This window comes from Triticum urartu, chromosome 2 (genome assembly GCF_003073215.2).
Source record: "Triticum urartu cultivar G1812 chromosome 2, Tu2.1, whole genome shotgun sequence".
In the NCBI taxonomy this organism is placed as follows: Eukaryota; Viridiplantae; Streptophyta; class Magnoliopsida; order Poales; family Poaceae; genus Triticum; species Triticum urartu.
Window position 1 is genome coordinate 40,764,607 of NC_053023.1, and position 71,034 is coordinate 40,835,640.

General features: G+C 45.9%; 5 protein-coding genes across 5 annotated transcripts in view; 1 reads left to right on the top strand and 4 right to left on the bottom strand.

The window, feature by feature from the left end:
- Nucleotides 1–15,792: 15,792 nt before the first annotated feature.
- Nucleotides 15,793–16,733, bottom strand: LOC125535521 (wound-induced protein 1-like). Its single transcript, XM_048698584.1, has one exon. The coding sequence runs from the start codon at nucleotides 16,386–16,388 to the stop codon at nucleotides 16,083–16,085; it is 306 nt and encodes a 101-aa protein (XP_048554541.1). The 5' UTR covers nucleotides 16,389–16,733; the 3' UTR covers nucleotides 15,793–16,082.
- A 7,197-nt stretch (nucleotides 16,734–23,930) lies between these two features.
- On the bottom strand, nucleotides 23,931–24,859 carry LOC125540924 (senescence associated gene 20-like). The gene has a single exon (XM_048704448.1). The coding sequence runs from the start codon at nucleotides 24,496–24,498 to the stop codon at nucleotides 24,202–24,204; it is 297 nt and encodes a 98-aa protein (XP_048560405.1). The 5' UTR covers nucleotides 24,499–24,859; the 3' UTR covers nucleotides 23,931–24,201.
- A 14,940-nt stretch (nucleotides 24,860–39,799) lies between these two features.
- Nucleotides 39,800–40,388, top strand: LOC125540925. Its single transcript, XM_048704449.1, has 2 exons — nucleotides 39,800–39,950; nucleotides 40,055–40,388. Exons 1-2 carry the CDS (start codon nucleotides 39,855–39,857, stop codon nucleotides 40,268–40,270), a joined length of 312 nt encoding a protein of 103 aa, XP_048560406.1. The 5' UTR covers nucleotides 39,800–39,854; the 3' UTR covers nucleotides 40,271–40,388.
- Nucleotides 40,389–43,308: 2,920 nt separating this feature from the next.
- LOC125534908 lies at nucleotides 43,309–45,692 on the bottom strand. The gene is made up of 5 exons (XM_048697955.1): nucleotides 45,583–45,692; nucleotides 45,138–45,339; nucleotides 44,780–45,056; nucleotides 44,482–44,696; nucleotides 43,309–44,369 (listed from the first exon to the last, which is right to left on the bottom strand). The coding sequence occupies exons 1-5, from the start codon at nucleotides 45,690–45,692 to the stop codon at nucleotides 43,410–43,412; spliced, it is 1,764 nt and encodes a 587-aa protein (XP_048553912.1). The 3' UTR covers nucleotides 43,309–43,409.
- A 19,054-nt stretch (nucleotides 45,693–64,746) lies between these two features.
- Nucleotides 64,747–71,034, bottom strand: part of LOC125535522 — an 8,500-nt gene continuing 2,212 nt past the window's right edge. The window contains exons 7-24 of the mRNA XM_048698585.1: nucleotides 70,491–70,568; nucleotides 70,319–70,411; nucleotides 70,113–70,232; nucleotides 69,838–69,921; nucleotides 69,445–69,660; nucleotides 69,306–69,353; nucleotides 68,759–69,013; nucleotides 68,481–68,575; nucleotides 67,335–67,579; nucleotides 66,935–67,003; nucleotides 66,785–66,849; nucleotides 66,420–66,589; nucleotides 66,237–66,315; nucleotides 65,897–66,152; nucleotides 65,745–65,790; nucleotides 65,290–65,398; nucleotides 65,128–65,190; nucleotides 64,747–64,997 (exon numbers count right to left, since the gene is read on the bottom strand). Coding sequence (XP_048554542.1) covers nucleotides 64,917–64,997; nucleotides 65,128–65,190; nucleotides 65,290–65,398; nucleotides 65,745–65,790; nucleotides 65,897–66,152; nucleotides 66,237–66,315; nucleotides 66,420–66,589; nucleotides 66,785–66,849; nucleotides 66,935–67,003; nucleotides 67,335–67,579; nucleotides 68,481–68,575; nucleotides 68,759–69,013; nucleotides 69,306–69,353; nucleotides 69,445–69,660; nucleotides 69,838–69,921; nucleotides 70,113–70,232; nucleotides 70,319–70,411; nucleotides 70,491–70,568 — 2,172 coding nt within the window. The 3' untranslated portion in view covers nucleotides 64,747–64,916. The remainder of the gene's footprint in view (nucleotides 64,998–65,127; nucleotides 65,191–65,289; nucleotides 65,399–65,744; nucleotides 65,791–65,896; nucleotides 66,153–66,236; nucleotides 66,316–66,419; nucleotides 66,590–66,784; nucleotides 66,850–66,934; nucleotides 67,004–67,334; nucleotides 67,580–68,480; nucleotides 68,576–68,758; nucleotides 69,014–69,305; nucleotides 69,354–69,444; nucleotides 69,661–69,837; nucleotides 69,922–70,112; nucleotides 70,233–70,318; nucleotides 70,412–70,490; nucleotides 70,569–71,034) is intronic.

Sequence of the window (71,034 nt, forward strand, 5' to 3'; positions counted from 1 at the left end):
TCTTACCATTTGCCACCTAGCCTTTTTCCTTCCCTTGGGTTCTGCAGACTCAAGGGTCATCTTATTTTAGCCCCCACGGGCCAGTGCTCCCTCTGAGTGTTGGTCCGACCGAGTAGACTGCAGGGCCACCTCGGGGCAACTTGAGGGTTGGTTTTACTCGTAGGATGTCTCATCTGAGTGTGCCCTGAGAAAGAGATATGTGCAGCTCCTATCGGGATTTGTCGGCACATTCGGGCGGTGTTGCTGGTCTTGTTTTAACCTGTCGAACTGTCTTGTTGTACCGGGTTACCGAGTCTGATCGGTGTGACCCGGGTGGAGGTCTATTCCTTCGTGGACCGTGAGAGCTTGTCATGGGCTAAGTTGGGACCCCCCTACAAGGATTGAACTTTCGAAAGCCGTGCCCGCGGTTATGGGCAGATGCGAATTTGTTAATGTCCGGTTGTAGATAACTTAAACCTTAAGTAATTAAAATGAATCAACCGTGTGTGTTGCCGTGATGGCCTCTTCTCGGCGGAGTCCGGGAAGTGGACACGGTGTTGGAGTTATGTTTGCGCAGGTTGTTCCTTCTAGCTTCTCGCTCGCGCTTGCCTCCTCTTCTCGCTCTCTTTTGCGTATAAGATAGCCACCATATATGCTAGTCGCTTGCTGCAGCTCCACATATATTTGCCTCATCCATTCCTATAAGCTTAAATAGTCTTGATCGCGAGGGTGCGAGATTGCTGAGTCCTTGTGGCTCACAAATACTATAATTCCAGATGCAGGTCCAGGTGATTCCGCTCCAGGTGACGAGTACGAGCTGAAGTGGGAGTTCGACGAGGACTCTCAGCGTTATTATGTTTCCTTTCCTGATGATCAGTAGTGGTGCCTAGTTGGGGTTATCGATTCAGGGCCTTGTCGCATGTTGGGGGTCTTTTCTATTTTGGCACCGTAGTCGGGCCATGAGTGATTTGTATGATGGATGTTATATATGTACTTTGATGTGACGTGGCGAGTGCAAGCCAACTATGTACCTCCCCTTTATATTATTTACGTACATGGGATGTGTGATGATTTCCTGACTTGCGACATAGCTTTCAATGCGGTTATGCCTCTAAGTCGTGCCTCAACACGTGGGAGATATAGCCGCATCGAGGGCGTTACACTCGCCGTCAACATCACCAGTGTCATCTCATCTGATCTTATACCATAATGCACCGCATACCGGGCATGCGTTCAGATCCTTGTATGCACCGCGATAGAGGATGCAGTCATTAGGGCATGCATGTATCTTCTCCACCTCCAATCCTAGAGGGTATACGACCTTCTTTGTTGTGTATGTAATGTCGGGCAATTCGTTATCCTTTAGAAGCTTCTTCAATATTTTCAGTAGCTTCTCAAATCCTTTGTCAGCCACAGCATTCTCTGCCTTCCACTGCAGCAATTCCAGTACGGTACCGAGCTTTGTGTTGCCATCTTCGCAATTGGGGTACAACCCTTTTTTGTGATCCTCTAACATGCGATCGAACTTCAGCTTCTCCTTTTGACTTTCGCATTGCGTCCTTGCATCGACAATGACCCGGCGGAGATCATCATCATCAGGCACATCGTCTGGTTCCTCTTAATCTTCAGCAGCTTCACCCGTTGCAGCATCATTGGGCACATCGTCTGGTTCCTCTTAATCTTCACCAGCTCCCCCCGTTGCAGCATCACCGTATTCAGGGGGCACATAGTTGTCATCGTACTCTTCTTCTTCGCCGTCTTCCATCATAACCCCTATTTCTCCGTGCCTCGTCCAAACATTATAGTGTGGCATGAAACCCTTGTAAAGCAGGTGGGAGTGAAGGATTTTTCAGTTAGAGTAAGACCTTGTATTCCCACATTCAGTGCATGGACAACACATAAAAACCATTCTGCTTGTTTGCCTCAGCCGCATCGAGAAACTCATGCACGCCCTTAATGTACTCGCAGGTGTGTCTGTCACCGTACATCCATTGCCGGTTCATCTGCGTGCATTATATATAATTAAGTGTCCAAATTAATAGAATTCATCATCACATTAAAACCAAAGTGCACACATAGTTCTCATCTAACAACATATAGCTCTCCAGAGCATCTAATTAATTAAACCATACATTGAAACTATGTAAAATATTTCAATACGAAAACAAATGCGATCATAATCGCAACCAAGGTAACAATTGATCCAACGGCATAATGATACCAAGCCTCGGTATGAATGACATATTTTTTAATCTTTCTAATCTTCAAGCGCATTGCATCCATCTTGATCTTGTGATCATCAACGACATCCGCAACATGCAACTCCAATATCATCTTCTCCTCCTCAATTTTTTTTATTTTTTTCTTCAAAAAATTGTTTTCTTCTTCAACTAAATTTAACCTCTCGACAATAGGGTCGGTTGGCATTTCCAATTCACATACATCCTACATAAATAAAATCTATGTCACGTTGGTCGGCATAATTTTCGTAAACAATAAATGAACCAATAGTTATAAAGATAATATATATATACCACATCCGAATCATAAACAGGACGAGGGCCGACGGGGGCGGATACCAAAACTATCGCACTATATAAGATGCAATAATAAAAGTAAGAAAATAATACAAGTATCTATGTAAACATACAAGTAAGAATATTTTTTCTTTCAGATAGAAGATAAGAACAAGAGGCTCACCACGATGGTGCCGGCGATGAGCTCGGCGCGGGTGATCGACGGCGGTGAAGACGGGGACGGGGCGTGACGGACCGCTAAACCTAGATAAATATTATGGAAAATGGAGCTTGGAGGTCGAGCTTGGAGAGGAGAAAGCTTAAGTAGTGTGGCTCGGGCATTCCATCGAACACCTTGTGTGCATAGGAGGTGAGCTAGAGCACCACCAAGCCCTCTCCCCCTCGGTCAGAAAAAAACAGAGCAGTGTTCTCTGCTCTCACGCGAGGGGGTATATATAGGCACTTCATTGGTCCCGGTTGGTGGCATGAACCGGGACTAAAGGGGAGCCTTTGGTCCCGGTTCATCCCACCAATCGGGACCAAAAGGTCCAGATGAACCGGGACCAATGATCCACATGGCCCAACCGGCCCCCTGGGCTCACGAATCGGGACCAATGCCCTCATTGGTCCCGATTTTAGACTGAACCGGGATTAATGGGCTGACCCGGCCTGGACCAAAGCCCTGTTTTCTATTAGTACATACTTCAATAGAATTACTGCTTGATTCCTAAATAACCAAGGTCCGTGAGCCATCGCCATGTTCCAATCGCCAAGACATACAGGCATGGCCAACTTCGTTTCCACTTTCAATCCACTGTCTTTCCACAACCGTTGTCTTCGCCCATAGCTTATGGTGTCAATTATCTAGATTCTTAGTTGCTTTCGACACAAACTTTGTATGCTTTATCGTACTCCTTCCGTTTCAAAATAAATGATTCAACTTTATACTAATTCTAGTATAAAATTAATACAAAATTGAATTATTTATTTTGAAACAAAGGGAGTACCTTTTGTTCTCTTTTTCCCTCAAATTATTCGACATTTCGCCAGAGTAGAATTACCAAGGCATGCTGGGTGACCATGGAGAAGAGGATGGACGAGTTCGTGAGTTGGCAGCAGAGAGCTGTTAGTTTTTCTTTTTCAATTTTGAGGTTGTGCGAGCTACTAGTAGTTTTCTTAGAACAGTTCTTTTTTGGATTTTTTTTTAGGTTTTTTTAGGGTAAGGTTCTTTTTTTGGAGTGGATGCGAGCTAGCAGATTTTAAAAAAAAAACAAAAACTTTACCCAGCCCAAAAGAACTTCACCAGTAGATCACTTGCTAACTAAACTGGGTCAAGCCCATGCATGCCGTTTGAGAGCTAGAGAGAGAGAGAGAGCCCAGCCCGAAAGCATGTGCTTAATTTCCGCAAGAGAAAGACCTTCCTCCCCCGCCGCCGTCGCTGCCACAACCGCAAGTCCACTCGCTCCTCCCAGCCGGCGACCATGGCCATAGCAGGAGCTACGCTTCTCCACCGCGGCATCCCGGACGAAATTACCATCTGGGAGATCGTCGTCCGCCTGCCCACCAAAGCCCTCCTCCGTTGCCGCACCGTCTGCCGCGCCTGGCGCCACGCCACCTCCACCCGCGACTTCCTCCTCGCTCACCACGCCCACCAGCCATCCCTCCCCCTCATCTACGGCGAAGACGGCAACTCCGTACTCATCATGCCCTTTAACCACCGGGCAGGGCCCGTCGCCGCCTACTCCGTCGCGCGACTTTACAGCGTCGAGCCGTCGACGACGCCCTGTTCCAGGCCTCCCGCGACGGCCTCCTCGTCATCTGCGTCCACGGCAAGCACTTCTCCATCCGCAACCCGGCGACTCGTCAGTACGCCAACCTCTCGCTGCTTCATGGCTTCAAGCTCTTGGGGATGTACCAGCACAGCCCTACCGGCGAGTATCGGCTATTGCTCTACCTGTCCGTGGCCGTGAAGTGGATGTACAGTGCACTGCCTGAAGTTCAAGAGGGCTCCTACGTCTTCACGATAGGCTCCGGCCAGCCGCCCAGGCACATAGGGTGCCCCGACGCGGAGGAACTGATATGCATCCCCGGTTCTGTTCTGTTCCATGGTGGCCTGCATTGGTATACAAACCACGTGATAAAGATATTTGACACCACCGCCGAGTCATTCCGGCAGATGCGCTCTCCGTTTGTTCGTGGCCACGCTCGCCTGTTTGAGGTGGACAGCATGCTTGCCATGTCCACTTTTAATGCTGAAGCGACACATGTTTATATCTGGGTGGTGCAAGAGCAAGACTACAAAGATGAGGTCTGGGCATTGAAATATCGGGTTGAATTGCCGGTTTCGGAGATCAGGGTGCAATTTGGAATGTTTGAAATTAAATATTGTCGTGTGAGGGCCGAGTCTTGTGAGCGTGATGTGCTCGTGCTGCTCGAATTTGATGATTGGCTACTTCAAGTCGACATCAATGGCAAGTTGGTTGCCGGATTCCATCGCAGAGGCCTCATTCGTACTCAAGTCCGGCTCAAACAAACTCTAGTTTTGCACACTTTCTTTACGACACTAGAAGATTATGTTGTGAACACTTTGCCTTCCGTTTGACAGCTGTTATGTGAGGTGGTGATTCTAAATTGGCGAACTGTCAGTATCCTCGTGAGTTGTAATGGTATGAATTGGGTCCACTATGAGCCGGTTAGTTTCATTTTGATGCCTACTAGTTTTATGATCAAGAAGCTCCGACTGTTTCATGGTTGCATGAAATTTATACTTGTGCGAATATCCTTTTGGGTTGAAGTGGCTAGCATGTTGGTGCCAAAACTATGAATTCGTTTTGTTAAGCTTTTGAGATGGTTGCCAATTGATCTGCCTCGTCTCTGTTTTCCTCTGAACTGAAGAATTCACTTGGTTTTTTAATCGAGGTTTTCTTCTTTCTTCGAGATCATCCACTGGTTAAAATGTTTAGCCAATATACATTGGTTTCCTGTTTCTAAGTTCTCTTGTAGCTGATGATGAAATTAGGGCAGGTTCTCCTCTTTGATGACTAGCAAGTTGAACCTCATTTTTCGAAGAGTGTGGAGCATTGCTCGTGAAGCTGCATGATCACATCATAGTCGAGTTAGTGAAACGTTCTGTTGCAATTCATTCTTCTCCAAGTATCAATTGCATTGCATCTGGTTAGGTGTTCACATGTTCAGTTATAGTTCCGTCTTCTTTGTCGCTTTGTTTGGGATCATCTGTACTCAGGTTCCAGATTGTTTTCCCCTTCAGATACTGTTACTATCAGCCATATCTAGTACCGCTGGTAGAAAGCAGGCTGTCTCAAAGATTTGTGTGGCAATAGCCGAAATACATACAGCTGTAAAAGGGGGTAGTCTGAAAAGTCTGATCATTTGTTACCGCACAGATTATGTGCCATTGCAGGGTAATTGCTCACCCGCTCACATCACTTGCAGGCTACCCACAATCAGTTTTCTGTTACCTGCCTTCAGGCATCTGCGTGAATATGTGACACTATTATTTGGAGTGTGGTTGCAGTATAGCAAAGTGTGGCAAAAATGATGGACAGCACATGAAAACAAGATTTGATATAGCAGTATATATGCCACATGCTGGAGGCCTGTCATTTACATATTTCCTCTAGCTAGTTGTTGCTTTTATGTGCAATGTTCTGGCAATATATATACTTGCAATTTTCTGAAATTTTGTCATCAATTCAGTTCATATGCAACGTTATGGCAAGAGAATGCATGCTGATGGCAAGATTTCTGAAATTTTGCCGGCTACATATATGCAATGCATTCTTCTTGATTCGGTAACCTTGCTTGTTGCTGTCTGAGATGTGCACCAGTTGATCAACTAGACAAAGGAAGAGCCCACCTGAAAAGCATAATTAAGGCATATGCAGTTTCTGACGCCTGAAAGCAACATTTGTTCGGAGAACATGTCTGTTCTGTTCCTCTTCTTGAAAAGTATGGCCAACTTCCCTCTCAACCTACTGTGATGTACGTCTTTCCCTGCATCACCGTCTTCAGCCATAGCGTTCCAGGCCACTTATCCAGATTCTTGATTGCTTTCGACACAAGTTTTGTCGGCTTTAACGGATAAAATCAAATCGATTCGCTGTCCTATGAACCTGTTGTTCTTTATTTCCATCGAATTATTCGACAAAGCAGAATTATTAAAGCATCCCAGTCATCGGACAAACAGCTGTCATCTATGCCATTTGACCATGACAACTGACCTCTTTTCTGAAGGGAGAGGTGTTCTAGTAATGTATGGTTTTGTTTTTTTTACTTCAGCAAGTCTAATTTTACTGTTCCTTTTCTTCATAATATCTCCCCATGTCTTGCGCAACAACTGAAGGAGATTTTTTCTCCTCATCAAACTGAAGCTCCGCTGTTCGATATATACTCCGATCGGTTGGAGCATGTGGAGCCAAGCATAATGAGGACCCGTGATGTGCATTTTTGATTCGATAACCTTGCTTGTTGCTATCTGAGATGCGCGCCAGTTGATCACGGGAAGAGCATCACTAAGACATGTTCAGTTTCGTCTGTTCTGTTGCTTGGATTCTGCAGACTGTTCTTTACAGGTATAGCCAACAAAGTGGTGCTTCGGTACACTGCACTTTCAGTTCACTTTACTGTACGTCTTTACCTGCATCACTGTCTTCGCCCACAGCCTATCACGCCACTTATCTGGATTCTTAATTTCTTTCGGCACAAGTTTTGTTTGCTTCATCGAATAAAATCAAATCAGTTCTCTGCTATATGGACCCTTTTGTTCTTTGTTTCCTTTCAATTATTCTACAAAGCAGAATTATTAAAGCATCCTCGTCATCGAACAAAGTTCATCTATGCCATTTCACCATGCCAACTGACCAGTCATAAACAAGGATAACTTCCAGACTGTACATCGGTTGGTGTACACAGCCGGAGAAAAGGAAGTTCCATGTAGTACTCCGTCCATTTCAAAATACTTGTTGTGGTTTTAGTTTAAATTAAAATTTAAACTGAAACAATGACAAGTATTTTGGAACAAAGGGAGTACCAGTTCTTGAATGAATTACTACCTCTGTCCCATAATATAAGAGCGTTTCTGACACTATAGTGTTGATGTTTTTGTTCTTATTAGCCTGGTCTCATGTAAAAAATTCAGGCAACTCTAATACTACTGTTTATTGTCGTATCTCCCCATCTGTCTCTCTCTCACAACAACTGAATTTTATTCCTCCAATGCTAACCTATGGGTCTAACTCACAAGCAATAACATCAAACAACGTTGTCCCCACTACCTCTAGCTAGGCCGGCATGGTCGGAGATGCTGGTTCCTAATGCTCGGTCCCGTTATTGGGATCATTTGGTTGGAGCTGGGCATCAGGACATATTCTGTGGTGGAATGGTTTCATTTGGTAGGCGATCGTGAGTAGTAATCTGGTTCTGTGGTGGAGTGGTTTCCTGAAGCTTTGCTTCGGTGATGTAAAACCTCTTTGTCCTCTGTTATCTACTCCGCTCTACATACAGAGTCTGAATGTTTTGGTCAAGGAGAGTGACGCTGTACAAATGACCTGGTTTTTTTTATCTTGAGTTGGTTTTGATGTTGACTTGGAGAGGGACTGTAATGTGGGAAATTACTACTACACGTTCATTACTGTTTGTGGACTATATGAATGTCCATTTTCTTGCTAGCTTAGCTAGGATGTTGGCGTGCGTGGAAGGAAATCTCAGGTAATTTAATACTAATTTTTACTACTACCATTTTGGACTTGCCTGTAGCCTTATGCATACTTGATGTTCTTCCCCAGCGCCACCTATAATGGTATGCTGGTTTCGAGGCTTGATTCCACTGTTGTTAATGTTATCATTCGTAGCTGAGAATGAAAATTATATGGACCCTTTTGTTCGAGCGTCTTGTTGTCTGAGATGTGCACTAGGCGATCACCTAGACGAATGAAAATTCGGATGCCGAAAGTTCACTACAATTCCTTTCATAATTTATTCTGCTAGTTGCTCTAATATACCATAGTAACTCTATCTCAACAACCCCTAAAAATAAAACTCTATCTCAAGAAAAGAAGAAAGTGATACTACAGTGACTCTAATTCAGAAGAAGAAAAAGACTAACTTGGCAGCACTTTGGTTTGGACTTTGGACGCTAGAACGGTGCGTCTATTTTCTGGAATCGGATCCTCTAACATCAAGAAGGAATGTCACGATGCTACAGTGTTAACCTAGTGTAAAATGAAGAAGGAAAGTTAGGGACTATTAGTAGATAGTTAATAGGTTGTTTAGTGTTGGTATTTACTGTAGATATAAATAATTTAATTTTAATTTTATTTCACCATCAATTGTTTGCATGTAATTACTATAAATGTACACGGTAGATCATCAATTTGAAAATTAATTTAAATCATTTTAGCCATAATCATAGGAATAGAAAGAAGGAAAGTTAGAGTATTATAGCTTCTCTAACATTCCTTCTTAATGTTAGAGGATCCAGTTCCCTGTTTTCTTGCTTGGACTGTTGTGCAGATGGCTCCCTCTCTCCCTTCGCTTATAATATCCGGGGTTCAGGTTTTACTTGATTTCTCAAATTAAACCACTTCACTAATATCTCAAATTAACCTAATCAAACTCAACCTATTATATCGTATGCTATTTCAAGAACATCAATACTGATGTACTAGAATGACCAAATAGGCATTCAACTTTTGGGTTTGGCATGGGTTCATCGATCCTACCTCAGCCCTCAGTGTCCAGATGATGCCTACATGCACGTCACTTGATCTTCATCCCCAGTTGGAACTTGGGAGATCCTAGTTAGGTCCTATTACACGATTCCATTGTTCCATACTTCGAGCGGTCGAAGCATATGGAGCCGATCGAGCACAATGAGGACATATGTGCATCCCTGATTACACAACCCCGCTTGTTGCTGTCTGAGATGCGAACCACTTGATCACAGAAGAGCATAATTATGACGTATGCAGTTTCGAACGAGTGAAAGCAACATCGGTTTCTAGAACATGTTTGTAAGTCTTTTTTTAGAAGTAAGGACATCTCCGACGCGGACCCTCAAACCTCCCGCATCCGTTTGGAACACACGGTTTGGAGCCCGCAAGCCATCCAACGGTGTTCTACATCCATCCAAGGACCAGTCTGGATTTCCATTTTCCCGCAAAACAAAACTAAACCAAGAGTTTTTTTTTGCAAGAGTCCGCACATTTGGAGCTGGCCGCACTATTTCAACGGCAAAATCACTCTTTCTCAAACCTCTGCTCTTCCATCCCACTGCTCTCCACCTCAATTTCCGCCCTTTTCCACCACCGTCGTCGCATGAAGGACCCTTACGAAAAGCTGCCGGAGTTGATGGTGGAGGACGGGGGCGGTCGTGGCGGGGGACGAGTAGGGGGGCGCCGTGGTGCCAGCGGCGGTTGTGTTACAAGGTGGGCCAGGGATGCGGGGTGCCTTTGTCGTCGCCTTCCGTGCAAACGGCGCCCTGGCCAGAGCAATACAAGGCTCCCAACCGGGTGATATGTGATCGGGTGGGCGCATTTGAATTGCCGGCCCTTGCCGGCGGGAGAGCTCTATTTTCAGATGTTCCTTCGAGCTTTGTTAGGGTTTGTATTCTGCTCAGGAAGACAAGATGGCGGAGGCTTTTTGGAGATGGAATAAGGTTCTCCCCGCGCTAGCCCCCGTCGCGGTGGTGTGTCTAGCATCGCCGGTGGCGTGTGAAGGTGTGTCTCCGGCGGATCTGTCCTTAGTGAATTTGCTCGGATCTAGTTGTAGTTCGTCTACATTCGTGTGTCTTCAGGTTGGATCCTTTCGATCTATGCTCCACTTCATTGGCGACGTTTGATGTTCTGCTGCGTTGGTTCTATAGGGGTTTAGCACGACGTCTTCCCGACTGTCTACTACAACAAGTTTTGTTCTGCTTCGGCGAGGGAGGGGCGATGACAGCGGCACGCCTTCAGCTCGCTTTCAGTGGTTGTAGTCGTCGCTAGATGGTCTATGGATCTAGATGTAATTTTATTATTTCTGGTGTTCATTGTACTTCAATGATTGAAGATGAATAAATTTAAAGTTTTATTGCAATTTTTTTTTGCAAATTGACAGAATCTGGGCCTGCATCGCTGTTTTTGCGCATAGGTGTTTTTTTAGTTGATGCGTGCCAGCAGTAAATGTTTTTTTTTTAGTGACTGGATCAAGCCCATCCCGTTTGATAGCTGAGCGAGAATGAGAGGTGGGCTAAGCCCAGCCCAAAAGCATCAGCGTCATTTCCACAAAAGGAAGACCTCCCTCCCTCTCCGCCGCCGCCGTCACCACCACAATCCACGGCGACCATGGCGAATGCCGCAATGGCAGGAGCTCCCCCTCTCCACTGCGGCATCCCGGAAGAAATCGCCATCTGGGAGATCCTCGTCCGCCTGCCCCCGAAGGCCCTCCTCCGCTGCCGCGCCGTCTGCCGCGCCTGGCGCCGCGCCACCTCCACCCGCGACTTCCTCCTTGCCCACCACGCCCACCAGCCCTCCCTCCCCCTCGTCTACGACGACTCCCTCTACACCATGACCTACCGGGCAGGGCTCGTCCCCGCCGACCAGTCCCAGTTCGTCGCGCGACTTGGCAGCGTCGACCTCCCCTGGCTCGCCTCCTGCGACGGCCTCCTCGTCATCTTCGTCCGCGGCGAGCACTTCTTCGTCCGCAACCCGGCGACTCGTCAGTCCGCCAACCTCCCGCTGCTTCATGGCTTCAGGCCTTTGGGGATGTATCGACACAGCCCTACCGGCGAGTACCGACTATTGCTCTACCGGTCCCGGAGATGGATGTACGGTCCACTTCCACCTGACGTTCAAGAGGGCTCCTACGTCTTCGCAATAGGCTCCGGCCAGCCGCCGAGGCACATAGGGTAGCATGATGCGGAGAAGCTGATATGCACTGCCGGACCTGTCATGTTTGGTGGTAGGCTGCATTGGTACACATGCCACGTGATAATGATATTTGACAACACCACTGAGTCGTTTCGGCAGATGCGCTCTCCGTTTGTTCCTGGCCACGCTCAACTGTTTGAGATGGATAACATGCTTGGCATGTCCGTTCTTAATGATGAAGGGAAAAGCGTTGATATCTGGGTGGTGCAAGACTATGAAGGTGGAGATTGGGCCTTAAAATATCGGGTTGAATTGCCGGCTGTAGAGATCAGGGTGCAATTTGGAATGTCTGAAATTAAATATTGGCATGTGAGGGTTGTGTCTTGTGATGGTGATGTGCTTGTGCTGCTCAAATTTGACGATTGGCTACTTCAAGTTGACATCAATGGCGAGTTGGTTGCCGGATTCCATCACAGAGACCTCATTCTTACTCAAGTTCGGCTCAAACAATCACTAGTTTTGCATACTTTCTTTCCGACACTAGAGGGTTAATTATGTTGGTCCAACAACTCATGAGGAGCTGTAATGGTATAAATTGGTTCCACTATGAGACGGTTAGTTTCACTTTGATGTATACAAGTTCTATGATCAAGAAGCTCTGACTCTTTCATGGTTGCATGAAATTTATACTTGTGTGAATATTTTTTGGGGCTGAAGTGTCTACCATATCGATGCTAAAATAATGAGGCTGTTTTGGTCAGCTTTGAACTGAAGAATTGTTTTGTTTTTTAATCGAGGTTTCTTCTTTCTTCAAGATCATCCAGTGGTTGAAATGGTTAGCCAACATACATTTGTTTTGTATCTAAGTTCTCTTTTAGCTGATGATGAAATTAGGGCAGGTTCTCGTATTAGTTTTTGGAAGAACTTGGAGCATTGCTCGGTAAATTGCATTGTAGCATTATAGTCAACTTCTCAGTAAAACGTTTTGTTGTGATTCGTTCTTCTTCATGTATCCATTGCATCTGTTTACGTGTTGACATGTTCAGTTATACTTTTAAAAAAAATATTGTGCCATAGTTCTGTCTTCTCTGTTGCATTGTTTGGGATCATCTCTACTCAGGTTCCAGATTTTTCCCCTTCAGACAGCCACATCTGAAACCACCGGTCGGAATCAGGTTTTCTCAAAGATTTGTGTGGTAATACATACAATTGTAAAAGTAGGCTGAAAAGCCATTCTGATAATTTGTTACTGCACGTATTATGTGCCATTGTAGGGTAATTGCTCAGCTGCTAACATCACTTGTAGGCTATACACCCAGTTTTCCGTTGTGTGCATGTGCCTTCAGGCATCTGCGTGTAATTGTGTGTGATGAGTATTCAAAATATTTGGAGTGTGTGGCCACAGTTTACGCTGTCTGGTTAGTTTAACATCTCCAGTGTGCGATATGATTATATTAAACCGGCGAAAGGCCTTCATCTTAGATTGCAACAGATATGGGGAGACATTATGGAGAAAATGAGGCCAACTCATAGGGCCAATCACGCCCACTCTACTAGCCTGAGGAATTGCAGTACGTCCAGGATTTCTGCGTGAGGAATTGCAGTATAGCAAAGCGTGGTAAAAATGAAAGATGGCACATGAAAACAAGATTCAATATAAACGTATATTATTATGCCAAATGATGGAGGCTTGTCATTTATATATTTCCTCTAACTAGTTGTTGCTTTTATATGGAAAAAAAAGTTCTGGCAATATATGTACATGCAATTTTCTGAAATTTTGCCGTCTCCGCCTCTTCAGTTTATATCAACATTTTGGCAAGAGGATGTATGGTCATGGCAAGATCTCTTTGCTGGCTATTTATATGCAATGCATTATTGAATTGATAACCTTGCTTGTTGCTGTCTGAGATGTGCACCAGTTGATCGATCACCAGACGAAGGAAGAGCCCACCTGAAAAGCATAATTAAGGCCTGTGCAGTTTCGACGCCTGAAAGCAACATGGGTTTGGAGAATATGTCTGTTCTGTTGCTTGGATTTTGCAGATTGTTCTTTACAAGTATGGCCAACTTCCCCCTCAACCTACTGTGCTGCACGTCTTTCCCTGCATCGCCGTCTTCGCCCATAGCGTTCCGCGCCACTTATCCAGGTTCTCAATTGCTTTCGCCACTAGTTTTGTTAACTCTAACGAATAAAATCAAATCAGTTCGTTGTCCCATGAGCCTGTTGTTCTTTGTTTCCTTAGAATTATTTGACAAAGCAGAATTATTAAAGCATCCCTGCATCGAACGAAGAGTCATCTATGCCATTTGACCATGGCAACTGAGCAGTCTGTTTTTCCTGAAGGAAGAGATGCTGTTCTGGTGATGTATAGCAGTATATGGTTCTGTTTTTCACTTCAGAGAGCTAATTTTACTGTTCCTTTTATTCATAAAGTCTCCCCATATCTCTCGCAAAAACTGAAGGAGATTGTCTTCTCTTCATCAAACTGAAGCTCCGATCAGTCGATATATACTCCGATCGATCGGAGCATGTGGAGCCGAGCATATTGCGGACGTGTGATGTGCGTTTTTGATTCGATAACCCATCTGCTTGTTGCTATCTGAGACGCGCACCAGTTGATCGCAGGAAGAGCGTCGTTAAGACATATGCAGTTTCGAATGCCTGAAAGCAACGTTTAGCTTGGAGAACATGTCTGTAAGTCTGTTTTGTTGCTTGGATTCTGCAGACTGTTCTTTACAGGTATAGCCAACAGAGTGGTGCTTCGGTACACTGAACTTTCAGTTCACTGTGCTGTACGTCTTTCCCTGCATCACTCCCTTCGCACATAGCCTATCGCGCCACTTATCCAGATTCTTAATTGCTTACGACCCAAGTTTGTTTGCTTTACCGAATAAAATCAAATCAGTTCGCTGTTCTATGGACCCTTTTGTTCTTTATTTCATTCGAATTATTCGACAAAGCAGAATTATTAAAGCATCCTCGTCATCGAACAAGAGTTCATCTATGCCATTTCACCATGACAAGGATAGCTTCCAGCCTCTACATCGGTTGATACACATAGCCGGAGAGAAAGAAGTTCTATGTAGTACCAGTTCTTGATTGAACTACTACTATTCTTGGGATGAGTGTTCCTGTTTTTGTTCTTCTTAGCCTGGTCTCATGCATGAGTAAAAATTTCAGGCAACTCTGATACTACTATTCCTTTTCTTCATACATCTCCCCGTCTCTCTGTCACACAACAACTGAATTTTATTTCTCCAATGCTAATCTATGGGTCTAACTCACAAGCAGTAACATCAAACATAGTTGTCCATCTGCCGAGCTTGACAGGGGCTCACCCTCTCTCTGTACCTAAAGAAATTATGGGTTCAGAAAAGCGTCGCTGTTAAAAGTAGACACTGATTTCTCCAATCGCCAGTGGCACATTATTTTACACTATGGTTGAGATTGATATGTTCAATCGACGTGCCATTAGCCTGTTACTTATGACGATGTGTATCATTTTCTTCTTTCCCTTTCAGAGATGTCTTGTACTTCATAGGTCATGTTCATCCCAACTACCACTAGTTAGCTAGGCCGGCATGATCGAGATGCTGGTTCCCAATGCTCGGTCCCATTGTCCGGATCATTTGGTTGGAGCTGGGCATCAGGACATATTCTTCGACGCCCACCTTGTTATCTGAGATGCGCACTAGGTGATCACCACAACGTGCACGATGTGCTGCAGCATGGTGGCCCTGTGGTTCCAAGTATAATTCTTCAAATTGAAACGAGGGTTCAGAAGATGGACTAGTTCAGTTTGGATGCCGGAAAGCAACGTTTGATTTGGGGAACATGTCTCTTTTTTTCCTCGCTTGGGTTCTGCGGATCGTCATCGACGAGTAGATCGCCACTACCTTTTCCCCCTTTCAGTCCTGTCTTGTGTTTCAGTTCCAGCCCAGCTCGGTCCTTGCTTTCAGAGTTTCAGTTTCAGGGCAACTCTTGTTTGCTTTTCTCAAACTAAATCAAATCAAATCAAATCAAATCAGGTGCCATGGGAATCTCTCTTTCTTTCTTTCTTCTTTCGTTGGAATTATTCAACATCAGTCTGAACTTCGGCAGTGTATGCCTCTGAACTTTATCGGTGTATATGCCTTGTTTGCACTAGTAATATACTGCCATATGTAAAGATGTTTTGGTAGGCCGGTGAAACAGAGGTAATAATATACTGCTCTATGTCTCTGTAAAGTTGTTCTTCTGTTAGAGTATGCTCAGAAGTCAGAACTTAAACCTGACTGTTTACTGCGCACGCAGGTGAAAGATGAAAATTGTGGTCAACCGTTAATTTCAACAGCAATCAAAATCACCAATTGGTCAAAGGCCAGTATGAACAAATCAACAGAGCGACCAGATAAAATTTTGCAAATTGCGGTGAAGATAAATTACGTCCAGTACAAGCCAACTTCCTTTATTATTATTATCACACCATGACAGCAACCACGAAGACATACAAGCAGCAGCAGTGAAGACGCAGCCGCCGTGACGGCGCCGCGTCGCCATCACCGGCCGGTTCGATCGGCTATTTAGCTATACTACGTACGTTCACCAGACACGCAAACAAGAAACAACAGGCCAGGGAAAGCAGAGGATGAAGAAGAATTGAAGCAACGTCAGCCCATGCGTACGCCCAAGTGGTGGTGGGCGTCGTCCAGCTTGGCTTTGGCTTGGCTCAGGCGGCTAGAGGGCGAGGACGAGGCCGGGGAGGGAGTTGCGGGCGCGGTCGGGGCGGCGGCTCTGCCAGACGCACTTGGACGCGGCGGCGGCGGCGAGGCGCGTGACGGTGAGGTCGGTGTTGAAGTACTCGCGCAGCTGGGTGATCACCCCATCGGAGCCCACGGTCCAGGCGTGCACCCAGTAGGCCGCCTTGGTGTCCTCGCCGGCGGCCGAGACGCCCTCGGCGATGACGGTGGAGCCGAAGGCGTCGACGGAGCGCGGCTGGAAGCGGAAGGAGGAGGAGCTGGAGCCGGTGAGGAGGCGCATCATGTGCTGGTGCGCGGGCGGGCCATGGAACCACCACTCGAGGTCGGGGGCGAGGAGGGAGTGCACGGCGGCGTGGTCGCGGCCGTTGAGCGCCTCGTAGAGGCGGAGCACCAGGAACTTGTTGCGCTGCTCCTCGGTCTCGTGCCCGCGCGCGGAGGCGAACCCGCCCTCCAGCTGATCCAGGTTAGCCAGCTCCTCCCGAGGTTTCCGGCCGCTCCTCCTGTCGGAGACGAAGAAGAAGGCGGCGACGGCGACGGCGGCTCGACCTCAACTACTACTTGGTGCTCGAGATCGTCTCGGCGAGAAGCAGCGAGATACGGTAGGCTCCGAGAGATTGGAGTGTTCGGGCGGCGTGGGGCGCGTTTTATAGCGGGTGCGCGCGATGATGGAGCGATGGGCCCGTGCGTGCGCGCCAGGGTGGACGGCAACTAAATCGGGTTGGGCCCCACTGCTGAGTCGGATGATGGGTGCTGGTGCGTGGGACCCACCGACAGGGAACCAATCAGAGTGAAAATTGACGGATTTGCCCCTTTTTTAAATCTTTAACACAAAATGAACAGGTTTCAAAAGGTATTCAAAAAATGGCCCACATCGACATGGGCTTGGGGTGTCATGCTAAATAGCAAGGCGCCTCAGGCTGGGTCGTCGTGCTATCTAGCACGGCAACTCGGCCTCGCGCGTCATGCAAATGGACCATTTTGTGAAATTCTTCGGAATCAGGTTTATTTTGTGAAATTCCTCGAGTCCAACCCCCGAGGAAAACATCTTAGCCACACTTGAGCTCCCCGGCCACGAAGCAGATGAATGCCACACACGAGAAGAGGAGCGTCGTAGGCGCTTCGCTACCCCCGCCGATGAGATGGACGACTAGCAACAACTGGAGCTCGTCACTTGTTGACGAGATGTCCATTGAGAATGCCAAGTGCGAGGTCGAGATCCAGTGCCAATGGGCCGTTGGCGAGCCGCTCAACTCCGGCTTTGACAACAAACTGGATGAGGCACACCTATCGTCCTCCTCCTCCTTTAACAATTAGACAGTGTCAGGGGGCCCTTATATATCTGATCTAACAATGTCGAATAACAACGTTGCATGTCTATCTAGTCTAAGAATGCATATATTGTCTAGTCTCAAGTCATAAGTAAAATGCGGCCCCAAACTATAAGAACTTGGTATTTCAAATGTTGTATGGGTTGCTGATTCACCTTTAATCGTGATTTGAATACGAAAATTAGAACTAAAAAATTCAAACAAAGGCCAAATAAAAAAAGAAAGGAGGAAATCTATATCTATACTCTATTACCTACTAATAAAAGAAATATGTATTGTTAGTCCGTCATGCTATTTTATAGAAATTCCCCCTGATATTTCTGACATTAAACCCGCAGTGCATGTCAAATGTTTTTTAAAATACTCATATTTTCTAAACCGTAACTCTAAATTTAACATATTATATATGGAAATTTAATTAGAAAAATATATAGAATCTGAATATGATGTTATTTTACCTGTTAACCATTTTTAAAGAAAATACTATCTAGAGTGCAATCTTAATCAACAGTGCATTATCCGTCTTTCTTTCATATCGGCATTGATTCGGATTGTGGATGAACATCTCAGCTAAATCTGGATTGGAAACGAATTTGAAGATCACTTGCACGTTTCTTTGTATGTATTAAATCTACATGCAAGCCGTGTTTAAAAAGAAGACACGTGAAATCTTGAACTTGTGCTTTTGTAGGCAAAGACCATCTTTGTTTGGGCCGTCGCTACAAATACTCAGATTATAGACCATTTCTTGTAAATTAAAAGCGTGTGGTATTCTTTTCTCCCGTTGCAACGCACGGGCCCTAATGCTAGTGTAACTTATGGAGACTGCGTATTTTTTCTTTTTTGAGGAGTGGTCAAGTTTGTGCGTCGCCTCGGCAGCCTTCAAAATATTATGAAGCACGCTACATACACATTTTGATGATTCTTAGATTGGTTACTTTTTTTTGTGGAAATTTAGATTGGTTACTGATCGAGTAGCGGTGAAAAGAAGAGCTGAATATGAGCGCAGTGTTATCTCGTCCTTTTCCTGCACGCTGGCAGCGACGGGCCATGAGTAGATACACGATCGAGCCGGCCGGCCACTGCATGCCAGGGCGCATGTGGCGTGTGCGTTCTGGGGGAGGTTCCATTTGAGCGGACGACTGGTCGACCGATTCCCTGACGTGGCTTTCCAACGAGATCCGCCTGACTCAGCTGCAGGACCGCAGCGACCACCGACCCATGCATGATTGGCTTGGGCGTTGGGTTGGAGCGGCCGCCGGTTCGTCCGTTTGCTCGCTGCTCGACCGGTCCAACGCTCCTCCGATCCTAGAGGCTACGGTCCTGCAACGTGTGCGGCCACACACGTTCGGTGCACAGTGCCACTCAAAAAAAAAAGTTCGGTGCATACTGGCCGGTCACTTGTCCGCCACGCACGCACGCACGCAGGTCATGCCATGCCATGGCAGCACGTACCTCCAGTAGCGGAGTTCTACGCATAGGCATAGGCGCGCCCGCTGGTCCAACGGAGAGCTTTGGAACCTAGCGCTGCTGGGGGAGAGCCACCCGGGGCCGGTACTAGTCTAGTCTGGTGCACTACTACCACACTGGATGGAGATGGATGGACATGGAAAAGGGCTAGTCGACGATGACGTTGTGCAGCACAAACTAACCACCCATCCTGATCGACCTCCAATCCAAATGTGCAAATCGCCGCCGCATGCCATGCCATGCCATGCCAACTCTTCTCTCTTATTTAATGAATGAGGCAAATCTTTTGCCTCCGTTTCGAAAAAAAAAAACTGTGTGATGCACGCATATGCATGCAGCAGGCCAGGCAAGCCAGCGCGCCGACGTACGACGAGATCCATCGCGAGACGAAACAGCTAGCTAGCGCAGGTGCAATCAATCGTTCCCGTTCCTTCCACGCGGGCCGGCCGGAGGCGATCGACCAGCCGTCCTTTCGCCCGTTCCAGCCAGCGTGAAGTGCAGCTCCCCTCCGACGGATCGGTCGACTGGGACGGACGGCCGAGGGCACGAAGCTTCCCGGAAGCTTCGCCGCCAGCTCGCTCGCTCGCTCCCTGGCTTTTATCTGCACCCATCACCGCCGCAACAGATCCCGTCGTGCTACGTAATTTACTTTCATTATTATTGTAGAGTGTAGGCACACGAGTACAGTATCAGTTTCTCGTAACAGCGATGTGCTGATGATGAGCTGGCCTGCTACCTGCCATCGATTATCAAGGCGCACACACCACTGATCGACTCAACGAGAAGTAACGTACTCCCTCCGGTCCTTTTTAGTTCGCATCTCGTAAAGTTTGACCAACTTCATAGAAAAAAATTTCAACATTCACAATGTGAAATCAATACCAATTTATGCATTGGGACTTAAAGTTTCATATTGTATAACTTTAGCATGATAGATGTTAATATTTTTCATATAAATATGGTCAAACTTCTCAAAGTTTGACTTCAAACAATTCTTATATGCAGAGTAAAAAGGATCGGATGGAGTATCTGCATATATAAATATGTGTATATATATGATGTAGTATGTCTGCACTGCACGCACACAAACATCATACTGACCCAAGATCGATGGAAGATGCAGCGGCAGCATCGGAGATCCTTTCATCTACGTACGTGTCGCTGTCGACATGTAGTCAGTATGATCCCCGGTTAAGTGATCGATCTGCTTGCGATTGAGCCAGTGATTGGTTGCTGATAACGCACCTTTTGTCAATCCATCTACATAGTACTATGTTTTAGTTTTTCTGCGTGATGGACATTGCATGCATGATATATTGATATGTACGATGATTATTATAGCTAGCTACCAGGCCGCCGTGCTAGTGAATCATTACGTTTCCGCCACTAGTTCTCTAGTTATGATGTGGAAAAAGCAGCGCGTGCCCTTCTTGATCAGTGTTTGATACGTCTACGAATTGATCGATCCGTCATTATCATCATATACATGATCCATCTACCTGCCTACCCATTCCAGTTATCACCAACACTAGTTACCCAAAACACGTCCCCTTCCCCATCATCAAACATATCGTTTGCGGTTCTCAATCAACCGGTCGACTTCTCTGTGAAAAGTTGAAATAAAACTAGGCCAATGGACGCCGGCAGTGGTGGCGCTATTTGCGGTGTTCCTTTCTTAAAAGCATCGCCGAGGAGAAGTTCAAGGCCACCATCTGCTACATTCGAGGAAACCCTAGATCTCTAGATTATATGACGGCGGTGCTCTTGTGTAGTTTTTCTCTTGGGGGCGTCATTCTTAAAGGTGTACACGGGTTCGAGAGACCAGTGGACGGATTCTTTGGTGGAGCGGTGCGTCATCTCACTCATTGATGGCGGCGGATCTCGGCGGCATGGTGCTGTGGTGACTCGGCGTCCGATGCGCGGAGATGGACTCGCGCAGGAGGGTGTCGCGGTCTGACGTCGTGGTGGCGTCGACGACAGCTAGACCGTGCAAGATAGATGCAGCAGTATAGTTCTGAAGATGGATTGGTGACATGTGGCTGCGGCGGCCTCATACCTGGCATGCGTCCTGGTTGAGGAATGCACCGGACCAGTGGGTGCCCCATACCCGGCAGGCGTCCTAGATGGGACCTCAGGTCTTAAATGTTAGGTTTAGCTGCGAGGTCTGTTTGGTATTAGGCCCAGACTATTAGCATCCCTTCATCAATTGGATAGGAATAACGGCAGATGTTGCCTAAACAGTGGATTAGTCTTGCTGTTGTATTACTTTGTAATGTCTTGTGTGAACAATTAATAAAATGGCTGCATGCATCATCCAGATGTAGAGGCCGAGAGTCTTCCTCCTTTTTGAAAAGAAAACTAGGCCAATGATGCAAACGATCTAATAAGTACACATTCGCCGTGTCATCTCTACTCTCTACTGCATATGGAAGCATAAACCGTTTTGCAAACATCTTTAGGGCTCCTTTGATTCAAAGGAATTTTATAGGATTTCTGAAGGATTGAAATCTTTAGGATTTTTTTCTATGTTGCTCCTTTGATTTATAGGATTAAATCCCATAAGAATTTTTCCTATGGAATCTTTTGTACTACATTTCATAGAAAATCTAACATCCACTCCAACCTCTTTTTACAATTTCTTTGTTTTTTCTGTGCAGTCAAACACTCATTGCTAATCCTATAGGATTCAAGTGGGCATGCCACTCCAATCCTATACTTTTCCAATTCCTACGTTGTCAAAATCCTAAGAATCAAAGAGGCCCTAAGCTTGATGTTGAGCCTTGGATACACTTATCATGTAACCAACCAACATCAGGTCACAGCTCCATCACCATATCACACCATTTATATATGTGTACCAGGTTTCATCAGTGCTAGCTTAGGGCATCTCCAAAGCAGCTCCATCACAATATTCTTGCTTTGCATTACCGTTTTGGCGGAAGGTTTTGAAACCTCTGGAGGAAGCCACTTTATTTCATTCCGTTCAAGTACTAATCCTTGCATTAGTAGTGCTTCCGCCAACACTCACTTATACTCCCTTCGTTTCAAAATAGATGACCCAACTTTAATATAAAGTTGGGTCATCTATTTTGAAACGAAGGGAGTATTACTATGCTAGTACGTGACATTTTTCCTGCATGCACATCCCTTTCCGCCAACACTTGAAAGCTTCCGCCAAAACGTGTGTTTCATTTCTTCTTCTTCAAGAACTTGGTAAAAAAAGTTACTAATAATCCATACACTATCATAGTGAGTCAGAGTCATGAATATTTTGGCGGAAGCCTTTTTTCAGAAACTACTAATCTATGGATTACCACAGATATTTGGGGGATAAAAAAAAACAAAGGGAACACTTGGGGACGGGGTTGGATGGCCGGCTCCGGCATCATTGCCCACGAACGGTGTCCGGTTTGAGGGTCGGCATTGAAGACGCCCTTAGCTTGCTTAGGTCACACCATGAAAATCATGTTTCGTGAATTTCGAAAATTTTATTAATTTCAGTATGCAATGTTATTTTTGTGTTTCGATCGAATTATTTCAAGAATTTTGGTCCTAAAAGACATTCCCACCAGTGCCATGTTCGGTAGCAAAGGCCACAAAGACCCAAACTCATTGCCCTGAGGCTGCTGGTGAATCTTTCACATCTCTTCCGTGCCTTGCAATCTTTGTCCTAAACCTGAAAATCCAAACAAATCACCTTTTTCAGTTTTACTATTTTGAGGTACCTGATTTTTGTTCTTGCGCCATTCACTTTATCCTTCTTCCTGAGTGCACGAGATGGGGAGGTCTGACCTCGTCGGAGAAGAAGCAACCTGACATAGAAGAACCAACCCCACTCTATATCTTTGGGGGAAGCAACAATCGCATGATCTATCTTAGGGGGAAGCAGTAGCCTCATTATCTGACTTAGGGGTGGGGGGTTTTCACGAGTTGTGCGAGGCTTAGATGGATGGCAGGGGCAGTGGCTAGCAATGGCGGTAGGGGGAGGTTGAGGGGCGGGCACGTTAGCGCCTGCCGGCCGCGAATGGTGGAGGCCGACGGTTAGGCGGGGCAAGCCGAGGGCATGTGGGAGGAAGAAGAGAGGAGGGAGGTTGAAGATGAACAGTGGTAATTTGTTTTGGACCATGTTGGATTGAGATCTAGGGCTCCTTTGATTCACAGGGTTTGAGAAGTGTAGGAATAGGAAACATACAGGAACAGGATGTACTGTCAACTGAAATCCTACGTCAGGTAGCAAAACAGAGGATTTTTTCCATGAAGTCCAACCTCATGTTTGTTTTCCTGTGAAAATGAACTAAGAAGTTCCTATAGGATTGGTTCCTGAGGAATGCAATCCAGTGAATCAAACAGCACGTAAAGGAAAACTTTTAGAGGGTGTCAATCCTGTAATATTCCTATGCAAATCCTATGAATCAAAGGAGGCGGCCCTAGTGGTTCATGGGAAAAGTGACTGATGGATGAATCGCTTCCAGGTATCTAATGTATAGTCAGTCCTTGTCTTTTTTCTTTACCAGCACTCTCATTGAATCCCTACATAGTTTATACAGGGCTAGCTACGAGCCCGATGAGGTCATTTGCGACTTGTGGCTCACTGCCCTGTAGGGCTGCGTTGCCAGATTATTTTACTTTCCTGGTTTTGACTTTCTAATTTCTTTCTTTCTTTTTATTTCCTTTTTCATTTTATCGGAAGTTTTTGTTTTTTTACTTTCTCTTGATTTGCGTTTTGTTATTTTTACCCTTTTTAAATACATCTCCCTGGTATATGAGATATATATTTACACACGTATGTACTAGCTAGGTTATTACTATTTACTAGTCACTGAATTTGCTGAAATGACAAGTGATATATATGATCGGTGAAATCCAATATCAAGGAATCAGCTTTATACTCTCCTAGTCCCACGACGTGACGACTCCACGACAATGGGACTCCACTACCTTCCTTTTGCTTTGGCTTATCTGACATTTTGTGGCTTATCGATGCTGGAGGCAAAAGCAAAATCATGAGTGCCTTTCGACCAGCCGTATGAAATGACGTAAGTATACACATCGTTCACTAGCGGGCCGCCCTGTTTTACAGCAATAGGAAAATGATGAAAACTCGGAAGGTTTTGCGCTTCATCTAGAAACTTCTATGCCTTTGAAGACTCGCTAGACATTCACTCGTGGCGTTGCGTACTGTCACGCAAAGGCACTCGACTAATTTACTACCAGTTCATCATCATCAGGTGCACGAGACGTCTGGAAATGCGGTAAGCAATCTCGCTGGAGTACATAGTACTACATTGCTTTCAGCAGTTAGAGGGCGAGGACGAGGCCCGGGAGGGAGTTGCGGGCGCGGTCGGGGCGGCGGCTCTGCCAGACGCACTTGGACGCGGCGGCGGCGGCGAGGCGCGTGACGGTGAGGTCGGTGTTGAAGTACTCGCGCAGCTGGGTGATCACCCCATCGCCGCCCACGGTCCAGGCGTGCACCCAGTATGCCTTGGCCTTGTCGTCCACGCCCTCGGCGATGACGGTGGAGCCGAAGGCGTCGACGGAGCGCGGCTGGAAGCGGAACAAGGACGGTGAGGTGCCGCCGGTGAGGAGGCGCATCATGTGCTGGTGCGCGGGCGGGCCATGGAACCACCACTCGAGGTCCGGCGCGAGGAGGGAGTGGACGGCGGTGTGGTCGCGGTTGTTGAGCGCCTCGTAGAGGCGGAGCACGAGGAACTTGTTGCGCTGCTCCTCAGTCTCGTGCCCGCGCACGGAGGCGGCGCCGCCCTCCAGCTGATCCAGGTTGGCCAGCTCCTCCCGGGGTTTCCTGCCGCTCCTCCTGTCGGAGACGAAGAAGAAGACGGCGACGGCGACGGCGACGGCGACGGCGACGGCGACAGCGACAGCGGCGGCTTGCACTCAACTAGTTGCTGCTCGTGATCGGCTCGGTGGAGAAGCAGCGAGATGCGGTGGGTTGCGAGACTCCGAGAGATTGGAGTGTTTGGAGCGGCGGGGTTCGGGTTTTTATAGCGGGTGCGCGCGATGATGGATGGATGGGCCCGTGCGTGCGCGCCAGCGTGGACGGCAACCAAATCGGGCTCTGATTGGGCCCCGTTGCTGAGTCGGATGATGGGTGGGTGGGACCCGCCGGTCGGGAACCAATGAGAGAGGGGTTGTCTCAAAAAAAAACCAATGAGAGAGGGGTCGAAGAAAGGGACCGAGTCTTCGCGTCAATTAAATAAGGGTCCCTGTGAAAACTGAGATAAAAAATTAAGGGTCTATGTTTTTCTTTCTCCCGCCATTGCTATTTGGTACTCCCTCTGTTCCGTAACGTAGTGTGTATATTTTTTTTAAAGTCAAATTTTACAAACTTTTGATGAAATTTATAGAGAAAATTATTTATATACAATACCAAATAGGTAAAATATGAAACTACTTCTTATAATGAATCTAATGATATATGCTTGACATTCAAGATGTGAATGTTTTTCGCCAAAAACTTGGTGAAAATTTGTGAGGTTTGACTTAACAAAAAAAGATATACACACTACATTTTGAAACGAAGGGAGTAATTACCTGAAAACAAATTCTAACCACACTCATGTTTGAGACGGGGAGGTTGCGGCGTCCCTGACAATCGCTCACTAGGACAGAGTCGAAGTCGACGACGCCATGGCTGGCCATGATGTTGCATGTGGAGCCAAGCTGAAGGCTTGACGGTTTGGGGGTGTGGGGTGGCTGCCAGCACAGGAGAAGGATGGATGGGGATTATCTGGATGGCTAGGGCGATAGTGCCCATCGGCCGTGGGTGGCAGGTGGTTTGGCTAGGGCTGGCTCGCCGAGGGTGAGGAAGTAAGAGAAAGAAGAAGGGCGCTTTATAAATTTTGAGACGATCTACGCTGTTTTCTTCATGCATGTAGTCCGTGACAGTGTTTTAGAAGACTTCGCTTTGTAGTTGCATGCAGAGACACTACCCAACTCTGATGAACATAAAAGGGATGTTGCCTACTACCCTTAGAGCAACTCTAATTGAGTCACCCTATGCCCTTCCATCCATAATAACCGTCAATTTAGATGCTAGCTAGAGGGGCAAAACACACTCAAGCATAGTCGTCGTCGCCTCTTCGCACTCCATAATGTTTGGAGGCAGCTCCAAGAAGAGTGGTTCTTCCTCCATATTTGGAGCTTGTGGGCCTCTATTTTAGAGTGCACTCCAGAGCTAATTGTTGTTGCGCAGAAAACTTTCAGATTCTTCTACACCGCGGTTTATGCTACGTTTAGTGGCTTTTCCACCCTACAACTCCCATAAGCAAAACGAACGGTATATATTATTAAAAAAATACCATGATTGAGGTAGGTAGATAGGACATAGTCTTGCTTGACCATCTGACCAGTGGTGGACCTAGAATCACAGGCTTGGGGGTGTCGTGGTTCAATGTTTACACTAAACATCATCATAATCTCATTAAATAATTTTAAAATAGCAAAAACTTGATGGATATTCGGTGTTAGGTATATAGTAAAACTTATTTTATAATTTTGGAGGGGGTGCCATGACACCCACGGCACCCTCACTAGATCCGCCCCTGCATCTGACGCTTTTGATGCCAAATTATGTTGTTGGTAGCATTACAACTTTCTTCGGCAAACATAGAGAACCTGTTCTGTAATCTGGGTGTTGTGTTCGGGGGTGGTTAGAGTGCTGCTGATGCTAGTGATTGATCACCGGGCGGATTCTTTTTATTGGCTGCGTGTATCCTTGATGCCTTTCGAAAATCTTGTTTGTATAGAGGCCCGAGTGTAATTGGTATCTTCATGATATTATTATAATTTTTTATCAAAAAATCGCAAATTTTATCATGCTCAGGTTTTTGCCATGATTTGCCATGCCTGCTGAAAGATTTGCCAAATCTGGCCATGTGTTAGAAAAAAATTACAGAGCACGCTCCATTCATGTTTGGGCGACCGACTTTGATTACTTTGCTAGCTAGAAGAGTTGCTCTTGGATTGGTTGCTGATGGAGTAACGGTGAAAAGAAGAGTTGATATGAGCGCAGTGTTATCTCGTCCTTTTCCTGCACGCTGGCAGCGACGGGCCATGAGTTACACGATCGAGAGCCGGCCGGCCACTGTATGCCAGGGCGCATGTGGCGTGTGCGTTCTGGGGGAGGTTCCATTTGAGCGGACGACTGGTCGACCGATTCCCTGACGTGGCTTTCCAACGAGATCTGCCTACACGCACGCGGAGTTGTATGCATTGTGGCGCCCGCTAGCCCAGCGAACAGCTTTGGAAGCTAGCGCTGCTGGGGAGAGTGAAGTCTGAAATAAACCATGAGATTGTAGAGGTCGACACAAATACTCTTTCTTTTGGGCTCGCGTCCCTCCCGAGCCGCCCCCCGCATGGGCGACCGGGAGGCCCCAGATCTCATCGCCGCCGAACCTTCCCAACTCCTCCTCCTCCCTCGCCGCCGCCCAAGGGCGCGGCCAGGCGAAGCCTAGCCGTCGCCGGCGGCGACGGGGACTCGGGCCCTCTTGCTCGGGTGGGGCTGGCGCGTGCCGGCGCCGCCGAGCCGGAGCGTGGCGACGGGCCGGTTGCCACGGCGGGTGGTGGCGGCGCCGAATCCTCGCGGCAGGAGGCCTTGCGATCTGGTGCGTCGCGGCCGCCAGGGACGGCGGCGGCGTGTCCGGATCAGTTCGCGGCGGCGCGGCCGGATTGCTGGTCGGCCGTCGGCACGGTGGTGGGTGCGACTCGTCGGCAGCTGGGCAGATCCGCGGGATTCTACCTTTGTCTGGCCCTTGACAGCGCGGGCAACTACGGGGGAAACCCTAGATCTTCTTGGGATCGAGCGATGGCGGCGCTTTTGCGTCGTAGTCCCTCTTTAGAGCATTGTTTTGGAGTTTGCTCCAGTTGAAGGGACCAGCAACGTCGGCGGTGCACGTCTGGTGGAGCAACTGCCGATGAAAATCGCGCCGACTATGGTCATGGCGGACGATGGCGACGTCTTAGATGTCGTTCCCTTGTCGAGGCATCGTCGTTGCAGTCTGCGTCATCAGGCTCGGGATGCTCCGGGGGAAACCTTAGATCTGGGTCTTTCGGATCGGACGATCACTACAGTAATCAGCTACTTTGCCGTCTGCCACGGCGGACGGCAAAGGCCTGAACGGCGGACGGCAAAGGCCTTTGCCGTCAGCCGCGGACGGCAAAAGGCTCCGGCAAAGTAGGCTTCGGTAAACAGCTACTTTGCCGTCTGCTACTGACGGCAAAGTCTTTGCCGTCTGCGGCGGACGGCAAAGAGAGCGCGGCGGACGGCAAAGAGAGCGGACGGCAATAATTGCGCTGTCAGTCCGTTAAGTGGCTAACGGAAGGCCTTTGCCGTCCGCCGCTGACGGCAAAATTTCTAGGGTCTTTGCCGTCCGCCGTATGATGTCATCGACACGTCACTACATGGCAGGTTCTTTGCCGTCTGCCACTGACGGCAAAGTCTTTGCCGTCTGCCACTGTAGGCAAACTGACCAAATGGGTCAGCTCCCAGGAAGCACAGCTGGATGCCACGTGGCTTCTTTGCCGTCCGCGGCAGACGGCAAAGAGCCCGTTGCCGTCAGTGGCAGACGGCAAAGAGCCTGCATTGACTCTGTTTTTTCATATACCCAACCATTTTCACAGCAAATAGATGATACATATATATTTTTCACATGGCAAGTTCACAGCAAACATATGAGATATCCAACACATATAATTTCATCATACATGCATAGTTCCATCAACCATACATAGCAAGTTCGACATATACATGCATCCAACCATACATATTACAATAGTGTCATCCTACCATAGATGCATCGTTCATAGATACAAAGGAAACATAGTTCATCCAAACAAGCACTCCATCTATGCAAGCTTCCGTGAAGTGAATGAATTCTGCAAAATGGGAAATAAAAAAGTTAGAAGAAGAAGATTAGAAGAAGAAGAAGAAGATTAGAAGAAGAAGAAGAAGAAGAAGAAGAAGAAAATGAAGAAGAAGAAGAATATATGACATTTATGAGCTAATTTAGGTGAAATTGATCATTTGTGAGCTAACTTAGGTGAAATGGATCGTTTATGAGCTAACCTAGGTGCAATGGATCGCTTATGAGCAAACTTAGGTAAAATGCATCATTTTAGAGGTAACCTAGGTAAGATGGATCATTTTGGAGCTAACCTAGGTAAAATGGGTCATTTTAGAGCTAACTTGGGTAGAATGGATCATTTATGAGCTAAGTAAGGTTAAATGGGTCATTTTAGAGCTAACGTAGGTAAAATGGATCGTTTATGAGCTAAGTAAGGTAAAATGGATCATTTTAGAACTAACTTAGGTAAAATGGATCGTTTATGAGCTAACTAAGCTAATTATGCCATTTTTGACATAAGTAAGCTAAGTACATGTCATTATTGAGCAAACCTAGTTAACTAAGCATATTAGAGCTAACTTTGGTCATTTTGGAGGAAACAAAGCTAAGTACAGATAGTTTTAGAGCTAACTTAGGTAAAATGGATGGTTTTGGAGGTCAGTAAGCTTATTAAGTCATTTTGGAGGTGAAGAAGCTAAGTCTAGGTCATTATGGTAAGCATTGGAGGAAATAAAGCTAAGTCTAGGTCTTTATGCATGTGTTAAGCAAAACACTAGATAAACTTACCAAGATGTAGGAGGTGTAGGAGCGGGGTGGCTCGTGTCGGTAGCTGGAGAAGGATCGTGCGATGCTTGTCTGGAGTTACGCTGCACCAAAGATCATTTCCAATGTCTTGTTAGCATGATGACACTCAAATGTTAAGACTAGCAAGTAATGTCCATTCAATAAAACTCACCGTGGTCCCAGGAGCAATCACTGGCATCGGCGGAGCGGTCTGACCTGTCTTCTCGCACACAGACTGCACATTTGGTTTTGATGACTCAGTCATACTAGTTAGTAATGAGACAAACACTACATGAATGTTTTGGCTAATCTGCAGAAGAAACTTACCACAAGGAGCTCGTACATGGCCCTTGCCTGCATGTCATTCCGTGCCCTCTCCTCCTCCATCATCTTTGTCGTCCTCTCCTCCAACTCCCGCTGCCTCTCCGCCGCCTCCGCCAGAAGTTTCTCCGTTCTATCTCTCTCACTCTGTATAGCAGCCTGCAAAACCACTCACATGATCATTTGTAATCATTGATGGAAGCGCACAGAATGTAATGGAGAAAGATAACTGAGTACGTATCACTAACCTTGATGGCGAGTTGCACTGGCCGTTCACGAGGCCTTATCTCAGGAGCGGAGCTCGACTGGCGCGCCTTGATCTCCGGGAGAGTGCTAGGACAACGGATAAGTCCATCTCCAATGGCTATGGAGCCATGGGACCTCCCGCCACCAGATATCATCAACAGCTCTGGATCAATGGGACCCTGGCTCGGGTTAAAGTCCTCCCCTTTCCTCGCCTTCCCCTCATCTCTATATCTCACGAGCTTGTTGTGGGAGGAGATGTTGGTGAAGTTGTTTGCATCATCGAGGTTAGACTGAGAGAAAGCCTTGACTTTCTTGAAAGAGGCAGTGTGGGCCATGGCATACAGGTCGTACACCTCTGGCACCTTATCCGCCTTATTGTAGCGTGCCTGAAAGAGAGAAACAATGAAAATTAGTAATTAAAGGGCTCAAGCTAGCATGATGAATGAATTGCATGAATCATGAAGCAAACCACATACCCAGTTGCGCCCGAACTGATATAAGTTGGAGCTGCCTTGATGGTGTGGCACACCTTCCATTTGGGCACGTTTGTCCTTGGCCTCGTTGTGGAGGGATAGCCATTGTGGAGAGCACCACTCATCGACCAACACCTCCCAACAATCCATCCGATCCGCACACCATCTCGGAGGCGCCTAAGTTGGCAAATAGAAACTTGAGCGCTACGGCTAAGAATTACTAAATGAAGGAACTTAAGTAGAGAAGGCCTTAAGAATTACCTTCATGTACTGCTCCTTACTCAGGAACTTATCGCGGCACGCCGGCTTGGTCTTCTTGATACCACGCAAGGCGTAGTAGTCTCGAACAGCCTGCACCCGAGCCTCGTGCCGTAAGTTCTGGAGTAGGCGCTTGCAGACGTTCTCGATAACATGTGCCGCGTCCTCCTCGTATCCCTCCTCACACCTGTAGAATGTCTGCAATCAAATGAGACAATATTGATTAGTACAATTAATAACTAGCTAGTTGAAGATTTTTAAATGTGTAAAGGAGAAATTACCCAAAACTTTCTGATCACCATGTCTGCCCTCGTGTCGCACACGACACCGTCGACGGAATCCTTTTGGATCTCCGCTCCATACGAGAATATGGTGACGTATCGACTGTATGACATATCCAGGAATAAGAGTAGTTCAAAGGAAATAGAAGTTGCGAAACAATGTACCGAGAACTTACTCGATGTACGGCCGCACTTCTATCAGGTTGTTGAAGATGTACAACGAAATGGTCCGCCATTCTTCGTTATCCAAAGATACTGGATGTGAAACACTAGCTGGTGCGAGATTCCCTTTGAATAGGCTGAGGTTGGATCCACCCTTTTTAGGCTCGTCAGCATTGTACCGAGGCTTCGGATTATGCAAATGACGATTTTTGGCTTCGTAGTGCGCTGTTACAAAGTTTGCCGCCTCCTCTGTGATGAATGCCTCAGCCATCGATGCTTCAATTCTACGTTTATTTTTACATTTTTCTCGAAGCGTCTTCTGCATCCTCTCAGTTGGGTAGCACCAACGATTTTGCACGGGCCCCCCCAATCTTGCCTCGGTCGGGAGATGCAAAATCAAATGCTGCATTGGATTAAAGAAGCCCGGTGGAAAGATCTTCTCTAACTTGCAGATCAACTCCGGCGCCAACTCTTCCATTTCTTCTAGCACGCCAGGCGATAGTTCTTTCGCACAAAGAACACGGAAGAAATAGCTGAGTTCTGCCAGTACTAGCCATTCATCCTCAGGGATGAAGCCACGCAACATCACCGGCATTACCCGCTCAATCCATATGTGCCAATCATAACTCTTGAGACCAAATATCTTTAGTTTATCAAGATTCGCTCCCCTCTTTAGATTCGCTACATACCCATCGGGGAACATCAACTGCTGTTGCACCCACAAGAGAATTTCCCTCATAGCTGGCCTTCCAAGATTGAACCATGCCTTTGGCTTCGTCAAGTTCTGCTTTCATTTCGGTTCTTTCATGTTTTGTAACGGCCTATCACATAGCGCCTCCAGATCGACTCTAGCCTTAGTATTATCCGTTGACTTCCCATCTATGCCGAACAATGTACCAAAAAGTGCCTCGGCGATATTCTTCTCAGTGTGCATCACGTCGATGTTGTGTGGGCAAAGGAGGTCTTTGAAGTAAGGCAGATCCCATAAGCATGTTTTGTGAGTCCACGCATGCTTAGTATTATACCCCTTGAAGTACCCTGGACGTTGTGGATCTGGCTCGAGAGCGTTTAACTGATCCAGGGTCTGTTGGCCTGTCAATGCAGGTGGTGCAGAGTTTTTGACAACTCTACCCCTGATGAAGTTCTTCTTGTCTTTCCTGAACTTATGGCGAGGATCCAGGAACTGTCTATGCATGTCGAAGCAAGAAAACTTGCGACCGGCCTGAAGCCAACGAAACTCAAGAGCTCCCTTGCATGTGGGGCACGGGAACCTTCCATGCACACACCAGCCAACGAATAGCGCATACGCCGGCAAGTCATGCGTCGAGTACATGTACCAGACATGCATTATGAAGTTCCGTTTGCTAAAGGCGTCGTATGTCTTGAACCCATTATCCCAGGCTTCTTGCAATTCGTCCTTAAGCGGCTGCATGTACACATTCATATTTTTGCCTGGATAGTTGGGTCCTGGAATTATCAACGTCAGGAAAATGTTCTTTCTTTGCATAATCTGTTCGGGGGGGAGATTGAGTGGAAAGACAAATACGGGCCAACAACTGTATTGGGCTGCCGTCATACCAAACACACTGAACCCATCCGTGCTGATGCCGACTCGAGGATGCCTCGGATCTGCCGCTTTGTCAGCATGTAATTCATCAAACCTTTTCCACGCAACACCATCCGATGTGTGTACCATCATCAGATTCCCATCTGCATCTAGTTCGGTTCTTTTGCCTGTTTTGTGCCATGTCATCTGTCTGGCCGTCTCTTCGACCATGAAAAGACGTTGAAGTCTTGGTATGATTGGCATATACCGAAGAACACTAACAGGGATTTTGGTCTGTGTCTTCTCACCCATACCGTTGTCTACCACAATATACCTGGAAGACTTGCAAATGGGACAATAGTTCAAGTCCGCATAGTCAAGCCTAAATAAGGCACATCCTTTCTCACAGGCATGTATCTTCTCATAGGGCATCTTCAGTGCACGGAGGATTTTATCCGACTGGTACAGGTTTGCAGGCATTACATGGCCTTTGGGTAGAAAGCGTCCAAATACTGTCATAATTGCGTCATAGCATTCTCTGCCCAAGTTGAACTGAGCCTTCAGAGCCATTACTTGTGAGATGGCATCCAACTGACAAAGCTCAGTGTGCTCGTGGAGCGGACGTTTTGAAGACTCCAACATTTCATTGAAGGCCTTTGCAGATTCCTCCATCTCCTCGTCCGAATCCCGAGCATCATCATAGCCTTGCACCATGTTTTCCATCCCGGTACCATGCTCGTCGGTGCGACGACGATCCACCTCAGCTCGGTCACGTTGGGCAGACTCACCATGAAATGTCCACACCGTATAATCGGGCGTAAAACCACTCTTCTGCAGGTGTTTGCCCATTTCAGCCTCTGTCTTCTTTTCCCAATTGCCGCACCGGAAACAGGGGCACCAGGTTTTCTTTTGGCCATTTGCAAATGCGGCTTGCACAAACCCCTTAGTTTTTGTGAACCATTCAGCGCTCCATTTGTTCTGACCAGTGTGACCGGTATACATCCAAGCACGGTCACTCATCTTGACTTTCAGAGCTACTGGACACACAACAATTATATATGTAATTCGCCATGTATGTATTCATCAGTTGATCTACTTTGTCAATTTTATTACGTCCATGCAACCTACACTCTAATAGGTAATGATAGGTCCTAATCCCACCCGTGTATGTGTAGATTGGGTATATTTTCCCATGCTATGCTCCGGATCCGACGCAAAATTTCGGCAGCACCTCCCCGCCGTTCTCCTGATACACGTCTCTGCAATAAACAGAGAGGATGTGTACCCGGAGAACAACAGGGGAGGCACTGACGAAATATATGCGTCGGATCCGGAGCAAAGCATATGGAAAAACGAACCCAATCTACACATACTCGGGCTGTCCATGGATAGCGTTGGACAATTCAAAAGAATCAAGGTTATAAATATGCAAATGCATGCATATTTATAACTATGACGCTTTCGAACGGGAGACACATATTGGTTACGCATACTGATGATTCAAGACACATATATAGCTAGCTATCAAGTTTCATCGGAATAGATCAAATAATTAATGGGGGAGGAGGACTTGTCATTTGTGCTCACCCACGAACGAAGGGGCAGAGCTCGTCAAACGCACGGCGAGGTCGTCGAACACCAAACCTCGCAGCGATGAAACAACTGCACATTTAAAACTACACGATCAACACAATTATATATGATGTTTTTCATAACAAAATCGAAAAATATATGAACCTAACTAATAATTCACAAATATATGACCCCGTCGGCCTCTGGAAGGCCAAAGAACACCTTTTCGGGAGGTGTCGGTGGTCGGGGTGTCCTGTCGGTGTCGGGGTGCCGTGTCGGGGTCGGGTGCGTGTCGGTGTCGGGGTCGGGGGTGTCGTGTCGGTGTGGGGTGTCGTGTCGGTGTCGGGGTCGGGGTCTCGGGGTCGGGGTGTCGGGGTGCGGGTCAGGGTCGGGGTGCGGTCGGGTCGGGGTCGGGGTGTCGGTCGGCTCGGGGTCGGGGTGTCGGGGTCGGGGTCTGGGGTCGGGGTGTCGTGTCGGGGTGCCGGGTCGGGGTCGGGGTGCCGTGTCGGGTCGGGTTTTTTTCCTCTTTTTTCCTTTTCTTCTTCTTCCTATTCTTCCTTTTCTTCTTCTTCCTTCTTCTTCTTCTTCTTCTTCTTCTTCTTCTTCTTCTTCTTCTTTCCTTTTTCCTCTTCTTCTTCTCCTCCTCTCCTCTTTTTTCTTCTTCTTCTTCCTCTTCTTCTTTTTTCTTCTCCTCCTCCTCTTCTTCTTCTTCCTTTCCTTTTTCCTCTTCTTCTTCTCCTCCTCTCCTCTTTTTCTCTTCTTCTTCTTCTTTCCTCAAACTAAACTAAACCTAAAACTAAAACTAAAACTAAATCTAAATTAAACATAAACCTAAAACTAATAAAACAGAAAAAAAGGAAAAAACTAAATCTAAACCTAAAACTAAACTAAAACTAAACCTAAAACTAAATCTAAACTAAAACTAGAAAAGAAAAAAACAGAAAAAAGGAGGGGGCTCACCTGGGGCAGGGCCGGTGGAGGAGGGGGGGGGCGGCCGGGGCGGGGGGGCGACGGGGCGGCGGGGCCCGGGGAGGCGGGGGCGACGGGGCGGCGGCGGCGGGGGCGAGAGGCGGCGGCGGTGGGCCGGGTGGGAAGTGGGGCGAGGAGAGAACAGAGAGGGGCGGGGGGCATACGGGCCGTTAGGTACTGCCTCTTTGCCGTCCGCCCCTCTTTGCCGTCCGCCTTTTGCCTCTTTGCCGTCTGCTGGCAGACGGCAAAGAGGTGGGCCGTTAAGTGTTTCCCAAACGGGCGGAGGGTGGGGGCCACCTCTCTCTTTGTCGTCCGCCAGCTGACGTCAAAAATTCTTTGCCGTCAGCTGGCAGACGGCAAAGAGCTTGTTTGCCGTCCGCCAGATCTTTGCCGTCTGCTTTTTGGTAGCTGATGGCAAAGAGCTTCTTTGCCGTCAGCTAGCAGACGGCAAAGAGCTGGCAGATGGCAAATTAGCTGATTCCAGTAGTGGATGCTTATCACTTTCCCTCTTGGGGGCATCGTTTTGGAGTAAGTGTTGGCTGGGCGGATGGTGGAGCGGTACTTCATCTCACACATCGATGGCGGCAGATATCGGCGGCATGGCGCTGTGGAGGCTCGGCGTCCGATGCACGGAGATGGACTCGCGCAGGAGGAGGTGGCTGTCTGGCGTCATGATGACGTCGATGGCAGAGCGGTCAGACAAGGTAGAAGGCTCAATATGATCTGAAGACGAATCTGGGGAAGATGGCGGCGACGACACACGAGTGCGTCTGACCGGATTGTGCCCCAGACCCGGTATGTGGCTCGGTTGGGGCTTCCGAATATGTTTCGGCTTCCGGCTTTTGATGTTAGGCTTAGGTGAGTGGTTTGGGTAGTGGCCCAGCTAGCACCCCTTCATCTTTTTGGATAGGAGTAGCGGCATGTGTTGCCAAGATGATGAATTCAGGCACATTATTGTAATACTTTGTAAGGTCCTCGAGAATAATCAATAAAGTGGCAGTATGCATCTCCCAGATGCAGAGGCCGGGGTCATCCTTCTTTTCTAAAAAAAGTCAACACAAATAAACCCCCACCTTTAAATCCCTGAAGTTGATACCCTAAACTCTTTGATCCCGGTCTATTCTAACCCTAGATATATTTGGCACACCGGGAAAGCACAATCCTGACCGGGAACTCGCTCCCACCTCTCTCCTCCGGTTTTCTTTCCTCACAGGTCCATCTATGTCTATCAGGTAGATGCTCCTGGGAAGGTGGAAGCGAGTTGACAAGCTACAACATCGGTGGGGGTAGATGCAGCCGGGGCGAGCCTGCTGCCATATGGTGAGCAAGGAGGCGATGATGGAGATAGCAGCCATGTGCATGACAACCAATGCAACTGAGGAGCTAGGACGCCAACGAAGAGGAGTTGTTTGCCATCAGGAGGACGAAGGCCGCCATCAGGGATCACCGGACGAGGCTCGACATGTCTCTCGGCTTCGTTGACGTCGTGTCTCGGTGGGCTACCGCCGTCCGCGACGAGAAGCTCCCGCCGCATGACGTGCTCCTGCCACAAATCGCGGAGGTGAGGCGTCAGGGGTGCGCCACCGTTGCCGGGGCCGTTGAACGCAGCCACCGCGGTGGGCGCGCTCGCGTCAGAGCATTGCGGCTGGCGCGTGGCCCTGGAGGCCTGTGCCGAGTTGCAGCGACGGCGGCGCTCTGGGATGGGTCTCGAGCTACGCTCAAGGACCCCATCTCGCTGCAGCGCCGCTATCCCTGCTCCTGACGCCGCACTGGCTTGAGCATCTCGCCATGGCCGCCTCCCGCTGCAGCTCAGCAGGCGTGATCTGTGTGCACGCGCAGCAAGGGGGACGATGACCACAGCCATCTAGCTTCTCTGTATTCACGACGATGTCGACGAGCACCGACTGAGGATCAAAGTTCCGCCGGAAGACACACACGTATGGCTTGATGTATTCCTGAACTAGTACACGTGTCTGGTTTGGTTGATTAGATGATCTCTTCTAGATACACGCACGCAAGACGCTGGACACGGATGGATTGCAACAGGCCTTGTGATGCATGATATTTTTTTTTGTCTATTCATAATAATTGAGGTGTAGTTCGTGGTTAATCTCGACAGTGCCAACAATCCGTTGATGGACACTGGCACCGCGGCCATGCTCGCCGTTGAGGAGATGTATATGACAGGTGGGCCCATATTGTAAGTGACAGTAGAAATCAATCCCGGTTGGGATCGTGCCTTCCTATTACAACAAACAAGATTTTACTCATACAGGGTTTAGAATGACTGGGAACTGTAAATACAGGGTACCAACTTCAAGGTTTTGAAAGTGAGGGTTTATTTCCGTCGGCATTTGCAACCTCAAGGTTTATTTCAAACTTCACCCTGCTGGGGAAGTGCCACCCGGGGTGGGCCGTGACTACCGGACCAGTCTAGCTAGTGCTGTGGCCTGTGGTGCACGACGCTGGATCTGGATGGGTGACATCGAAAAGGGTCAGTCGACGGCGACGTTACGTAGCGCAAACCGGCCGGTCAGAGCCCATCCCGATCGCCGACGTCCGTCCAACCGTGCGAATCGCCGCGCATGCCATGCCATGCCAACTGTGTGATGCCCGCGAGCTAGACCAGCCGCCGACGTACGACGAGATCCATCAATCGTTTCCCATTCCCCGCGGTCCGGGGCCGGAGGCGATCGACCCGCCGTCATTTCGTTCGTTCCAGACACACCGTGCTGCAGCTCCCCTCCGACAAATGGATCGATGCGGACGGGGACGAGCGAGGGACGAAGCTTCCCAGAAGCTCCACCGCCACCCGCTCGCCCGCTCGCTTGCATCAGTTGCGTGCTTCTTATTAATTTAGGAACTCCATTATAGACACATGAGTACAGCACCAGCTAGCTTCTCGTAACAGCGACTGCAGCTGATGCTCCTGATGAGTATGCGCAATTAGTTAAGCTGGCCGATCCCATTCCCACGAGACTGACGTATCTGCAATCTGCATACATGAACACTTTCCTTTTTGCGGGGGCGTACATGGACATTTGTGTGTCTCTGCACGCACACGATGACACACAAGCATCAAACTATGTTACTAACCCAGATCGATGGGAGATGCAGTATCAGCCGGAGATTCTTTTGTTCACGTACGTGTCGCTGCCTTGTCCACATGTAGTGTGGTGTGTGCATGACATGATCCTCTCACCAATATGATATGATATGAAGCGGCCGGCGAAAGCAGCGTCCGTGCCCACGCATCTCCATCGGTGTTAATTTCATACGTCCACGGATCGATCCATACGTCCACGTACCTGCCTACACCGATCCCCCAAGTTATCAACAATGCTAGCTAGTTACCCAAAACACGCCCCGTTCCAATCATCAAATATATCTGTGTTTACCGTCTTGATCAGCCGGTCGATTTCCATCTGAAAAGTTGAAATAAAATTAGGCGATTGGTGCAAACGATCTAATAAGTAGACGTCCGTGGGCATCTCTACTGTATATCCTCTTTGGAAACATACACAAGCTGTCTATCTTTTTCTTTTTGAGGGGTCACAAACTGTCTATCTTTGAAACATCTTTAGTAGTGAGATTTAACACCCTATACATTTATTATGAATCTTCATGAATCTTCATGTAAGAACTCACAAATATAGTGTCTTGGTCAAGTGAGATTTAGCACCCGATACATTTATTATGTAACGGACCAAAATCAGGCCTTCGTTTTCCTTTTTACGGGAAATGATCAATCCAACCTCTGCATGAATTGATACACGCAACGCTAATATCAGGCCACCATTCTGTCCCCATGTCTCGTCATCACCTATAGGTACACGGTTTTGTCAGTACTACTAGCTAAGCTTGCTTCGCGTCACACAACTCTCAATGAATTCCACTGAATTTGCTGAAATGACAAGTGATATATATGACCGGTGGAATCCGAGATCAGTGACTTAGCTTTACGTCAGTATCACGACGTGATGACTCAACAACAATGGGACTCCGCTACCTTCCTTTTGGTTTGGTTCATCTGACATTCTGTGGTCAATTTGGATCCATGATGGATGCAAAAGCAACCATGAGTGCCTTCCGATAGAGTGAATTGCAAAAAACATTGACATTGAAGGCTAGGGTTGCAGAAATCACAAGTCTCTAGTTTTGTGCCCAAAAACACTAATTCCGGGGCTAATCTTTTGCAAAAACCACAAGTCGCTCGGATCGCTCATTTTAAGTGGGATTATGACAGGTGGGACCCGCATTGGTCGACGTGGCATAACTGTTCATCCGTTTGACTCGTTAGACGCCGTGAGATGCCGTGCGCGGGCCGGCTCGAGCCGGAACCCTTTTGACCGGTCCCTCCCCTCGAGTCGTTACAGGCCCACCCACCACAACCCTCATTCGCTCGCGCTCTCTGCTCCCACTCGTTCGCCGCCGTCGACACGTCCACATCTCCGACCGCTGCCGCCGCCACCGCGTCGCCATGGTTTCCTGGAGTGAGGACTCTGGCAGCAGTGAAGGTTCACATGGCAGGTATTACCAGTACGCCACCTCAGGTTCAGACGACGGCATCGTGCAGGTGAGTTGGTAGAAATAGGGTTAGGGTTTGGATTTGGGGATTTTCCTCTTGAGCTAGATCTGAAGTTTTCTTCCCAAATCTCTTGCTTTCCTTTGCACGTGCAGATCCCTGCTACCACGGATGACTCCGAATTCGAGGGCAAAGATTATGTTTTGTGCCATGAACACCGGAAGCGAGCAGAAAGACTTGTTGCTTTCGAGGGCATCCATACTGGCAGGAGGTTCCTTGCCTGTGCTGTGAAGGTATGTGTCAAATTTCTGCTAATTAGCTGTTGTGGTCTAATCATTTGGTCATTGTTTAGTACCTATTTTGGTATTTAGCAGATCTGGCTTGTTAGTTAGGCTGCTTAAATATGTGCCCAATACTTATTGGCTCAGTGAAGTCATTGTATTTATGTGAGCATCTGTGCAGAGTGTTGTGGCATGTTCATTTGTTTATATGTGAGCATATGACAGTGTGGATAAGTGAGGTCATTTATTAATATGTCAGCATGTGACAGTGTTGATAAGTGAGGTCATTTGTTAATATGTCAGCATGTGACAGTGTGAACAAGTGAGGTTTGTTTATATGTCAAGCATGTGCATGGGGTTGGAAGCAGTTATTAAAAATTGTTATTAAGTACTGCTGCCCTAGTTGCTTTTAGTTAGTAAGCACACATTATTTAGATTGCCTAATTGTTGGTACTGGTTGGAGTGCCTACTTGTTATTAGTAAATAAATCATCTTGGCATGTAGCTCATATCTTGTTGTTTAACACTGTAATTTAATAGGATGGTAAAAACTGTGGACTAGTTGAATGGGTTGATCCATCTTGGCCAGCTACAATGAAGAATGCACTGTCCAAATTGTGGGATATATATGAAGAGTCCAAGAGAAACAGGACTGAGGACAACCTGATGAACTCATTTGCTGTTCACAATCTGACACAAGAGAAGATCAAGCTGCAGGCCAGTTATGACAAGTTGGTTGGAGATGTTCAAGCCCTTTTGGATTAGAATGAGAGGAGGGCCCATATGGAAAGGAAGCCTGATGAGAGCAAGCTCCAGGAGAAGTATGGCGTGGTTAAGAACCTGACAGTATCTCAAGCCAGTGTCATTAGGAACATGAAGCTGAAGCTTGTTGAAGAGAAGACTAAGTTGCAGGCCCATATTGATGAGATTGAGAAGGTTGTGGAGCAGACCAAGGCCAAGCTGAATGGGATCAAGGCAATCTTAGATGAATGAGCCACATTGGGCAGTAATGGTCATGGAGTTTATGGTCATGTATGGATATCCTTATTAGTTATGTAATGGTCCTGTATGAATCTCCCAATTATGCTACTTATTAGTCATGTATGGATCTCCAAATTATGCTACCTATTAGTTATGTAATGTTCATGTATGGATCTTCCAGTTATGCTACATATTTAGTTATGTAATGGTCATGTATGGATCCCCCAATTATAATACTAATTAGTTATGTATTGCTTATGTATGGATCTCCCAATATGCTGAATGTGATGAATTTAGATGTTGATTTGTATATCTGAAATAGCCCTATACTCACTTAGGTGGTTTTGTCGACGTCGTGGCACCCTAGACTCATTTAGGTGGTTTTTCGACGTCGAGGCACCCTAGAATCATTTAGGTGGTTTTTTCGACGTCGAGGCACCCTAGAATCATTTAGGTGGGTTTTTCGACGTCGAGGCACCCTAGACTCATTTAGGTGGTTTTTTCGACGTCGAGGCACCCTAGAATCATTTAGGTGTTTTTTTCGACGTCAAGGCACCCTAGACTCATTTAGGTGGTTTTTTCGACGTCGAGGCACCCTAGACTCATTTAGGTGGTTTTTTCGACGTCCAGGCACCCTAGACTCATTTAGGTGGTTTTTCGACGTCGAGGCACCCTAGACTCATTTAGGTGGTTTTTTCGACGTCGAGGCACCCTAGACTCATTTAGGTGGTTTTTTCGACGTCGAGGCACCCTAGAATCATTTAGGTGTTTTTTCGACGTCGAGGCACCCTAGACTCATTTAGGTGGTTTTTTCGACGTCGAGGCACCCTAGACTCATTTAGGTGGTTTTTTCGACGTCCAGGCACCCTAGACTCATTTAGGTGGTTTTTTCGACGTCGAGGCACCCTAGACTCATTTAGGTGGTTTTTTCGACGTCCAGGCACCCTAGACTCATTTAGGTGGTTTTTCGACGTCGAGGCACCCTGACTCATTTAGGTGGTTTTTTCGACGTCGAGGCACCCTAGACTCATTTAGGTGGTTTTTCGACGTCGAGGCATCCTAGACTCATTTAGGTGGGTTTTTTCGACGTCGAGGCACCCTAGAATCATTTAGGTGGTTTTTTCGACGTCGTGGCACCCTAGACTCATTTAGGTGGTTTTTTCGACGTCGAGGCACCCTAGAATCATTTAGGTGGTTTTTTCGACGTCGAGGCACCCTAGACTCATTTAGGTGATTTTTCGACGTCGAGGCACCCTAGACTCATTTAGGTGGTTTTTCGACGTCGAGGCACCCTAAAATCATTTAGGTGGTTTTTTTGACGTCAAGGCACCCTAGAATCATTTTGGTGGTTCTTTCGACATCGAGGCACCCTAGAATCATTTAGGTGGTTTTTTCGACGTCGAGGCACCCTAGACTCATTTATGCATCAATTTCAACAACCATCAACCATCAAGTTCAACAAGCATCAACATCATGCATTCAAGTTCAACAACCATCAAAAGGCATCAACTATTACTCATTTAGGTGCAACTACCATCAACATCCAGCATGAAGTTCAACAACCATCAAAAGGCAACAAGTTCAACATATGGTTCAAAGCAGCCAACAAAGGCATCTAGTTCAACATCTGGTTCAAACCTGCCAACAAAGGCATCTAGTTCAACAGCCAACAAAGGCATCTACTTGAATAGCCAACAAAGGCATCTAGTTTAACAGCCAACAAAGGCATCAAATTTAGCAACCAACATGGGCATCAAATTCAAGCAGCCAACAAAGGCAACATCTAGTTACCAGAAGCATAAAGGTACTCTTTCATCTTGTAGGAAACTGTCCTCTTTCTTCCAGTCTGTCTTGGAGAATGAAATGTTCCCCTATGGCCTGCAGCAGATGTAGAAGATGCACCAGCTGGGGTAGTTTTCTTCCTGGGAGACCTCCTTGGAGGAGCAGTAGGTGCTGGGGTAGCATTCTTCCTGGGAGACCTCCTGGGAGGAGCAGTAGGTGCACTAGCAGCAGGTGCAGCTTTCTTCCTGGGAGGAGCACTAGGTGTAGTTGCAGCAGGTGCAACTTTCTTCCTGGGAGGAGCAGTCCCAACATCTGCTGTACATGGAGATGGCCTCTTCCTTGTTGGTGCAGCAGCTGTAGATGAAGCAGAAGCATGTGACCTGGTTGGTTGCATTTTAAAAAACAAAAACAATCATGAACTATGAATTACAATTGAGACATAACTACAAAAACAGAAACAAATATGCTTAGCTAACCAGATGCTGGTTTTGTCTCATAGCAAGAGCTGGTTTCAAGGGCTTGGAGCACACAGTGTATCTGTGCCCTACAAGTTTGCAGTTGCTACAAGTAATGGATGCCATCCTAGATGTATCTCTTGGTGCTGGCTTCTCAAATTGGTTTTTCCTCCTCTTTGTTTGTTGCTTCCCAACTTTATCTCTGAAAACTGGAGGCTCTATGTCCTGAGTTCTTGTCCTTGGCCACAGATTTGGACCAGGGACAGGAAATATGATATGGCCATATGCTTTTTGGTACATTTCCTTCTTGAAGAAATCATCAACAAAGTCTTCAGGTTGCAACTTAGCTTTCACAATTGCAGAGACTGCATGGTTGCAAGGCATAGCAGTCATATCCCACTTCCTACATCCACATGTTCTGTGCAGCAAGTTCACTGAGTAGGTGTTATCTCCACTACTAACTTGGTAAATGTTAGGACCAGACATCAAAGATTGGCACCACCTTAAGTTGTACTTTGCCTCCTCTAACATCTCTGCATATGTTGGGCAAATCTCCCAATTTGCTGTCTCTGTTTTAGTTCTATTGGTGTTAAATTTGACCATCAATTTAGTCCTAATTCCTTCCAGCATGGTCTTTATTGGCTTCCCTCTAACATCTAGGACCATTTTGTTAAACACCTCACTGATGTTGTTCACAACTAGGTCAGTATTGCAGGTAAAATCCATTGCATGTCTAGCCCATGTATGAACTGGTACTTTATTAAGCCATGCCCAAGCTGCCTTACACTCTCTTTTCAAATCATTCATTGCAGCTAGGTGTTCATTCTTAGTATAAGAGTAACTAGCTGCATCCATGTGTTTCTTTAATTCATCACCTCTAAAAACAGCAGTTTGGAAATTTTGATAAATGTGTCTAAGGCAGAATCTTTGTGGACAATTGGGAAAAACATGGTTTACTGCATTTAAAAGGCCCTGTTGACACAATATGAACTAGAGCTAAATATTGGTCCATTTGAATTGTTCACAAAGCAATGTGCATATGAAAAATTAATAGTACAATAGAAATATGAGAAGAGAAGTTTACCTTCTGCCTATCAGAAATGATAGTATAATACCCAAACTTTCCACTTTCTCCACCAAGTGCATCTTTCAGTTGTGTTAAGAACCAGGTCCAGCTGTTTGTGTCCTCTTTGTCAACAACACCAAATGCTATAGGGTATATGTTGTTGTTTCCATCCCTTCCTGTTGCAGCAAGGATCTGCTGACCTGTTGACAGCTTGATAAAACAACCATCTACCCCTATAAAGTGACAAATGTTAGAAGACAGTGTATTTAATGTGGCCAAATAACAAAAACACTACACAAGTTACAACACAATGTACCTATGAATGGCCTACATCCATTTAAAAACCCTTCTTTGCAAGCATTAAGACAGTAGAACAGGCCATGGAACGTTGAGTTCTTGCTTGGGTGTTGTGGCAAATGCTCAGTGGTCACAACACATCTACTTCCTAGGTTTGTGTCCAAAACAGCCTGCAAATAATCTCTAATCCTAGTGTATTGACCTCTCTGGTCTCCTTGGACAACCTTCAATGCTTGTTTCCTAGCCCTATAGGCCATATGGGTTGAGATCTCTACTCCATATTTCTTCTTCAAATTCTGCATTATTGTGGTGATTGGTGTGGAAATATCAATTCTCAGCATATCCTCACACTGGTGTGCCACTCATTTTCCTGTGACCTTTCTATTCTCTTCTACTGCTGGGAATGTGTGCAGAAGATTAACCTTTCTGATGCAGAAAGTAGTTTCATTTGCAACAACAGAAGCTGCAATGTAGAAAGGACATTTCACATTAGTGCACACAACTATGATGCTGTCATTGCAGTTTCTGTGGAAGTCATAGTTCCTATTCTGACTTATGTGAAATGTCTGAAGTGCTCTCCTAAATTGGTACACATTAAGGAAACAAAGATTTCTACAAAACTGCTCCTCTGGGTTCTCTCTTTCTTCACTATACCACTTCCTTGGTTTTGCTTTATATGCTCTGCTCTTCCTTCCATTGGGCAGAATAAAAGGTGCATTCTCATCTCCATCATCATATTCCTGCTTCAAATCACCTACATACTCCTCATCTGATGATGATACCCACACATCCTCAAATCTTTACTCCAAGCTTGAATGTGACCTCTTGGTTGGCCCTTTTCTTTTTTCCTTCTTCTTTGCTGGCTCCTGTTGTTGCTCCATCTGCTCATCCTCCTCCAGTTGCTCTACCTGCTCCTCCTCCTCATGCTCCATCTGCTCCACTTGCTCCACTTGCTCCTCTTCCTCATCTTCCCCATACACTTCATCCACATCAGTGTCTCCTTAAAAATGAAGGAGTGGGTCCTCTCTCTGCCCCCTCAAATCATTAAGCCTGTTAGCAAAGTCCTCATCTGCATCCAGATCAAAGTCATCTTCAGTTAGAAGAACTGGTAGTTTTTGCTTAACCATTTGAACATGCTCAGATGCCTCCTTATGTTTCCTAAAGTTCTCAATTTTGGTTCTCCTCTTTAGCTCCATTAGTGTCTCCTGCTCATCTTGCTCCATAGCAATATCTATGTTTGTGCTCTGCTGTGTGGAAAAGAACTGAAGTGGCTCCGACTGCCTCTGTTTATTTGATTTCTCAGGTGATCTGAATAGAACTCCAGAAGGATTGACTTCATAGACAGATTTTTCTCCTAATTGACTCAAAGGAACCTGCTCCTCATACAAATAGCTTGCATTCAAATCTGCAGGTCTTGGATCAGTGGCCCTAATCACTGTCAAATTCACTACAGTCTGATCCTTATTAGCAATATGGTCAAGAATTTCATCCACCTTGTCATCATCAGAAATTTCTACCAATCCTTCAATACCCACACCAGGCTCCCTCACAAAGTAAATGTAGTCATTCAGCCCATATCCCTCTGTCTCTATTAATGCTACCAAATTGTGATATGTGATGTCTGAAATGCAGAGGGATCTCTCCAAGTTGTCTCTTTCATGGAAGTGCATTCTAACTTCCCAAACAGCATCGTCCAAACTAGACAACAAGATAAAACAACAATTCTAATTAACATTGCATAATTACTATAAAAAAGTTCACAGTAATATGCTATAATTAACACTGCATATTAACAAAAAATACTTTACTTTGCTCTTATTGGCACTTTTCTAATTAACAATGCATAACTACAAATGAAGCTACTCTAATTTTCCCTTTATTCGCACTGCTCTAATTAACAATGTATAACTACAAAATGAGGTACTCTAATTTGCCCTTTATTGGTACTGCTCTAATTAACAATGCATAACTAAATATATACATACTCTAATGTACTCTAATTAACACTGCATATTAACAAATAAGCTACTCTAATGTGTTCTGTATTGCCACTGCTCTAATTAACAGTTCACGTTGCTACATATCAACTAAATAAAATTAATATGACACATATATGAGTCTGGCAGTGGGCTATTCCCCTGCCCCCTCCCCCAAAATCAAATTGAGTGTTTCAGTACCCAAGCTAGGTTTAACACTGCAAATCAAAATAACCACACATACATACACGGCAGGGTTGCTAATTAACATCATGATGTCCTGTTTGTTGTGAATTAGGTGGTTGTTTTCCTACTCTAATGTACTCTAATTAACACTGCATATTAACAAATAAGCTACTCTAATGTGTTCTGTATTGCCACTGCTCTAATTAACAGTTCACGTTGCTACATATCAACTAAATAAAATTAATATGACACATATGAGTCTGACAGTGGGCTATTCCCCTGCCCCCTCCCCCAAAATCAAATTGAGTGTTTCAGTACCCAAGCTAGGTTTAACACTGCAAATCAAAATAACCACACATACATACAGCCCAAGATCCAGCCGCCGAATCCTAACCCTAACCCTAGAATCTGTACAAATGAGGTTAACTTACTAGACGCCGCCGAATCCTAAACCTAACCCTAGAATATGTACAAATGAGGTTAACTTACTAGACGCCGCCGAATGACGAGCCCCACCGGTGGCTTTCCGTCGGATCCACCTTCATGGCCCTGGCCCAAGATCTAGCCGCCGCGAACTCCAGCGAGTGCTGGGGGCTGGGGTTGGGGCTGCTGTCCGAAGGGGCGCCGGGGTTTGAGCTGCCGCAGAGATCCGCCTCCGGTGGCCTGTCGTCTCCGCCACCGGCAGGCCCACCACAGTCGCCGCCGCCATTCGCCGTCGCCATGTCTGAGAGGAGAGGGTGTGGGGGAGGGAAAGAGATGGAGAAGAGCTAGCGGGGAGGGGAGGGACCAGTCAAAAGGGTTCCGGCTCGAGCCGGCCCGCGCACGGCGTCTCACGGTGTCTAACGAGTCAAACGGATGAACAGTTATGCCACGTCGACAAATGTGGGTCCCACCTGTCATAATCCCACTTAAAACGAGTGAACCGAGCGACTTGTGGTTTTTGCAAAAAATTAGCCCCGGAATTAGTGTTTTTGGGCACAAAACTAGAGACTTGTGATTTCTGCAACCCTAGCCTTCAATGTCGATGTTTTTTGCAATTCACTCCCTTCCGATAAGCTGTATGAAGGCCTCATTGGGGTTAGAGGATTTCTATAGAAAAAATATAGGAACAAGAATTCCAGAGGAAAAATTTCTATAGGTGTATTCTGTTGGTAGGAAGCGCGTACGGGAATTTCATAGTAATACTACTCATTTTATGTGTTTTTGAAGGAATCTACACATCCATTCAAAGCTCATTCTTTTGCGTAGGAGCGAGGCAAAGACAATTTCTTACAATGTAAGTGCCACCCTATCAAATTCCTATACTACTCCTAATTCATACGTTTTAGTTTCCTCGAAAACCGAATGAGGCGGAAAAGATATAAACAGAGTTTTGCTTGGGTACATCTCTGTAAAAGTTTGCACGGATCATAAAGTTACTTAATAAGAAGGCTCGCTATCAGCATATTAGTCTGCAGATCAAATGTATTGAATAGATTAATTTAGATACAAAAGACTATGTTAACCTTGTTAATTGAAGTAGTAACTTGTAATCTCCATCTTTCCCAAGGAGATCCGGCTCTGCCTAGCTAGCGGCACGCGCATACAGGACACATTGCACACCGACCGACCGACGGCCCTGATTCTTTTGGGTGGGAGCAGCCGTCCGTCCGTCCGTTCGTTCGTTGCTCGACTCGACCGATCCATCGCTCCTTCTACGGCCCTGCAACGTGTGTGGCCATGCATGCATGCCTGCCTCCTTGGTGCATAGTGCCGGGCCACGCCATAGTTCTCCTTGACTGTTGGTCGAGCCGGCCAGGGCGTGCTTCGTTCTCCAAATCCAAATCCAAGCTGGTTGCTGCTGGCCACCGATCGATCCATGCATGCAGGTTGTCTGTTTGTTGACCTCCTGCTCCTGGTTTCTAGTTTCTACTACGCGTGTGTCAGCTGTGTGACCATACCTCTTCTGTTCGATGCATCGTGTCACTTGTCACGCCACTTGTCCGCCACGGCACGCACGCACTGCATAGGCGACCGCAACGACTTCGCTTTTGCCGGGGGAGTTGCCACCCGGGGCGGGGGGAACGGAAGACCACACTGACGGCAGCGCCGACCGGCATCAGAGCCCATCCCAACCAGGGGCGAATCTACTAGGGGGGCTTTAACAGGCTTGAGCCCCCCTCCAGAACTGAAAAAATGTTTTTTACTACTAGTCTCAAGGCCCAACTCAGTCACATGCCAGCCCAACCCAACATATATTTGCATGATACAGACTTGCATAAACTTTGAGCCCACCTTCTATTTTCTGTCTAGATTCGCCACTGATCCCGACCGAGCGATATCCAGCTGCGGCGATCCAATCGCATGCGCATGCCAACTGTGCGATCCATGCATACGCAGCTACTACGATCGATGATCATCGACCCACCTTCCCTCCGTTCGTTGGTCCGTTCCAGACATGGTGCAGTTCCGGGAAGCTTCGCCGCCCGCTCGATCGCTTATTATGTGCATCCATCGCCACGGCGACAGATGCACACACCACTTAATTTACTCCATTATAGGCACACGGGTACAGTACCAGTTCCTCATAACAGCGACGTACTCCGTGCAGCAGCTGCTGATGATGAACATCCGAGCTGGCATGCGCAGTTAGTTAAAGCTGGACCTGGCCCACCCGCCGTCGATTATTAAGGCACACTCAACACTGACTACATACTACTTTGTTTGAAAGAGCACCGACTGTATGCTGATTCAGCAAGACGTGACGTATCTCTATATATCTCTCTCTGCACACACACACAATGACACGAGCATCAAAAGTATCGAACTAAGAGCATCTCCAACAGCCGCGCTAAACTAGCGCTGCGCCGCAAATTAGGCCGTTTTAGCGCGCGCGCAACGCGGCGGGTCGCTCCAGCGGGCGCGCAAAAACGGCGCGCGCGCTATAAAGGGTTGGACGCGCGGTCGAAAACACTTAGCCGCGCGGTGTATTTCGGGCGCCCGCTGCAGCGCGCGGCACACTCTAGCGCTCGCGCCCGCACTTCCTCTTCCACTTTCACCCCTCGTCCGGCCGCGCCGCCGCCGCCGCCCGCGCCCCCCGGCGACCGTTCAGGCTTCCCGGCCTATCCCCGCGCGCCCGCGCTTCCGCCCCATCCCCTCCTAGTCCCGCCGGCGCTCGCGCGCCTCCGTCGTCCGAGGAACAGCGCCCAAGTGCTCGCTGCCGCGCCGCGCCCGCAAGGTGTTTGACAAAACGCCTACAAGGTATGTATTGCTCAAACTTCATGAATTTGATGCATGTTTTGAATTGTAGTTTTTATAGTATAGTATTGAACATTGTAGATGAGTTCGTCGTATGATTCTTCCGAAAAAGAATTTTATATGGAAGAGGAGGAGGATCTTGCAATGATCCTAGCTATGCATATAAAAAAACCGAAGGACGGTGGTTCGGTTATGGGTCGGCAGAAAATTTGGAGGGATAGGATCGATGCCCACAACAGATTGATCAGGCATTATTTTGCGGAGAATCCCATATACCCCGAGTCGTATTTTCGTCGCCGGTTTAGGATGAGCACCGAGTTGTTCAAGCGCATTGCAGAGAAACTAGCGAGCCATGACCGTTTTTTTCAGCAAAGGAGGAATGCCGCCGGAGAGCTCGGGCATAGCACCTTTCAGAACGTGACAGCCGCTTTGCATATGTTGGCATACGGTATACCGGCTGATCTTGTTGATGATCACTTGGCTATGGGTGAGAGCCAAGCCATCATGTGTGTCAAGCGCTTTGCAGTGGGAATTGTGCAAGTGTTTGACGAGGAGTATTTGAGATCTCCCAATGCTGAAGACGTCGCAAGGCTATTGATGATGAACAAAGCTCGCGGTTTTCCTGGCATGCTTGGCTCAATAGATTGCATGCATTGGAGTTGTAAGAATTGTCCAAAGGCATGGCATGGGCAATTCCACGGCCAAAAAAAGGGTTCCACTATAATCCTTGAAGCGGTGGCCGATCAGGAGACTTGGATTTGGCATGCATTCTTTGGAATGCCTGGATCTTTGAATGACATCAATGTTGTCAACCGGTCACCACTGATGAATAAGATTGCAAACGATGAGTTGCCACCGGTGCAGTTTGTAGCAAATGGCCGTACTGTTGGGGAACGTAGCAGAAATTCAAAATTTTCCTACGTGTCACCAAGATCTATCTATGGAGAGACTAGCAACGAGGGGAAGGAGAGTGCATCTACATACCCTTGTAGATCGCTACGCGGAAGCGTTCAAGAGAACGGGGTTGATGAAGTCGTACTCGTCGTGATTCAAATCACCAAAGATCCTAGTGCCGAATGGACGGCACCTCCGTGTTCAACACACGTACAGCCCGGTGACGTCTCCTACGCCTTGATCCAGCAAGGGGAGAAGGAGAGGTTGGGGAAGACTCCATCCAGCAGCAGTACGACGGCGTGGTGGTGCTGGAGGAGCGTGGCACTCCAGCAGGGCTTCGCCAAGCACCGCAAGAGACGATGAGGGAGAGGGGCAGGACCGCATCAACTGGGAGAGAAACTCATGTGTCTTGGGCAGCCCATACCTCAACTATATATAGGGGAAGGGGAGGGGCTGCGCCCCCACCTAGGGTTCCCTCCCTAGGGGTGGCGGCAGCCCCCTAGATCCCATCTAGGGGCGGCCAAGGGGAGGGGAGAGGGGGAGGCGCACCAGGGTGGGCCTTAGGGCCCATCTGCCCTAAGGTTTGCCCCCTTTCCCTCTTCCTTGCGCATTGGGCCTTGGTGGGGGGCGCACCAGCCCACCTGGGGCTGGTCCCCTCCCACACTTGGCCCATGCAGCCCTCCGGGGTTGGTGGCCCCACTTGGTGGACCCCCGGGACCCTCCCGGTGGTCCCGGTACGTTACCGATAAAACCCGAAACTTTTCCGGTGACCAAAACAGGACTTCCCATATATAAATCTTTACCTCCGGACCATTCCGGAACTCCTCGTGACGTCCGGGATCTCATCCGGGACTCCAAACAACATTCGGTAACCACATACAAACTTCCTTTATAACCCTAGCGTCATCGAACCTTAAGTGTGTAGACCCTACGGGTTCGGGAAACATGCAGACATGACCGAGATGTTCTCCGGTCAATAACCAACAGCGGGATCTGGATACCCATGTTGGCTCCCACATGCTCCACGATGATCTCATCGGATGAACCACGATGTCAAGGACTTAATCAATCCCGTATACAATTCCCTTTGTCTATCGGTACGATACTTGCCCGAGATTCGATCGTCGGTATCCCGATACCTTGTTCAATCTCGTTACCGGCAAGTCTCTTTACTCGTTCCGTAACACATCATCCCGTGATCAACTCCTTGATCACATTGTGCACATTATGATGATGTCCTATCGAGTGGGCCCAGAGATACCTCTCCGTTTACACGGAGTGACAAATCCCGATCTCGATTCGTGCCAACCCAACAGACACTTTCGGAGATACCTGTAGTGTACCTTTATAGCCACCCAGTTACGTTGTGACGTTTGGCACACCCAAAGTATTCCTACGGTATCCGGGAGTTGCACAATCTCATGGTCTAAGGAAATGATACTTGGCATTAGAAAAGCTTTAGCGAACTACACGATCTTTGTGCTAGGCTTAGGATTGGGTCTTGTCCATCACATCATTCTCCTAATGATGTGATCCCGTTATCAATCACATCCAATGTCCATGGTTAGGAAACCGTAACCATCTATTGATCAACGAGCTAGTCAACTAGAGGCTTACTAGGGACATGGTGTTGTCTATGTATCCACACATGTATCTGAGTTTCCTATCAATACAATTCTAGCATGGATAATAAACGATTATCATGAACAAGGAAATATAATAATAACCAATTTATTATTGCCTCTAGGGCATATTTCCAACAGTCTCCCACTTGCACTAGAGTCAATAATCTAGTTCACATCGATATGTGATTAACACTCAAGGTCACATCCCCATGTGACTAACACCTAAAGAGTTTACTAGAGTCAATAATCTAGTTCACATCACTATGTGATTAACACTCAATGAGTTCCGGGTTTGATCATGTTATGCTTGTGAGAGAGGTTTTAGTCAACGGGTCTGCAACATTCAGATCCGTATGTACTTCGCAAATTTCTATGTCATCTTGTAGATGCAACTACTACGCTACATTTGGAGCCAATTCAAATAACCGTTCTACTTGGAGCTATTCTAAATTGTTGCTCCATTATACGTATCCGGTATCTCTACTCAGAGCTATCCGGATAGGTGTTAAGCTTGCATCGACGTAACTCTTTACGTCGAACTCTTTATCACCTCCATAATCGAGAAACATATCCTTATTCCTCTAAGGATAATTTTGACCACTATCTGGTGATCTACTCCTAGATCACCTTTGAACCCTCTTGCCAGACATGTGGCAAGGCAGACATCAGGTGTGGTACTCAGCATGGCATACCATATAGAGCCTATGACAAAAGCATAGGGGACGACCTTCGTCCTTCCTCTTTCTTCTGCCATGGTCGAGCTTTAAGTCTTAACTTCATACCTTACAACTCAGGCAAGAACTCCTTCTTTGACTGATCCATCTTGAACACCTTCAAGATCATGTCAAGGTATGTGCTCATTTGAAAGTACCATTAAGCGTTTTGATCTATCCTTATAGATCTTGATGCTCAATGTTCAAGTAGCCTAATCCAGGTTTTCCATTGAAAAACACTTTTAAAATAACTCTGCATGCTTTCCAGAAATTCTACATCATTTTCGATCAACAATATGTTAACAACATATACTCATCGGAAATTCTATAGTGCTCCCACTCACTTCTTTGGAAATACAAGTTTCTCATAAACTTTGTATACACCCAAAATCTTTGATCATCTCATCAAAGCATACATTCCAACTCTGAGATGCTTACTCCAGTCCTTAGAAGGATTGCTGGAGCTTTGCATACTTATTAGCATCTTTCAGAATTGACAAAACCTTCCGGTTGTATCACATACAACCTTTCCTCAAGAAAATCGTCGAGAAAACAATGTTTTTTGACATCCTATCTGCAAGATTTCATAAATAATGCAGTAATCGCTAATATAATTCCAACAGACTATTAGCATCGCTATGAGTGAGAAAGTCTCATCGTAGTCAACTCCTTGAACTTATCGGAAAACATCTTAACGACAAGTCGAGCTTTCTTAATGGTGATACTTACCATCATTGTCCGTCTTCCTTTTAAAATCCATATGTACCTAACAGCCTTATGACCATCAAGTAGTTCTTCCAAAGTCTACACTTTGTTTTCATATATGGATCCTCTCTCGGATTATATGGCCTCGAGCCATTTTGGAATCCAGGCCCACCATCGCTTCTCCATAGCACGTAGGTTCATTGTTGTCTAGCAACATGACTTCCAAGATAGGATTACGTACCACTCTGAAGTAGTACGCATCCTTGTCATCCCACGAGATTTAGTAGTGACTTGATCTGAAGTTTCATGATCACTATCATAAGCTTCCACTTCAATTGGTGTAGGTGCCACAGGAACAACTCCCTGTGCCCTGCCACACACTAGTTGAAGAGACGGTTCAATAACCTCATCAAGTCTCCACCATCCTCCCACTCAATTCTTTCGAGAGAAACTTTTCCTCGAGAAAGGACCCGATTCTAGAAACAATCCCTTATTGCTTTCGGATCTGAGACAGGAGGTATACCCAACTGTTTGGCTGTCTTATGAAGATGCATTTATCTGCTTTGGGTTCGAGCTTATCAGCCTGAAACTTTTTCACATAAGCGTCGCAGCCCCAAACTTTTAAGAAATGACAGCTTAGGTTTCTCTAAACCATAGTTCATACGGTGTCATCTCATCGGAATTACGTGGTGCCCTATTTAAAGTGAATGTGGTTGTCTCTAATGCCTAACCCATAAACTATCGTGGTAATTCGATAAGATACATCATGGTATGCATCATATCCAATAGTGTGCAGTTATGATGTTCGGACACACCATCACACTATGGTGTTCCAGGCTGTATCGGTTGTGAAACAATTTCCACAATGTCTTAATTCTGTGCCAAACTCGTAATTCAGATATTCATCTCTACGATCATATCATAGACATTTTATCCTCTTGTCACGATGATGTTCAACTTCACTCTGAAATTACTTGAACCTTTCAATAATTCAGACTTATGTTTCATCAAGTAAATATACTCAGTATCTACTCAAATCATCTGTGAAGTAAGAACATAACGATATCCACTACATGCCTCAGCACTCATTGGACCGCGCACATCAAGATGTATTACTTCCAACAAGTTGCTTTCTTGTTCCATTTTACTGAAACCAAGGCTTTCAGTCATCTTGCCCATGTGGTATGATTTGCATGTCTCAAGTGATTCAAAATCAAGTGAGTCCAAACGATCCATCTGTATAAAGTTTCTTCATGCATATCTACCAACAAAACATGGTTCGCATGTCTCAATCCTTTCAAAAATGAGTGAGCCCAAAGATCCATCAACATGGAGCTTCTTCATGCATTTTATACCAATATGACTCAAATTGCAGTGCCACATTTGTGTGGTACTATCATTTATATCTTTTGGCATGAACATGTGTATCACTACGATCGAGATTCAATAAACCATTCATTTTAGGTGCAAGACCATTGAAGGTATTATTCAAATAACCAGAGTAACCATTATTCTCCTTAAACGAATAACCGTATTGCGATAGACATAATCCAATCATGTCTATGCTCAACGCAAACACCAATCTCGATGGTAGAGGGAGCGTGCGATGCTTGATCACATCAAGCATGGAAAAACTTCCAACACATATTGCCAGCTCACCTTTAGCTAGTCTCTGTTTACTCCGCAGCCTTTTATTTCGAGTTTACTAACATTTAGCAACCGAACCGGTATCTAATACCATGGTGCTACTAGGAGTACTAGTAAAGTACACATTAACATAATGTATATCCAATATACTTCTATCGACCTTGCCAGCCTTCTCATCTACCAAGTATTTAGGGTGGTTCTGCTTCAGTGGCTGTTCCCCTTATTACAGAAGCACTTAGTCTCGGGTTCGGGTTCAACCTTGGGTTTCTTCACTAGAGCAGCAGCTGATTTGCCGTTTTATGAAGTATCCCTTCTTGCCCTTGCCCTTCTTGAAACTAGTGGTTTCACCTACCATCAACAATTGATGCTCCTTCTTGATTTCTACTTTTGTGGTGTCAAACATCGCGAATATCTCAAGGATCATCATATATGTCCCTGATATATCATAGTTCATCACGAAGCTCTAGCAGCTTGGTGGTAATGACTTCGGAGAAACATCACTATCTCATCTGGAAGATCAACTCCCACTCGATTCAAATGATTGTTGTACTCAGACAATCTGAGCACAAGCTCAACAATTGAGCTTTTCTCCCTTAGTTTGCAGGCTAAGAAAATTGTCGGAGGTCTTATACCTCTTGACGTGGGCACGAGCCTGAAATCCCAATTTCAGCCCTCGAAACATCTCATATGTTTCGCGACGTTTCAAAACGTCTTCGGTACCTCAACTCTAAACCGTTTAACTGAACTATCACGTAGTTATCAAAATGTGTATGTCAGATGTTCGCAACATCTACAGACGACATTCGAGGCTCAGCACACTGAGCGGTGCATTAAGGACATAAGCCTTCTACTGAAGCAATGAGGACAATCCTCAGTTTACGGACCTAGTCCGCATAATTGCTACTTTCAACTTTCAACTAAATTTTCTCTAGGAACATATCTAAACAGTAGAACTGAAGCGCGAGCTATGACGTAATTTGCGAAGACCTTTTGACTATGTTCAGGATAATTAAGTTCATCTTATGAACTCCCACTCAGATAGACATCCCTCTAGTCATCTAAGTGATTACATGATCCGAGTCAACTAGGCCGTGTCCGATCATCACGTGAGACGGACTAGTCAACATCGGTGAACATCTTCATGTTGATCGTATCTTCTATACAACTCATGCTCGACCTTTCGGTCTTCCGTATTCCGAGGCCATGTCTGTACATGCTAGGCTCGTCAAGTTAACCTAAGTGTTTCGCATGTGTTCCGAGGCCATGTTTGTACATGCTAGGCTCGTCAACACCCGTTGTATTCGAACGTTAGAATCTATCACACCCGATCATCACGTGGTGCTTCGAAACAACGAACCTTCGCAACGGTGCACAGTTAGGGGGAACACTTTCTTGAAATTTTAATGAGGGATCATCTTATTTACTACCGTCGTTCTAAGCAAACAAGATGTATAAACATGATAAACATCACATGCAATAAAAAAGTGACATGATATGGCCAATATCATTTTGCTCCTTTTGATCTCCATCTTCGGGGCTCCATGATCATCGTTGTCACTGGCATGACACCATGATCTCCATCATCATGATCTCCATCATCGTGTCTTCATGAAATTGTCTCGCCAACTATTACTTCTACTACTACAGCTAACGGTTAGCAATAAAGTAAAGTAATTACATGTCGTTTATATTGACACGCAGGTCATAAATAAATAAAGACAACTCCTATGGCTCCTGCCGGTTGTCATACTCATCGACATGCAAGTCGTGATTCCTATTACAAGAACATGATCAATCTCATACAACACATATATCATTCATCACATCCTTTGGCCATATAATATCACATAGCATACCCTGCAAAAACAAGTTAGACGTCCTCTAATTGTTGTTTGCATGTTTTACGTGGCTGCTATGGGTTTCTAGCAAGAACGTTTCTTACCTACGCAAAAACCACAACGTGAATTGCCAATTTCTATTTACCCTTCATAAGGACCCTGTTCATCGAATCCGATCCGACTAAAGTGGGAGAGACAGACACCCGCCAGCCACCTTATGCAACTAGTCCATGTCAGTCGGTGGAACCGGTCTCACGTAAGCGTACGTGTAAGGTTGGTCCGGGCCGCTTCATCCCACGATGCCGCCGAATCAAGATAAGACTAGTAACCGCAAGATAATTGACAATATCGACGCCCACAACTACTTTGTGTTCTACTCATGCATAGTAATTACGCATAGACCTGGCTCTGATACCACTATTGCGGAACGTAGCAGAAATTCAAAATTTTCCTACGTGTCACCAAGATCTATCTATGGAGAGACTGGCAACGAGGGGAAGGAGAGTGCATCTACATACCCTTGTAGATCGCTACGCGGAAGCGTTCAAGAGAACGGGGTTGATGAAGTCGTACTCGTCGTGATTCAAATCACCAAAGATCCTAGTGCCGAACGGACGGCACCTCCGTGTTCAACACACGTACAGCCCGGTGACGTCTCCTACGTCTTGATCCAGCAAGGGGAGAAGGAGAGGTTGGGAAAGACTCCATCCAGCAGCAGTACGACGACGTGGTGGTGGTGGAGGAGCGTGGCACTCCAGCAGGGCTTCGCCAAGCACCGCAAAAGACGAGGAGGGAGAGGGGCAGGACCGCGTCAACTGGGAGAGAAACTCATGTGTCTTGGGCAGCCCATACCTCAACTATATATAGGGGAAGGGGAGGGGCTGCGCCCCCACCTAGGGTTCCCTCCCTAGGGGTGGCGGCAGCCCCCTAGATCCCATCTAGGGGCGGCCAAGGGGAGGGGAGAGGGGGAGGCGCACCAGGGTGGGCCTTAGGGCCCATCTGCCCTAAGGTTTGCCCCCTTCCCCTCTTCCTTGCGCATTGAGCCTTGGTGGGGGGCGCACCAGCCCACCTGGGGCTGGTCCCCTCCCACACTTGGCCCATGCAGCCCTCCGGGGTTGGTGGCCCCACTTGGTGGACCCCCGGGACCCTCCCGGTGGTCCCGGTACGTTACCGATAAAATCGAAACTTTTCCGGTGACCAAAACAGGACTTCCCATATATAAATCTTTACCTCCGGACCATTCCGGAACTCCTCGTGACGTCCGGGATCTCATCCGGGACTCCAAACAACATTCGGTAACCACATACAAACTTCCTTTATAACCCTAGCGTCATCGAACCTTAAGTGTGTAGACCCTACGGGTTCGGGAAACATGCAGACATGACCGAGACGTTCTCCGGTCAATAACTATCAGCGGGATCTGGATACCCATGTTGGCTCCCACATGCTCCACGATGATCTCATCGGATGAACCACGATGTCAAGGACTTAATCAATCCCGTATACAATTCCCTTTGTCTATCGGTACGATACTTGCCCGAGATTCGATCGTCGATATCCCGATACCTTGTTCAATCTCGTTACCGGCAAGTCTCTTTACTCGTTCTGTAACACATCATCCCGTGATCAACTCCTTGATCACATTGTGCACATTATGATGATGTCCTACCGAGTGGGCCCAGAGATACCTCTTTGTTTACACGGAGTGACAAATCCCAGTCTCGATTCGTGCCAACCCAACAGACACTTTCGGAGATACCTGTAGTGTACCTTTATAGCCACCCAGTTACGTTGTGACGTTTGGCACGCCCAAAGTATTCCTACGGTATCCGGGAGTTGCACAATCTCATGATCTAAGGAAATGATACTTGACATTAGAAAAGCTTTAGCGAACTACACGATCTTTGTGCTAGGCTTAGGATTGGGTCTTGTCCATCACATCATTCTCCTAATGATGTGATCCCGTTATCAACGACATCCAATGTCCATGGTTAGGAAACCGTAACCATCTATTGATCAACGATCTAGTCAACTAGAGGCTTACTAGGGACATGGTGTTGTCTATGTATCCACACATGTATCTGAGTTTCCTATCAATACAATTCTAGCATGGATAATAAACGATTATCATGAATAAGGAAATATAATAATAACCAATTTATTATTGCCTCTAGGGCATATTTCCAACACGTACGTACAACTATGGCTATTATCTAGCGGATGGCATCTATCCAAAGTGGCAAACCTTCGTGAAGCCGTTGAAAAAGTCGGAAGGTAAGAAAAATCTTGACTTCCACAATGCTCATGCGGCGGCTAGAAAAGATGTGGAGAGAGCATTTGGGATTTTGCAAGCCCAATTTGCTATTGTGAGAGGACCGGCTAGATTTTGGGATCAAAAAATGCTTTGGTACATCATGCACGCTTGTGTGATCATGCACAACATGATCATCGAGAATGAGCGTGGCCAGGATTTAGACTACTCACAGTATGAGCTCTTGGTATATCCCGTGCGAGTGCGATGGAGGGCTGAAAGGGTAGCCCGTTTTATTGCCTCCTATCATGCCATTCGGCGTCCCGCAACGCACAATGAACTTCAGAATGATTTGATTGAAGAGTGGTGGGCATGGCATGGACGACAAAGAGCATGATGATATCTGCATTCGATATTGTATTGTTCATGAACTATTTGTTGTGTTTATTGCATTTGTTGTACTGAACGATAAACCATTTGTTTAAGTTGTAATGATAACGAAATTAAACTATTTATTGTTGATTTATTTTGTTTGTTTGATCATTTTTGCTCATAGTACATGTATATGTGGTTTGTGCGGCGCGCGCGCTGTATTTTTGCGCTCTGCTGAAGCGGCGCGCGCGTGCTGCATTATAGCGCGGCTGCTGGAGCCAGTGCAGGCGGGCGCGCTAAACCAGCCGAAGCGCGCGTGGCAAACAGGTTTTTTGCGCGCGGCGCTTAGCGCGGCTGTTGGAGATGCTCTAAGCAAGTAGTAGTAATAACTAACCCAGACCGACGGAAGATGCAGTACCGGCCGGAGATTCTTTTGTTTACGTACGTGTCGCTGTCCACATGTGGTGTGTGCATGCACGTTCCTCTACCAATACATGGCACACAGCTCTTATAAGTCTTATTATCTCTTATTACAATCTTATCCCGGCTAAGAAAGTCATCTGCTTGCGATCGATGGATTGATTGGTTGCTGATAACGCACCTTTTGTTTTATGCGTGATTGACATTACATGATGGACATATATGATCATGCATGCAGTAGCTAGCTAGCCGCCGAGCTAGTTAATCATTACGTTTCCCTGACTAATTTTCTAGTTATGATGCATGCCATGATGTGGAGAAAGCAGCGCGCCCAACTCGATCGGTGTTTGATACGTCTACGGATTCATCAATCCGTCTTTATCACCATATATGTATATATGATGGATCTACTCCGCCTACCGATCCGGGTTATCGTCAACACATATATTTGTGTTTGCGGTTCTCGATCAACCGGTCGATTTCCATCTGAAAAGTTGAAATAAATTTACGCGATGTATGTATTGGTACAAGTCGTAAACATCTCTACTATCCTGCTTGGAAACATGAACAGTCTTGGGGACATATTTAGTCGCTTGGCATTGCGACTTGGATACATCTACCATGTATACAAACATAACCAGGCCACAGTTCCATCACCATACCATATCATCAATGCTACTAGTAGCTACCTTGCTTGGGCCACACAATTCTCTCACCAAATTCCACTGAATTTGCTGAAATGACAAGTGATATATATGATCGGTGGAATCCAAGATCATGTCTGGGTATCAGCTTTCTTCTCCTAGTATCTCGACGTGATGATAATTGATTTCCACTAACTTGCTTTACATTTGGCTTATCTGACATTCTGTGGTCAATTTGGATCCATGGTGGAGGCAAAAGCAACCATGACTCCATGGGTGCTTTCAATCAACCATATGAAATGACATAAAAATATAGTAACATCGTGCGGTAGTGGTTCATGCTGTTTTAAAGCTATAGGACACGGAAACCTGGAAGGTTTTGCGCTTCATCTAGAAATTTCTCTGACTTTTGAAAACCTGCAAGCGCGCCTTCCATTTCTTACCCTGGATGACATGCGCCCTGGCCATTTTGCTTCCTTTTGCCCTTCAGTTGTGGCATTGCGTGATGACACACAAAGGCAATTTACTAATTCATCATCGGGTCGACGATGCGTGTTGAAATGTGGCAAGCAATCTCAAAATAAAAAGCATACACACATCGCTCTCAGCAGTTAGGTAAACTCCTAGTTAACCACACCGATAGAGAAGAATAATCTGGGTCTTACTAAACTCAGACCGCACTCTGGATATTTTCTTCGAAAAGCTATTGTTTTTCTTTCGAAAAGGCGCTCGGGATATGGTGGAAGCAATTCATCAGAGATCATTTTAGTACTGCTCATGTTTCTATATGTCATAGATTGAGTGGAAAGCACAAGCGCATGTAAAGCTATTGTTTACGAACACGTATGCGTCGCTGTCAACATGTAGTTAGTGTGATCCTCTCACTAATGCACACCGCTCTCAAGTCTTATGGTCTTATCACTGGTCAAGCAAGTGATCTGCTTGCGATTGAGGGATTGATTGGTTGCTGATAACACACACCTTTTGTCAATCCATCTGCAACTGGCATGCTTTTGTTTTTCTGCGTGATTGACATTGGCATGATATATATGATCATTGAGCTGGCTGACACACTAGTTAATCATTACGTTTCGATGACTAATTCTCTAATTATGATATGATATGATGATGATGATGATGATGCGGAGAAGAAAGCAGCGTGCGTGCCCATCTCCATCGGTGTTAGTTTGATACGTCCACGGATCGATCCATCCGTCTTTATCAGCTAGCATATACTGTATATAGTACTATGATCGATGCACCTGCCTACCGATCCGTCCCAGTTATCGCCAACGCTAGTTACCTAAAACGCGCCCCTCTCAATCATCAGACATAATTTGTGTTTGCGATTCTCGATCAACCTGTCGATTTCCATCCGAAAAGCTGAAGTAAATTTAGGCGATGTATCGATTGGCACAAATCGTAAACATCTCTATTATCCTACTTGGAAACATGAACTGTCTTGGCAACATCTTTGGTCGCTTGGCATTGCGCCTTGGATACATCTATCATGTATAACCTGAATCAGGCCATAGTTCCGTCACCATATCATATCATCAGTGCTACAACTCTCTCACCGAATTCCACTGAATTTGCTGAAATGACAAGTGATACGTATATATGATGGGTGGAATCCAAGATCATGTCAGGGAATCAGCTTTCTTCTCCTAGTATCACGACGTGACGACTCGACAACAATGGGACTCCATTACCTTTCCTTTTGCCTTGGCTCATCTGGCATTCTGTGGTCAATCTGGATCCATGGTGGAGGCAAAAGCAACCGCGAGTGCTTACGATCAACCATATGAAATGACATAAAAATATGATATCGTGCGGTAGTGGGTCTCTGCTGTTTTATTATAGCTATAGGACACGTAAACCTGGAAGGTTTTGCACTTCGTCTAGAAATTTGTCTGACTTTTGAAGACCTGAAAGCGTGCCTTCCATTTCTTACCCTGGATGAGATGCGCCCTGACCATTTCGCCTTTCCCCTCTCTCACTTGTGGCATTGCGTACTGACGCACAAAGGCAATTTACTAATTCAACATCGTGTCCACGAGACATGTGGAAATGTGGCAAGCAATCTCACAGTAAAAAACCTACACACATCGCTCTCAGCAGTTAGGTAAACTCCTAGTTAACCACACCGATAGAGAAGAATAATCCGGGTCTTACTAAACTCAGACCGCACTCTGGATATTTTCTTCCAAAAGCTATTGTTTTTCTTTCGAAAAGGCGCTCTCAATGTGGTGGAAGCAATTCATCAGAAATCATTTCCGAAAGTTAGTATGAGCCGAAAGCGGACGCGCACGCTTTCGATCCATCGCTGCCTTTTCGTTGTCGACCGTGCACTTATTTGGCACACTCGCCTTGCTGGATGGCTCCACAGATGTGGAGTCCTCAGCCCAGCAACTATCTATTCTATGCCCCTGGTCAGGGCCGTACCTCAGAAATTTTGGCCCCGGTGCGAAATGATAATCTAGGCCCCATATACAGGAAAACTAATCGAAATATTTTTCATTAACCATTGAGAAATATCAAAGATAAATCATGCCAAAAAATATTTATTACTTTGAAATATTAAATTATCTTGTATTCTTAGAATCGTGCCTACGTCTATTAGACATCTTAGAAAATTATAAACCAGCCGGATGCATACATTCATGGAAGAGCAGCAAATTAACTTAAGAACAGAGGAGTTCAAAACAAAAAGGGACAAACAACCTACAGTTGTTGAGTGTTGATGGATGCAGACCATGAAGCAACAACGGCGTATAGCGCTCCGATTGCTTTGCTCCTTGACCAAGAGAAACAAAGGAAACTCCGATTGCTCTGCTGAGGGATGAAAGAGAGAACGAAGAATCAAACTAAATCCACCCAATTTATAAGTGCGAGGTAGCACCGTCGCAGCCGAATAAATCAGCAGTTGTAGCCATTTTTTTTTAAAACAATGTGAATCTATTGGAGAAAAATCAGAGAGAGGAGATCAGGAGACAAAGCATTAAATTGCAGCGATTTGATTTGCGCCTGTCGCTGAGCAGAATTTTATGTGTTTGCGTACGCGACTGCTTCGACTGCCGTGAAGATGAGAAAGGAACATGACTGAGCCGGGGTTAAGGTCAGCAAGTTCGGCCGTGCCTTGTTTATTTAGTCTGCAATAATATCTGATTAGTTTTCTTAAGAACAAGTACCTGATTAGTTATAGTAATAACAATACTAATGTACTGTGCTAAAAAAATTAGGGGTCCCAAGATTTTTTGGGCCCTGTGCAGCTGCTCCGGTTGCGCCTGCCCACATACGGGCCTGCCCCTGGTGGACTTCGAGTGAGCTAGTGCGGCCACCATTCGCCAACCCGAGACGTCAATCAACTTCATGGCACGCAAAGGATCGACACCGACCCAATTACGTCACCTGCCCGCCTTGAGATGGCGAGCGCCTATCGACCGGACACCAAATTCTCACACAACTTTTCGCGCGATGACACAAACTTTTCACACGGTTTTTCACACCGACATAACAGTCACTTGCATACATTGGCAGTTGCATGATACAGATCGATAAATGGTGATAAAACGACCTTATTTGCACTGAAATCGACGAGTTCATCTGGCAAGAGACCTGTGGGGCAGTACTGTATAGTATTTCTAGCTACTCTGCCCTTGCAAACGCCAGGTCGAGGAGCGTTCTGAAGAACTTGTGGGGGTAGATGGGCGGTTCCTCCGTGAGTGCCTGCGTTTGAGGCGATACCAGCACACAGATGTTACAAGGTGAAAGGTTTTACATGGCCGTGAGGATTGAGGAGCAGCTAGTGTAAATAGATAGTACTGTAGTTTCTGGAGCAGTGGGCAGAAGAGCTTACCTGGTGAATCAGAACTGTGGACGGAGTCATCCCAGGTACGGTGTTCACCTCTATCAACAGCACCTTCAGGATGAAAATGCAGGAACAGTGATTAGTTACCACAGCTAAGCTAATTTCTTCTTCGATTTATAACTGCGCAAATATGGAAGAGAGAAGTGGTACCTCTCCGCTACGCACATTAACAAATGCGTCGATGCGTGAAAAACCCTCCAAACCCAATGTGTTCGCCATCATCTCGATACACTTTTTGCACTTCTCTAGCGCATCCTCACTACAGATGATAAAATACTGAGTCATGATGCAGAGATGAATCTGGAACTATGTTCATCTCGAATAAAAATATATCTTCAGTAACTATTACTCCCTCCGTTCGGAATTACTTGTCGCGAAAATGGATGTATCTAGAGCTAAAATACGTCTAGATACATCCATTTCTGCGACAAGTAATTCCGAACGGAGGGAGTATTTCCCCAAAAAAGTGAACTATTTCAGCAGCAAGCAATCGCATCAAATCATGTGGGAACAGAGCAAGTATGGGAGAGATTCCAGTCAGTTGGTAAAGAAATCCACTGCACACACAAAAAAAAGGGAACTGATAACAGGAACAAATATCAGACCTCATAATTGTTGCCGGAGGTGGTGTCAAGTTGATTCCAGTTCCACCTGCAAGTACCAGCATATAGCAAAGCACATAAGCAATCTGCCTTAAGACAATACGACTCTGAACAGACCAATGTAAACCTTCAAAGACCTGTTCCAGACTAATCACCTTGAAATTTCTCTTCAAGAGACAAAATATCACCACTTTCTTTGACTGTGATGCTTGGATTCAATGAATGCATCTCCCCACGTTTGCCGACCACACCAACAGTCACTTCAAGCCACTCATTTTCGCCCTTCCATACCAGATGGCGGGTACTATCCTTCCTTGATTTATTTGAGATAATAATTTCGTCGGTTTCGATAAATGGTTCGAATATCAGTGACTCCGGAGGAGGGACTGGCATCTCAATAACTCCATGTGCCTAGCAAATATAGATCAACGTAAAAATGCAGCTTAACATCAAGTTCCTCTGGCTTAATCAGTTACCAAATTGAATTTCTGGTACCCTGGATAGACAGTTAGCAGGCAGACGCGGAAGCTTTCCCCTCAGCGCATTTGCATAGACTTCTAGGTCCTCTGGACATCTGATAACAGATAGTTTCTTAATGAGCTATGCGTAAGACAGCCAAAGTTTCATGTTAAATAGTTGGAAAACATCAAGTGAACAGGAGCTTAATGAAATGCTCACCGCAATCTTGCCACACCAGTTGAGCATCCATCACGAGCAGGTTTCACACATACCGTTTCTGTTTGTAATTTTGCTTTCAGGTCATTCCAGATATCAACAAGAGATGACTTTAGTAGCTCTTCTGTTGCTCTTACATCCTTTGGTATAGTGTGAATGCCATAACTAGCCAACTGCACAAGTACAAGGAAACTGGTGAACCATCTCACAAGGCCACAATCATAGCATGAGTAGTACAGCTCTAACAAATCTAGTCAACAAGCAAACATTGCGCTGTTAATGAATTGCGCATGGATTATATCAAACATTGCCATTGCCAAAAAAAATCAGCATGGAATTCCTATAAAGAAGACCTGAAAGGCTCATACATGATCAACAGCAAGTGAAGTTGCAACTTTGTCCATGCATGTTCTAGAAGCTATTGGTCCTGGCCCTGCACAAAGAGAACTTTGATATTAGCATAATTTTATATTCTTAGAGTTGGAGACGTATATGTATCCTACAAGCTGTGATCACACCTGTGTAAGGAACTCCTGCAGATTCCAATAGCGATTGAATGGTGCCATCCTCCCCAATACCACCATGAACTACATGTAATATATTCGGTATTGAACCAACAAAAAAGAAAGCATAGGTGTTGAAGCATTGGCCTCTACATCTGTATTTTCACTATGTGCCTTACCACTTATGTTTGGTTTTATTGTGATAGAAGTAAGTAAGTATTAATAGAGTTCATTAGTTCCAGGAATTTTCTTTCAAAAAAATCCAGAAATATTATTCCTATTTTCATATCAAATTTCATTAACAGTTAATCGCATCCATCATAAGTTCATAAGTACATATATATACGAAAAGACGGACATTATTATGCCTAGAAAGCTAGAAGATTAGCTACAAAAATATGTATTGGAAAAATACCTGCTATGAACACTACAGCTTTAGCTTCTTTAACATAATCAATCCACTGTTGCAGGGAGTATTTGATAGGTTGTTCATCAGTGATGTCAAAGCCCGCAAACCAATCTTGCTTGCTTAATGCTTGTTGAAGTTCTTTCATTACTTGATCACGTAAGCGAGATGTTATTTCAACCCGCTCTGGTTCAATTGCTTCGAAACATGCAGCATGAACTTCTTCAGTGGTATGTCGTAACACTAAAGAATATCTGTCACACAATAAGAGGCTACTGCTTCAGTGAACTATAAAAATTAGGAAGGATGCAAGAAAATATCTTGCTCTTGATCAAAGGCCGATGTTGGATATGCCCACAGTTAAATCAGAATTCTGGTTTGGGCTCAAGCGCCCAAAAACTAGGACCAGCATTATGCTTCTGAAAATATGAGAAGTGAACTCGAAGCAAAATACTTCATCTAGTGCACCACAAACTTCAATCTTCAAGTCTCACAACTTGAATATGGGTGTCTATTTCATCCCATAGTTCGTCCCACATTTTTCATACTGACTACTAGTAATTAAAGTGGCAGATACAGGGATATGCAGTGGCAGATCTAGCCCAATGGACCAGGGCAGGACAGCAGTGGAATTGTCCATTTAAAACTATTTATAATATTTTGTTGTGATATAAGCTAATGGAAAATCCCAGGGTGCGTGCCCGCCCCACCCTGTCCACCCTGGGTATATGGGGTATGACTGCAGCATCACAGTTGCACTGACAGAATGTAACAAGTAAATAAGATAACCCATCTTCTGTCCAAAATTATAAAATCCAAGACTGAAATGCAAGACAAACTTAATTCTTCAAGCCAATATACAATGTCAAAATAGTAGTTTTCAACACACCAATACTGAATAGCATTCTTCAATATGAAATGAATGTCCCTTTCAGGCCATAGATGCCCAGGAAACAAATCAAAATTAGGTTAATCAGTTAAGATGAAAGTAACATAAGTACTTTAGTAATAAACTATAGCAAATAAAGTTGGAATTCTCTGTTTCCAAACAGTAACTAGAAACTGCACTACGCAAGACTCAAAATAGGATTATTGGGTCTGTTCAGGTAAAGATTCATGTCCCACAATTAACCAGGTGGTGGAAGAAACACTTACGGCAGTGTCCAAACATCGCGTGAACTTTTGCTGAGATCTTGGTTGTGGGAAGAACATCCACTTGAAGGTGCAAGCAAGCACGGTGTCACATCAAGCTAAAGGCGCCAGAAGAGAAATGAATATACACCATCAGAGCATGAAACTGGAATAATGGTAACAAAATATAGACTGAACATGAGCTGATTGCCATCATGTAAACATGCATCAAAGCATCAGAATGAAAACACCATGGCGGTCAAGAATTAGGTGATTATATACTAGGAAGCTAGAGATCTTACATCATCGAACCCTTGCAAATTAAGCCAGACATTTGTGCCACTCATAAGAGATACTTGCCGCTCTGAAGTATCGCCACCAAATATTACAAATGCCTTCTGCTTGCATGTGCCATTTTGGATTATCTCTGCTTGTTTTGCAGATTGCATTTTTCTGGATAAAGCAGTCCATGCATTATTGCTTGAAACAAGGGAAGGAAAACGTGAGCAAGCACGCTGAACAATTGTACGGAGGATTCGAGAGTGAGAGAATCCAACCTGAAAAATGATTTTTTTTGTTCCAAAGTTAGCGTCGAGATCAAGCATTATATATGTACACATGTAAATGTCCAACACTTACTTGCAGTAATTCCACGATGATTGATGGCTAATGTTTTATACTGCGTATTATTTACAAAATATAAATACCCTCAATGGTGTTGTGCAGCAGTCAGAAAATGTGCACACAGACGAGGAAAAATCATGTAACCTAGTTGAATTGATTTTTATTTATAGAAACTGAAACTGCCAAATTTTGGATGTGGGAAGTACAGAGTATTAGCAGCGATACCTTTGAAGCTTGTTGAAATAAGAAACTGGTTTGCTCCATCCCACTTATCTGTTAAGACAGGATAACAGCATATGTCACACTAGAAATCACAACCCGTGCTGCAAACCTAAGCATGAGGAAATTTTCTAAAGATGCTTACCAAGTTAATATCAGTGAAAAGGACAGCACCATACTCTGTATTTCCAAATTTAACACCGTTTTCAGACGAGGGCAGAGAAGTAGCAGGACTTGGTAAGAACCAACCATCTATCCTAGCGAAGTCACGCAGGCCAAAGTGGCGAAATAAAAGGGATACTCCTTTTCTTATGCAATCTATCACCTCTGCCGGAAACCGTGGAGGTGTATGATAAGCAACCTGTGAAGGGGTCAATATTCAATGCATAGACGAACTATTCACGTGAGATAAGTTATAAAAAAGTAATGTCTCATTTTGGCAGGCTAAGTTACAAGGGTCGACAGAAAACATCCGCCCCTTGTGCATGTATATGACTCAATCACTTGCATAGCAATATGTGGTCCTTATTTCAAATACCTGTTGAGTTGGAAGGTACTTCCTACGGTAGTTAAATATTGTATCCTCCTGAATATCACTAGAAATTGATGACTGAAGCTCAACCTGCAGAAAAGGGGGGGAAAGAAACTAGTTCAGTCTTTCACTCTTTCTGCACATCTTACAGAGTTTCTAGAGATCAAACTCTCTCCATAAGGAACAACTTCTTTTGATATAAACCAGACTTTGGTTGGACCATGTTAAAGAGCAAGGACCATAGGAAAGCAGAGGTAAGAAAAAAATGATACAAATCTTACTTCCGTTGGAAGCAAAACGATAGGCTCACTATTATTAGCTGTCCCAACATCAAGAACAATGGCTGTAAACTCACAGCCCCCTTCAAGAAAAACTTCGATGATAACCTTATCATCAATTCCCTGTTAGACATCTGAGATATCAGATTAGGTGGCACACTTTTTTTCTCTTTAAGAAACAATGGCAGTAAGTACTAACTACCAGGCACCTCTGAAAATATTCCCTCGGCTTTCTCAGCTGCCTCATTAGCACCATAAGCGACAACTACACCGATGCTTGATCCAGCTCTCGTAGGTTTGACCTGTGTATGCACATGAGGAGTTACATGCTAAGAAAGAAAATTTAAGGAATAAATTTTCAAATAAGGCATCTTTACTTACAATCACTTTGCCATTTTCTTTATTCAAATTGATGCTTCCAAACCATTCCTCCAATTGTGACTTAGCCAATTTATCCTTCTACTTTGTCATAGCCCGCAGGTGACACATGCAGGACACATGGTCAGGCGCCAACAGAAGAGCATCATGATTAGTAATCACATAAGGTACCTCCTAACAAATCATTCATTGCAAACTTCACTTCAAATTACTGAAGTCCAATCAAAATCATGGATTTTGACACAAGAATTCATCGTGTCTTCTGTTTTTTGGATTATAATAAAGAGATACTTCTTGTCTTCCATAATTACCATTGTACTTTTGCAAAAGACAAAATAAAATAAGTTTATCCTAAGCGTTTGTTAAGATTCAGTGCCCTTATTTTCTGAAAAAAGAAGCACATGAGACAGAGTTCTGAATGATTAAAAAATTCCAGGGTGTTACTACCTGTTTTCTTTATAAACTACATACTGTGTGTACTAAACCTTGTATGCCTTACATAAATATTTTATAAAAAGAGCGGCTGAACTGTTAGTGAAGATAGGTA

Excerpts from the sequence above, each read along its gene's own strand:
- LOC125534908 (XM_048697955.1), bottom strand. The coding sequence starts at position 45,692 with ATGGAGCATGAGGAGGAGGAGCAGGTAGAGCAACTGGAGGAGGATGAG. Across the intron at positions 45,057-45,137 it reads CAGTAGAAGAGAATAGAAAG|AATTTGAAGAAGAAATATGG; the intron begins GTCACAGGAAAA and ends ACAATAATGCAG. Across the intron at positions 44,370-44,481 it reads TCATTTCTGATAGGCAGAAG|GGCCTTTTAAATGCAGTAAA; the intron begins GTAAACTTCTCT and ends TTGTGTCAACAG.
- LOC125540925 (XM_048704449.1), top strand. The coding sequence starts at position 39,855 with ATGGTTTCCTGGAGTGAGGACTCTGGCAGCAGTGAAGGTTCACATGGC. Across the intron at positions 39,951-40,054 it reads CAGACGACGGCATCGTGCAG|ATCCCTGCTACCACGGATGA; the intron begins GTGAGTTGGTAG and ends TTGCACGTGCAG.
- LOC125535521 (XM_048698584.1), bottom strand. The coding sequence starts at position 16,388 with ATGATGCGCCTCCTCACCGGCTCCAGCTCCTCCTCCTTCCGCTTCCAG.
- LOC125540924 (XM_048704448.1), bottom strand. The coding sequence starts at position 24,498 with ATGATGCGCCTCCTCACCGGCGGCACCTCACCGTCCTTGTTCCGCTTC.